The 72089-nt window shown below is 41.5% G+C and overlaps 4 protein-coding genes across 7 annotated transcripts in view; all 4 read right to left on the bottom strand.

The window, feature by feature from the left end:
- Positions 1–2837, bottom strand: part of LOC147851218 (beta-1,6-galactosyltransferase GALT31A-like) — a 5270-nt gene extending 2433 nt beyond the window's left edge. The window contains exons 1-3 of the mRNA XM_087335885.1: positions 2621–2837; positions 697–799; positions 541–605 (exon numbers count right to left, since the gene is read on the bottom strand). Of these exons, the coding sequence (XP_087192011.1) occupies positions 541–605; positions 697–799; positions 2621–2718 (266 nt within the window). The 5' untranslated portion in view covers positions 2719–2837. The remainder of the gene's footprint in view (positions 1–540; positions 606–696; positions 800–2620) is intronic.
- Positions 2838–14993: 12156 nt separating this feature from the next.
- Positions 14994–22953, bottom strand: LOC147851217 (protein TIC 40, chloroplastic-like). 2 transcript variants are annotated; one of them, XM_087335883.1, is made up of 15 exons: positions 22652–22953; positions 21699–21801; positions 21567–21624; positions 17627–17644; positions 17204–17540; positions 16985–17091; positions 16825–16894; positions 16594–16672; positions 16333–16373; positions 16211–16256; positions 15984–16057; positions 15705–15808; positions 15532–15579; positions 15359–15449; positions 14994–15255 (listed from the first exon to the last, which is right to left on the bottom strand). In XM_087335883.1, exons 1-14 carry the CDS (start codon positions 22821–22823, stop codon positions 15387–15389), a joined length of 1320 nt encoding a protein of 439 aa, XP_087192009.1. In that variant the 5' UTR covers positions 22824–22953; the 3' UTR covers positions 14994–15255; positions 15359–15386. The 2 variants fall into 2 exon arrangements, with proteins under 2 accessions (XP_087192009.1, XP_087192008.1); XM_087335882.1 differs by having other exon boundaries at positions 14994–15449; positions 22652–22952.
- Positions 22954–28024: 5071 nt separating this feature from the next.
- On the bottom strand, positions 28025–30619 carry LOC147851216 (uncharacterized). Of its 3 annotated transcripts, none has more exons than XM_087335444.1 (9): positions 30417–30618; positions 30245–30311; positions 29739–29839; positions 29587–29647; positions 29457–29490; positions 29053–29297; positions 28816–28893; positions 28539–28664; positions 28025–28358 (listed from the first exon to the last, which is right to left on the bottom strand). In XM_087335444.1, exons 3-9 carry the CDS (start codon positions 29810–29812, stop codon positions 28341–28343), a joined length of 636 nt encoding a protein of 211 aa, XP_087191570.1. In that variant the 5' UTR covers positions 29813–29839; positions 30245–30311; positions 30417–30618; the 3' UTR covers positions 28025–28340. The 3 variants fall into 3 exon arrangements, with proteins under 3 accessions (XP_087191570.1, XP_087191569.1, XP_087191571.1); XM_087335443.1 differs by having other exon boundaries at positions 29739–29852; positions 30259–30311; XM_087335445.1 differs by lacking the exon at positions 28539–28664 and having other exon boundaries at positions 29739–29852; positions 30259–30311; positions 30417–30619.
- Positions 30620–31690: 1071 nt separating this feature from the next.
- Positions 31691–36898, bottom strand: LOC147851215 (putative LRR receptor-like serine/threonine-protein kinase At1g51810). Its single transcript, XM_087335470.1, has 15 exons — positions 36747–36898; positions 36008–36638; positions 35208–35704; positions 34881–35022; positions 34669–34740; positions 34427–34498; positions 34218–34289; positions 33973–34044; positions 33641–33882; positions 33157–33368; positions 32947–33070; positions 32777–32851; positions 32453–32645; positions 32128–32266; positions 31691–32046 (listed from the first exon to the last, which is right to left on the bottom strand). The coding sequence occupies exons 1-15, from the start codon at positions 36835–36837 to the stop codon at positions 31792–31794; spliced, it is 2889 nt and encodes a 962-aa protein (XP_087191596.1). The 5' UTR covers positions 36838–36898; the 3' UTR covers positions 31691–31791.
- Between the last annotated feature and the right edge of the window lie 35191 nt (positions 36899–72089).

Raw genomic sequence — 72089 nt, 5'->3', positions numbered from 1 at the left:
TGATATGGCAAAATATCAACAATTTTAATTTTATAGGAATTTGATCATAAGTTGAAGTTTTCATAGTCAACCATACAGCAAACAGATCCAGGTATGGAAGTACGGAGGAGTAGGGTTCAAATCCCTCAGAAATACCATATGTGGCTTTAAACCATGCCATACAGCACCATAAAACCAAGAGAGGAAGTTTGCCACAAATAGCATAAGAAACTAGGAAGCAAAATATTTAAAAAGTACAATCATTGTTAAACATACTTACTACTTAAATATATCCATAGGTAAAGAACAAAAAAAAGACTCATGCAGTCAAAACATCAAAAAACTAAATACATGGTAGTTATTTGCATTTGCAAATTGTTTCCAAAAAGAATCTGGATGCAGACATCCACATTTCCGCACCAGTGTGTATAGGAAAACCTATGGCTTTCTTAGCACTAATTTCTAAATATCCCCGACTACATCTTAATTAGTTAAAATCGGTTTTCATTTCATTATTCCAAATGTACCAAAAACACCTAAAATTAGCTAAATATCACTTACTTGATAGCTTCATGTGTCTTAGATACTTCATCCAAAAGGTCTTGCCCTTGCATAGATGTTTCACTCTGATACCAAAAAACACAAAATAATAAGATCCAACATTGCCCAGCGCCCTAATTTCCCTCCTTCAAATCCAGAGATAAAAGTTTCACATACATGTTTTGAGTCGCAATTTTCATGAATATGCTGAATCTCCTCTTCATGTACTAATACTATCCTTTTATCATCTGCAGCACCATGTTCTGAAGTTGTCCACGGCCTGTAAAAGACTGCAAGTTTAAGATTTATGATAATTGATGGCTCTATTCATCTAACAAGTCCTTAAGTTTCAAATGGCAATCATATACATTGCATTTAACACTCAATGATTGAGCTATCCACAGAAACCATCTGAGAATTGAATTTCAGTCCATAAAATATGGTCTTATTTCTTTTACAAAAATCAATAGGGGGAAGTACTTAAGATTTATTTTGCATAGAAACAGCAGAGAACAAGTAACCACTGATGTCATAGCTTTCGAAACAAATACATGGATGAACATCAAATAGAATCATACATGGTTTAATCTTGAGAAAAAGAAGCATTGTTTTATCACAATCTTAAAATACCTACATGAATAGCATTACAAGAGCTATAACCTCCCTCTATCATTCCTTGTAAATAGATGCAATCATGCCCAATTCAGAATTTTTTAATAAAGGAAATTATGTGCAGCCTATGGATGCTACCTATGAATTTTACAGAAACAATATCTTTGGAGACCGGAAAATGTGTCATGTCAATAAGCTGGCTTGCACCCAAGCACAAGTTACAAGCTTCATCAGTATGAAGAAGGTTTCTCTCCTACTTTCTTCAGGATCTACATTGTTAAGATAACTAGTTACATTTATGGTGTTTAAAATCAATTTCATCAGATATACCACTCCATATTTTGCTTTATGCGTAGGTTGGTTCCTTATTCTAGTTGTTGCATCACATGTGAGCATATAGCAATTCCTACATGGCAGAAAGCCACAATGAAGCTCGGGTTTCCAGTGGCAAGACATGTCATTCGAAAAAGAGATTGGACATGCAAGCAAGGACTGACAAAACTGAGGATTTCGAATAGTGCCCATGATCAAAAAGCAATGGTAGCAGGCACAATTTCGAAAGACTTGCAAAATAGGGTAGTTTTCAACAAGTTCGTTACACCACCACTCATAATTGACACAGTAGTCCAGGCATCTAAACTCTTTTTACCTTTATAAAACAGGGTTGTTGATTAACTGCACAATTTTCCATGTGGCCCTTAGTCTACGATTTCTCTCACAAGTTACAAATTACCATAGGAAATCAGGGAAATAACTCCTCCCTTCCCCCCAAATCAACAACATCCAGATTCATTCAAAAACCATGAGCAAATGAAGATGGATTCGTACATAAAAATATCGCATTTGTGATATCTATTGGATGGCATGGAGTAACATTCTGCTCATGTCAATCTTGAACCACATGGTGAGGTAGATAAAATAGAAAAGACTATAATAGTATATGAAACCAAATTCGTCCTACATATGGGAGGAACCATCATGAATAAATGATACCAGTACGGCTTCAAGCAATAGCATAGCTCATGGATCACCATTTAATGTTATTCTCCATTTTTCTAAGACAATTTCCACCAAATCTCCTTCTCAAACTTAGAGAATTGTAAGCTTATGTAAACTTGTTTGTTTAGTTTTAAAACAGCATTAACGAACAACCATATTTTGGACTCTCTACCCTTGTGGTAAGCCAACTTTTTACTTTTATTAACATGGGTGGCCGAGTTCAAATATTTAATGCATTGCTTTTGTAGATGCCTTTGTGCAATGAAGATTTGAACACATGACCTTCTGGTATCTTCTGGACAACCTTACTTTACTAGATGCCATTGTGAAATGTAGGTTTGAAAGTATGACCATCTGAGCTACAACTGTTTTGCACGCTCTCTCTCTCTCTCTCTCTCTCTCTCTCTCTACAAAAGCACACGCATATGATCGAATTACGACTAAAAGAGTAGTGAAGGGAAGAGACGGTTTGGATTTTTGCACGTTGTACCTGTTGGTGAGGAGAATCCCCGCAAGGAAGCATGAGAGGCATGCCGCAAGGAGCACTGTGGAGGAGACTCCCCCTCCACCTCCTCCTCTGGAACGCATTTGTTGAAGCTCAGTTGGAGCTCACTTAGTTCACACAGAGATTGCAGGAAAGAGATAAAACCTCTGAGTTTTGTGAAGAGAGAATCCAAAGGCTTTCTCGGAACATGTAGGTTGGAGCAGATCTTACAGGGAAAACCCTCGCTCTATATCTATCGCTATATCTACATATCTCTATCTCTATCGTTGAGCTCAAACAAGGAGAAGAGAGAGAGAGAGAATGTAAGCGCTCCCTCTCTCTCTCTCACACACACACACACTCGCTTTACAGAAAGATGGGTCTTTCTTCCCCTCCTCTGTATTTCTCTCTCCTCAGAAAACGAACCCCTTCCCTCTCCTCTGTCTCTGTGTGTGTGTGTGCTGTCGTTGTTTTGTCGTTCCAATTTGAACTCCCAAACTTCTTTATCACTCCAAACAAATACATACATAAAATGTACGCACCATCCCTCTTTCTTTTTTGGTAAAAGCACACAATTATATTAATTGTACGTAAAATCCACTTAGTTACAACACTTCTTAGTCTCCTCTACCTATCATATGCCTATGTAAGGAGAGGGACGTTCTGTAATGCTACTAAAAAACCTGAATATGCATTTGAGGAAATGATCCCCACATGCTCTAACATCCAAAAATTCCACAGGAGAATACCTTTAAGCTTCTTTATATAGGCTTTCACCCCATGTCTATTATCAAACATGAAAGCATTACGCATATTCCAATTGTATTGTAGACCCCAATAACGTAAAAATTGGAACAATATCTCCATCTCATCGTTTGATCCAATTTGAACATATTGAGAAAAAACCCATTGTTGAGGTCTCAAACAACAACGAGTTAAAACTTGCCAAATGTCCGATAACTACTTCCAAGTGGTACACGCTATAGGACATTTAATGAACCTATGTGTACTATCCTCCAATGGAACGGTGCAAAAGAAGCAAGTGCCAGACCCTAGTCCTCTCTCTCTCTCTCTCTCTCTCTCTCCCCCAATGCCTTCTACACCCCGACCTACCGTGGGGACACTCTTCACGACCTCTAGGGTCACGAAGGTCATAAAGAAATTACAACATAAGAAGTCCATGGACCACACAGGATTGCAAGCAAAACACATCATATATGCGAGAGAGTGCCTAGCTCCCTTGCTAACTCTAATCTTCAATCGTGCCCTCGTTGAGGGTTTTCCACCAATATGGACCATGAACACAGTGACCCCCATACATAAATGGGGGGACCCCATGGACCCAAATACATATAGGACCATTATGATAGGTCATACCCTTGCTAAATTATATGGTGTAGTAATGGAGGCAGAGCTTAGCGATTATATGGAGACCTTAAATCTTCATGCACCTGAACAGGCTAGTTTTAAATGAGCCTTCTCCACTATTGATCATATCTTCACACTTAGATGTTTAATTAACTAGACTAAGGCTCGCAAGAAGAAATTATATTGTTGTTTTGTGGACTTCCGCAAAGCCTTTGACACGGTCCCTAGAGAGTGGTTGTTTGATAGGTGAAAACGATTACTTACGGAAGCGTTAGAAAACAAAGGAAGCAGAGAATACACAGAGTACACAGGAGGGACAGAGAGAGCACAACGTAAAAGCTATATCCAAAAACAATATAAACACTCTCTGTTACAACTATGCTCAGTAGCACTATTTATACAAGTCCTCGTGGGACTGACAAAAGTACCGCGTACTTCAATGCTCACACGAGCATCTGACACTTACTATGAGACTATAACTACCTAGTAGTCTAAACTAATACTAGGCTTCCGGTTACCGATTGAATTCGGCTAACTAGCTCACCAGCTCTGTTGCTTGTCCAACCGATCCGACTCCAGTTGAGCTTGCCGCTCAACACTCCCCCTCAAGCTCAACTTGAGGTTGGATCCAAGTGTCAGCCTCTATGGCAGTCGGTTCTTCCAACCGACTTCTCCTGGCGTCGCTCTGCCTTGCTCGCGCTCCTCGTCCGGTCCGGTTCTGTTTGCCGCAACCCCTCTTGTTTTGCGCACCTCGACCTCCTCGATCGACTTGTCTGCTCAACATGCCCAATTCAGCTCCTGTGTTGTTGTGACTTCGGCGCATTCCGGTTCACCGATTCCTTCGTGTTGGCATCGACTTTCGCTACCTTCCCGTCTTCTTGGCCTTGAATTGATCCGGTTCTTCCGAATCTATCTGTTGATTCTGACTTGTTCGGACGTGTCGACTTCCCTTGTCGACTCGGCTCCTTTCTTCTTCTTGACTCTCCCTTCGCCGGTTCTTCCCTCACCGGTGCAATTGGCAGTCTCTTTGCCTTTGCCCATTCTCCCCCTCAAATGTGGCACGTCGAGATGCTGAACACCAAGCATTTCGGTGAAGTGTTGCAACTTGTTCGATCCGAGTGGTTTGGTGAAGATGTCGGCAACTTGCCGATCCGTGTGAACATACCGAAGTTCGACCTCACCGCTCAGGACACGCTCATGCACGAAGTGATAGTGCACTTCTATGTGCTTTGTGCGAGCATGGAATACGGGGTTCTTGGCGAGTTGCATGCTACTTATGTTGTCGTAGTAGACCAGAATCGGGGTCGGTACCTCGATCCATAGGTCTTGTAGTAGTCGCCAAAGCCAAATGGCTTCACAGGTGGCAATGGTAGCGCCCTGATACTCAACCTCAGTGCTCGACAGAGCAACTGTTGGTTGCTTTTTGCTGCTCCACGCAACAGCCGCGCTACCTAGGGAAAACATGTTACCAGTCGGCATCTATGATCAACAATCTGATGCATCGTCGGCCCAGTCGGCATCTATGTAATCGATCGGCTCTTCGGGTATACTGCGCCAGTATAACAGGCCCCAATCCTTCGTGCCGCTTACATATCGTAGTATCCGTTGCGCGCACTGAAGGTGCTCCACGATCGGCTTCTGCATGACCTGACTTATCATTCCGACCGGATAGCTGATGTTGGGTCCCGTGATAGTCAAGTAAATAAGGCTTCCGAAAATTTGTCGGAACCGTTTCTCGTTGCAGTCTGGTCCGGAGTTGGGACAAAGCTTCTAGTTCTGGTCCAAGGGTGTGGAGATAGGTCGGCATTCTATCATGCCGAACTTGTATAGCATATTCAAGACGTAATGTCGTTGTGAGAGCAATATGTCGTCGGGGGTTCGGATCACCTTGATCCCAAGAAAATAATGAAGGTCCCCCAGGTCCTTCATCTCAAATGGGTCTGACAACTGGGACTTGACGCGGTTGACTTCTGGAAGACCTGGTCCGGTGATGACTAAATCATCAACATACAGCAGGATACATACCGGACCGGCTGAGCCTTGTCGGATGAACAACGAATAGTCGGACTTGGAGGCCGCAAACCCCATCTTACGCAACCGGTGCGTGATCTTCGCATTCCAAGCTCAAGGGGCTTGCTTCAGGTCGTACAACGACTTCTTCAGCTGGCATACCGCCGACTTGTTCATCTCCGATTGAAAACCGGGGGGCGGAGTCATAAAGACTTCTTCTTCAAGATCACCCTGAAGAAACGCATTCTTCACATCCATCTGGTGAAGATGTCACCCTCTTGTTGCAGCAACCGCCAGCACCACACGAACCGTCGTCATCTTAGCTACAGGAGCGAAGGTCTCTTCGTAGTTGATTTCGTGGGTCTGCGCGTATCCCTTCGCCACTAATTGGGCCTTGTACCGGTTAACTGAACCGTCGGCGTTGTACTTTACCTTGTACACCCACTTGCATCCGATCGGTTTAAAGTGACGGGGAGGGACAACTAGGTCCCATGTCTCGTTGACATCAAGTGCCCGCATTTCTTCCTCCATAGCGGCACGCCAATTTGCGTCCTTTGCCGCTTCTGCGTAGCTCTCCGGCTCACACACTTCCACCACCTTAGTCATGTACGCATAGTGATGCGCCATGTACTCATTGTACCCGTACCACATGACGGGATCCTTCATGCGGGTGGACCGGTTTAACTCACCGTTACCCGGTTTAAGGCCTTTCTTGGCCGGTTCGGTCTTCGTTGCCGAAGATCCGCCTTTCTCCTTGCCAGAGTCAGATGCACACCGATCTGACTCATCGTTGTCAGTTTCGAATTCTGGCATCTTTTTCTTCCCTTTCTCTTTGCGTGTGAACCGTCTCCTCGGTTCCTTGCGTGGGGAGAGCACGACAGAGTCTCCACTACTCTCCATTTCCTCATCGGACTGGTCAGATTGACTCAGTCTCTCATTTGGCCCGCTCAGCCGAAACGATTCCGAACTCTCATCCTGAGTCCACGCTTCATCATCATCTATCTGGGCCAATTCATCGAACTCGACATCTCGACTAACTCGGACCTGCTTATAACACTTTTGCTGTTGAGCATAGCCGACTAGCATGCATTTTTCCGATTTTGCATCCATCTTCCTCCGCTTCTCATCCGGTACATGCACATATGCAATGCTACCAGAGATCTTAAGGTGTCTCAAATTCTTCTTGCGCCCGAAATACAGCTCGTGAGCTGACACCTTGTCACCGGTCCGGTTCTGGATGTAGACAACCGTTCGGACTGCCTCCGCCTAGTAGAATTTGGGCATGCTCTTCTCCTCCAACATTGCCCTTGCCGCATCAATAAGCGACCGGTTCTTCCTTTCGGCAACATCGTTCTGTTGCAGTGTCTATTTGCAGCTGAACTCTCGCCAAATTCCCTTTTGTTGCAAATAATTGTTGAATTGGCCGGAAAAGTATTCTTTTTCCCAATCCGATCGCAGGCATTTGATCTTCCTCTCCGATTCCCGTTCCACCATGCTTTGGAGACTCCGAAAACACTCGAAGAATTCACTCTTCCGCTAAATGAGGTAGATCCATGTGTGTTGCGTATAGTCGTCGATGAAGGAGACAAAATATCGATTCCCCCGAAGACTAACATTCTGTGTCGGTCCCCAAACATCTGAATGGATAAGGTCGAGCTTGTTACGGCTCCGGTTACGTTCGGTAGGGAATGGAAGCTGGTGTTGCTTCCCGAGTTGGCAGGCTTCACATACTTGGGCCTTCTGGCCGCTGAACTTCGGCAAACCGAAAACAACTTGTTTCACTTGCAAGTTTTGAAGCCTCCGGTAATTGACGTGGCCTATCCGCTTGTGCCACAGGTCGATGTCCGATTCGACTTTCTATCCTTTTGCAAACAGAGTGATGCCGACGTCATTGGTGTCGAGGATAAACATCCTCCTGTCTCTGCGCCCCTACACAATAATTTGGCCCTCTTCCTCAATGAAGCACCCGAGGTGCGTAAACCACACCTGCATCCCTTGGTCGACGATCTGTCCGACCGACACCAGGTTCTTCGTGATTGTCAGAATGTGTAATACGTTGTCGTGCCTTTCGGCTCCGGATCGTTGCGTGAGTCGGGTGGGAACCGCCGAGGTTTTGGACTAGGAGGAAGAAAAATACAACTTAAGGCTAGTTATGAATAGTAGAAAGAGAAGTAAGATAGCAATCTCATGAATCCCACGAGTTTAGTGTATTTAAAACAATATTTAGATTATAAGAATAATTTAGATGGCAAAATTCGTGAATCCCACGAATATTTTAGATTGATTGATCATTATAGAAAAATAATCAACAAAAACTACAATGTGCTCCCCATCCTTATATAGTGATGGGAGGAGAGACTAAGCATAGCTACATGCTTTTTTCTAATATGTTCATGCACACTAAATGTGCATGTGATGCTTTTCTAATCCTTGCTTTTATTTGCTAAATATAGTGCTCATGCACGCTAGATGTGCATGAGTCACTTTTTAGTTGCTTGCGTTTTTCTAGAAAATATTCACGCACTCTAAAAATACATGATTTACCTTTTAATAAAGGTAGGCGCAAATAAAGGACTTATAGTTATTAAATCTATTTGTAGAATACTAAAGATAAGGTAGTATAATGGTAAAGTTGAGGTTTGGCTACGTGGAGGTTCAAGGTTTGAATCCTGCCCTATGCATGTGATAAATATTTTGATATTCTTATTTTATTTATTTATATGTAATTAAATCGGTTATATTATTTTTACTTTTTCACGTAGTGTACGAAATACACTACGACAACATTCATCAACTTCCCTTTTTGTCCGACGTGGCTTAAAGGGACTTCTCCGACGTGCACGATTGGGTGAGGAGTGTCGTCTCCGGTTTCGACTACTCTTAGTTGATCCCGTTTCTCCAAAAAGGAGAACCACTCTTTGTGGCTCGTCATGTGGTTTGACGCACCGAAATCAACATACCACACTTCCTCCAATTTGGAAGTGGTCTTCTTCATCGAGTTCGTCTCGTGCTTCATCACCAAGGCTGGCCCGTTACTGTTCTTGGTTCCTCCCGATCCCTTCGCGTAGTGCGAGCCTTGCCGGCCATCCTTGTCGGCCTTGCCGGATCCGGATTTGTCCGAATCGGTGCGTTTTCTCCAGCACTCGCTTTCTCTATGGCCCTTTTTGCCACAGTACTAGCATTCCGTTGCAGTCTTCTCTTGCCGTCTTCCGGTGCCGCCATGACTCCCCCTGCTCCCGGAGGGTCCAGAACTGTTGTCAACACGTTCTCTGTGCCTTTGTTCCTGGTCTTGTCGGCCGCCTCCATTGCGTGCCAACCCGCCTCGTCCACCACGCCCACGAGACCAATCCGCTTCCGTGTACAACATCTGGTTGTCCATGGGTGCGCTAGTTGACGCACCGGCGTGGTTCTCCTCTACAAGGAGCATCGACTGTAAGTCGAAAAATGACGGCGTATTCTCCCTTGTACATACCGTCGTTCGGAACGCTATGAACTTAGACGCTAGGCCCCCAAGACAGCCATGTACCATCTCGTCTTCCTCTACGATAACGTTGATAGAGGCAAGCGAGTCACATATCTCTTTGATCCAGCCCGTGTAATCCGCCAGCAACATGTCCTTCTGTCGGACATTGCTCAACTCCTGTCGGAGTTGCAGCTTCCGGGCTTTAGTGCTCGTGGCGAAAACCTTCTTCAGGTTTCCCCAAGCCTCCTTCGGTGTCTTGGCGTCTCGGATGTGGCTTAGCAGCTGGTCTCCGACACTAGACACAAAGCAGTACATCACTCTGCTTGCTAATTGTTCCCACACTGGGAAATCCTTATGTGCTACATCAGGTGCTGTTTCGTTGGCTCCTTCGACGAAACTCTAGTAGCCATGCCCAAGCAGGTACTGGTGCATCTTGTACGACCAAGATGTGTAGTTGGATCTGTCGAGTTTCTCCACAGGGAGCGAGCTAGCCATTCCTCTATCCATCACTTCTCTGTCTGCTGTTCTTACGACCTGTTAGGGTTTGCTTTCAAGCGTTTGTCGACTGCAGAGGTTCTCAACCCTCGCGCTCTGATACCATGAAAACGATTACTTGTGGAAGCGTTAGAAATAGAGGAAGCAGAGAATACACAGAGTACACAGGAGAGACAGAGAGAGCACAACGTAAAAGCTATATTCAAAAACAATATAAACACTCTCTGTTACAACTATGCTCAGTAGCACTATTTATACAAGTCCTTGTGGGACTGACAAAAGTACCGCGTACTTCAATGCTCACACGAGCATCTGACACTTACTACGAGACTATAATTGCCTAGTAGTCTAAACTAATACTAGGCTTCCAGTTACCGATTGGATCCGGCTAATCGGCTCCCCAGCTCACCGACTCTATTGCTTGTCCAGCCGATCCGGCTCCAGTTGAGCTTGCCGCTCAACAATAGGCTTAAAAGCTTGAGGATACCAGATGACATGGTTTGGGCCATCTACGCACTATATGAACAAGTGTCTGGGTGTGTTCGATGCCCATGTGGCATATCCGATTGTTTCACTAGCACTATTGGTGTAAAACAAGGTTGCCCCATATCTCCGACTCTTTTTGGGATCTACATTGATGAGATCACAAATTTTATTGCTCGTAAGGGAGGCAATGGAGTAGTCCTTGGGGATACGCAGGTTCGTATCTTGTTCTATGCAGACGACATAGTTTTGCTCTTTGAATTTGAACATGACCTACAAAGGCACCTTAATGCCTTAGATGACTTTTGCACACAACGAGGATTGGTAGTGAATCTAGGGAAAACTAAAGTCCTTATCTTCCACACGTCAGCCCAAGTTAGAGCTAAGTGTCACCTAACTATCTCCCATAGCCCAGTTGAGGTGGTTGGATCATATATCTATCTCGGAGTCACTTTTAGTGCCCGCTCTGGTAAATTTTCGATGACACAAGCAACGAAGGATAGACTTACGAGAGGACATGCATCCCTCTCACTCCTCGAGAGACAATGCCATCAAGCATACTTCCAAGAGCCACGGACTAAAGGGTGGCTCTTTGACTCATTAGTGATTCCCTCCCTCATGTATGCATCAACGGTTTGGGCTCCAGAACTACCATCTTTCATGTGGACGCAATTAGAGAGACCATTGGTGATGATGTTATCACGCCAACTCCGAAGCAAATCGACGGTCCCACATGACATTATTAGGGTTGAGTTCACTCTACCCCCGATGTTAGTAGAAACACTTTTTCAACTTGTAGTCTTTATCCATAGGATACATAGCCAACTACATGATAGAATATCCCATCAAGCCTTTAAAGCCTCTCGAGCGCTTCATGAGTCTGGCTATACTAGCTCATGGTATGGCATGATGGTGAGTTGACTTCTTGCGAATGGTCTAGACATTAATAACCTCCCCCCCCCCCCCCAAGTACAACCACGCAATTGATAACACTTTAATCTCTCATGAGGACCGTAATAAAGTAATACGCCAAGAAATATGGCAAATTATACTTAGTATAAATGGATCACCCCACTAGAGCCACTCCCATCTAAAATGTTGTACTATAAGGAACACTTCATGCACTTCTCTAAGTTAGGTTTTATTATGTGGCCAAAATATCTAGATGTATTCTTACCACATGCACTAAGGGTTGTCATTGGTCAACTTAGAATATCACCTCACCAACTTAAGATTGAGAATGGACGTACTAATGGAGTCCCTAGGGAGGAAGGGATATGTAGGTTATGCCACATAGAGATAGAGGATGAGTACCACTTTACATGCAAATGTCCCACCTATGCTGAGATAAGGGCAAAATACCAAGACATACTTGGTTCCTCCACCACCCTCCCTAAACTATTAGATACACTAGATATAAAGAAATTAGGTAGATACATCCTAGAATTGAAACAACACAAAGAGAATAAGTTATAAAATGTTGACAATAATGTTGCTAATGTTTACCAGCATGTAACAAATTAAGTTTTTCAGGAACATGGGGAGACAACGAATTTCGACACACCTGCACCACTCGGGCTTTTCCTTGATGAAGCAGAAAATCAAAGAAGAACCAAACGCCCTTGGATGTCAGGTTTCAAAGCAACTCGACATGATGTAGAAGCAATAAAGAAAATGAAGGCACGTGAGCTACACCGCATAGAAGCCATGGTTGGGGCACTCTATACACCGGGACCATGGGTCACACCCACACCAAAAGCCTTTGACCTCCCACTTCTTTTCGAGAGGCTTGGGTGGAAATGAAATTAGGCTTCGCCTGTTGATGTGAGGAAGGAAGGAGGGAGTGGATGGTGCACTTGGAACTCGTTATGCCCCACTATGTATTTCATCTTTTTACTCGATTCGTTTGGTATCAAATTGCATGTATATTGTTCTTCTTGTTGCTCATTTCACCTATTGCCTTACTACACTCATGTCGAGGTTGATCTGCACCAAGGAGATCACTAGCATTGCAATTATTCAAGTCTGATAAGTGATGTGGTTAACACTCACTTGTCAATGATATACGAATGCAAAGGCATGTCGTAATGCACATCACAATCTTAGCAAAATAGAAGCCTTGTTAATATTATGATGACTTTGGTGATGTATGACATTGCGTTGTCGTGACGTGGCTCGCCTAGAAGCGTAGCGTTGCACAAACAAAAGATAACGTGAAAGTGAGGAAGGAATCGTTGGGATTATGGACGGAAGAGACGAAAGAGTAGAGATGGCGTGAATAGAGATCAATAAGATATGACAAGATAGTATTTTTAAGGAATATAAGATATGACAAGATAAGATATAAAATAATATTTGAGAAAATATATGAAATTTATAATCATTTTCATGAAAGAGTTACAAAATGGTTGCAAGCGTCGTTGAACCTTCAATTCTTGTCTCGCAAGGTAACAAACTTCCTCATTCTTAATAGTAGACCATAGTCTTCCCTTCAATCTCTCGACAAGTATAAGACTCGAACCACCGCATTTCCGTTGCAAGTTGAGGACCACAACCACCAAGCTAGTTCTTCTCTTCTCTTGATGATACTTTCTCTCCCTCTTTCTCTATTATAATATATCTTTCTCTAGATCCAATATAATCCTCTCAATCTTATTTCTTGGGTTCTTTTGTCTATACTTCCTTCTCCTTTTATAGGGAAATTCACTACATGTAATGAGACTTTAATTTTTTTACAAAGAATCGTATGTGATTAGACACAATAATGAGAAAGAGAATTTAGATGCCAAAAATGAGTGCAACAATAGTGGTACATATTAAGATATAAATACAAAACCATTATCCATTGAAAACAAAAACCTAGAACCATTCCATAACAAGACATTATTTATGCCTTATAATGAGGGATGGAAAGATCAAAATTGATCATCATTATGAGAAGTTGTGAAAATGACCTAAATATACATGCCCCCTTGTGCACGGACTAGAGATACATAACTATATATATATATATATATATATATATATATATATATAACTTACCAAGCTTTCAATTTTGTGCAAATAAGCTACCAATAATCTATAGAAGCAAGGAACTCAAACACAAAACAAAAGAATTACATGCAACGAACCTAACCAATTATGAAACTTCTTAGGGAAATCCTTTTTGGGAGCATGAACATCAATATAAAAACAAAGGGGGGTGGGGACGCATTCTTTGGTAATTAATAAAAGGAATGATGTATTGGCAATATTGTTATATGTCTTGTCCCTTCTCTTTATCTTATTTTGGATTCGTTTCAAACAAAGAGGGAGGTGGTATGGGGATGCATGCATGCATCTTGTGTGAAACATCTTTGTACATTAGGTCTAATCAACATATTTTCTTGCCTACCATTGCCATTATCTAGAGGAGTCCTTCTATGTTTTTTAATTTGTTAATTGATTTCCTTCACATTTCTTGATTGTAACCAATGTCTTTTTACAAATCACATTTTTTCAATTGTAAATCGTAACTCAGTTCATGTGTAGCTTTAGTTCAATAAACTTTACAGCAACAATTTTGTCATTTATATTAAGCATGAGATAGAAGTGTTTTGAAAAGTTATATATCCTTTGAAGTTTGTACATTGTCAATTAGCCTTAAAACATGAATGGTAATCATTAAAGTCAATAACTTTTCCCACAATTTTGTATTCATATAACATTCAATAGTTTTAATGACAAATTGGCTTGTCAATTTGTATAAAATCAGAAACATGGAGGATGTGGTTTTATAGCATCAAATTGATAATATAATAGAGCAACATGTTTATAATTCATGCAACTCATATTCTCTTTATATCCCCTCATTCTTGCACAATCTTAGAATCCTTCACAATCCTACAACATATCCAGAAGGGTCAGGGATTATCTATTTTTATTTAATTGCGTATATAAATATGTAAGGGAGTAGGCTTTGGGATGTCCAAGGGTTAGGGTTTATCTATTTTTATTTAATTGTATATATAAATATGTAAGGGAGTAGGCTTTGTGATGTCCAAAGGTTAGCAAAGAGTGTGTCAATGTCGTCTAATTATGTATGCATTGAACATGTGAATTTTCACAATTGCTAGATTTCATAAAAATCTAAGGGTGTACATTTCTTATGGTTTGTATACAAAGGAATACCAGTTTCTCAAAGACCTGATGTATGCAAATCATATTAAGCTTGACAAACACTCAGCTCAACCCATGTACAATACTAAGCACATTTGAATGTTTAACAAACAATTGTGCTTAGAATGATATTAATAAATTTATGTACATAAAAATCTTATTGTCCAAATGCTTGGGCTTCATTTAAATTTCACAACAAGATTTGATAGTCCAATCTTTCATCATTGACAAGATATAGTAGAGATTGAAATCGAAGGTACACAAATTTGCCACATCAGCACTTCTGGTACTCAGATACCCATGTCTGACAATCCACTTTTTTATCCACATACTCTTCCCATGAAAACAAAAGAACTATTATTCTAAGAATTTGAAATGGAATTAGATGGAGAAAAACCAATATTTGAAATATATCAACAATTGCCAGCCATTATATTATTTCTCAAAATGCGTGAATGACAACTGTATGACAACAAGTCTACCATACGTTCTTATTTGCCTCTAGAACATTGTGCATAGAAGATTGATCAATTGGTAATGAAATAAGGTACATTCATCATGATGGGTGTATATGCCTAAGTGGAAGGCATTAACTGAGATCTCTCTACAAGAAATGAGACTTCCAAAGAATGATTTTGGCATTAACAAGCTCTTCAGCCTAACTCTGAAAGAAGAAAAAGATCAGTGTCCTAAGAATAGCAGGAATGCCGTAAAAGACCTAACTCGCATAAAAAACAAGGCCTCTGATACTAGGAAAAAAATATTACACTTATCTCTCTTTAACATTTTTCACTCCTAATAAGGTGAACTTGTAGCACCAGGGAAAAGTTCTGCAATTTTGAGAAGTGCATTCATAACCTACAATTATGAAGAAGAATCCATTAGCCTCTTTCAACAGTAAAATCCAATGCCACATCCCAAGAAACTAAGGCATAAATACCTCCTGGTCATTTTGATACTTCGTAATGTTAAGTGGATTCTGGGAGCACTGAAAAATGAAACATTTGCATAAATATTAATGCGTAGATGCCTGGGATAAATTTATACCTATTATCATCAAGGAAATAAAACGAAAAGTATTTGGTTTTCCATGGCTCTTAAATCAAAACATACATCCATTATGGCTTCCACAACTTTTGGATTCTGTAATGATGCCGCAATATCTGGACTTGCAAGAATCTTGCCAACAACTTCCTCTGGAGTCAAGCCAATTTGTTCTGTAACCATCACAAAGAATCAAAAGCCATTTCATGTTATACATTAGAGCTATTTGAAATGTGCTGATATTATAGATAACTAGCATCTTATGCAGAAATGAAAGAAGTCCTTAACTTAAAGTGAAATGGTTACATATACTGAAGATTAAGTGATCGCGAAACATGAAAACCTTACCGAACTGCTGTTTTACGGCATCACTGTTCATGTACTTCAACATATCCAATCCATCATCTCCACCCATGTTATTTCTAAACTCGCAAAATAAAGAAAACTATGATCAATAATTGACAGCGCAGACTTCCAAATTTCAGTATGATCTAAAAAGTTATATAAAGCATCCATTTATTTCATGAACATACTGCATATAAAACTTTTATTACCATAATGCAGAATGAACTTACAATGCTTCTTGAAGTTGTTGTCGAACCTGTGGAAGTTGAATCATACCTAACAAGCATTCTCATTTAATATGAATATACAAGGGAGTTAGAATATTTTGAAATAAATAAATAAATATAGTTACGTTTGAAAGTGACAGGATCTCTCATTTCCTCTGGCAAATATCTGTATAGAAAATGCAAATCATCCAGTCAAAATGAACACGAAATTGCCAGAAAGAAAATAGATTTGACGATTGAGACATATTTAAGCCTGTTTGTCTATGCAGGCAATTTTATGCGTCTATTTATACACATATGTTAATTAAATGCAAAGCAGTTTCTGAATTAAGACAACAAAATCATGTTAATCCATTTCCTTAAGGTTTGGGCCTGCAAAGACGTACGGGAACACCATTTGCTGAATCTTGGGATCATCCAACATAGTTTCTAGCATCTCCACACTTATAAAGGACTTCGTTTTCCCTGAAAAAAATAGCATTACCATGATTACTACTGATGTTTTTGTGGGACAAATCAGAAATGATCAAGATAGCTCCAACTGCAAATGTGCCATTTGGTATCTGGTGAAATAAATTATAAATCTTAAACCAAAAAGATCAGATAAACACGCCCACCATTCTGAGCTGTGCTGTCCTGGCTTGCATAGCCACTAGAGCCTGAAAAGCTGGTATTATTATCTACCACCTTTTACACACAGACACCACAAACTGATATAAGTAAAGAAAAATATGAAAACACGTCAAAGGATAACTTGTAGCAGCATTGGAACCACACCTCTGCATCAGTAAAGGATGGTTTTGGAGGAGAATCCTGAGGTGAGGGCTGGTCCTGAGCTATCATCTTATCCTCAACCAACGTGTTTACTTCAACATCTGTAAACGCTGTGTGCAAATCCAAAAGTTCAGTTTTTACATTGAAATCTTACACCTCAAGAAGAAAACAAACAAGATTATTCATCACACATAAATCAATGAAGCATCATTGCGTATTTACCTACTCTCTTAGTGCTCATGGGTTTCTCCACCGGTTTCTCATCCACTAATTTAGCTTCAGATTGTGGCGGAGAGATAGTGCTATGGGTCACATTGACAGTACTTGATGCAGCAGGTGATGGCGGCGGTGGTGGAGGGGTAATGGGAAAAGAGGCTGGCGGCATCCCTGCAAATGGATTCACACCCTGTCCACCAAATGGATTGCTTCCTGGACCAGCCATAAATGGAGTCCTACCTTGCCCGCCAAATGGGTTGGTTCCTTGCCCCGCCATAAATGGATTCCCTCCTTGCCCACTTTGTTCCATCATGGCCTTCAAGGCCTGCTGCATAGCATAGCTCTGTATTCGAGATAATTTTGACAAGTTCAGAATCGTATATACTAGCATCATCACATTCATGATGAAGTTTGAACTCATAAAGATACCTGAACTTTCTTGGCTGCCTGTAGCAAGAAAATTGAAAGGGAGTAAGGAAACAAGTCAAAGGTAATAAACCTCTCTCTCTCTCTCTCTCTCTCTCTCTCAAGCAGGTGTTAGATCAAAACATTACATTGCTGACCATTTGGTTACATAAGAGTAATTATGGAAGAAAGTCACGTTCAAGCGAACACTATATTGCTGTTTTGTGAGCTTCAATAAAGCCTTCGACACTGTACCAAGGAGTGAGCTTTGGAAAAGAATGATAGAAGTCAGAATGCCATAACAGTATAGAGCAGCGGTAGCACGATTGTATGAACAAGTTAGGTGCCAATTGGAAATGGATAGTGGTTTCTCGAAGTACTTCTTGAGCAACTTGGGGTTCAAGTAAGGGTCACTACTCTCACCTATACTCAAGAAGTGTTGCCTTGTGGACTTCTAGAAAGCCTGTGACATTGTATGGGAATGGCATCAGAATAAAGAACAGTTGTAGCATGATTGTATGAGCATGTTACATGGCAATTGACGACAGTGGTTTCTCGAAGTACTTCTTGAGCAACATGGGGGTCAAGTAAGAATGTCTACTCTCTCCCACACTCTTTGGTCTATCCATCAATAAACTTGAAGAAATCGTAAACAAGGCTGCAAAAGAAAAAGGATTCGATGGCCAAGAGTTTATTTTTTTACTCCTATATGTTGATGTTTTATTCTCATATAATTTGGATGATATGCAACACTGACCAGTGAGATAATTGTTAATGTGAACAAAACAAAAATGGTGGCAATAAAGGCAATACAACCAAGACACTAGCCCATTTTTACATACAAGGGCGAAAATACAAGTGGTGCCAAACTTCAAATATCTTGGTATTAATGCCCCATCAACAAATAGGTTGAATGTATGCTATGAGCATAGACTTGAAGCGGGTTGCAATAGTTATTATATGTTTAAGAATCAATGCAAACAAAGTGATACTCAAGGATAGGGTGTGAGATTGATATTATTCAATGCTATGGTTTTCCAAGAGTTTCTTTATGAAGTGGAAGTATGGGGTGTCATGATCTCACTTAGTGCATGGAAGAAATAGAGAAAATTCAAATATCTTTCTTGCATAGATAATTGGGGATAAAATCGTCAACATCTTATCCTGTCAGGCTATTTTTAACCGGTGCTCAGCCCATAGAGATACTAGCAATACAAAGAGTATACACATATATCACAAAATTCAAGAATATGCCAAATCACAGATTGCTAAAACAGGCTTGGAACATAGGATGCAAGAGTGAAACCCTCTCATCTGGCTGGGTGTTTGACATTATGAAATGGTGTAAAAGATGGGGGGTAAGGTGATGCTATGAAGTGTGTGATAATTGAGGATAGATTCATAGAGGCACTAAGGATGGAGTGGCAAGATGTTAAAAATGTCCAAATTGGAATATTACATTGCAAAAGTTAACCCCGAATGGTGACCCCAAATACAAGATAAAAATGCCAAAATGCATCCAACCACATCTTACTACCCAATGAGCCTTGGCTCTTGGAGAGCTTTAACACTTCGTCAAACTCACTCACACAAGTTAGGATTTGAGGTAGCATCATGGCATTATCACCATAATATGAAGATATACGAGGTATGCAATGCAAACCTAGTGGAGGATGAATATCACTTACTTCTTGCGTGCTAAGTGTATAAGGTAATTCGTGAGAAGTATGATAACTTATTCGATGGACATGATAAACCATAAACCCTCCCCTTTTTAGGAAGGAGTCGCATACAAGATGATATGTTTATTTGGTTGTATAGGTCAAATTTGGCCTTCTCGTGGACGATAAAACATCTTTTCTATTCGCATTCAATATAAAGGAAGAAGAACATAAGAAGAGAGTTGCTACATGTGTTTGATATAATTAGGCGGATTGTATCAATCTGGTGGGTCAACTTTTGGTTCCATCTGCCGACAAGGCATTTCATCCAGCTGGGTCCAAGAAATCCGGAAATGGTTTGCTAGACGTCGTGTTGAGGAATATCTGGATGTGCACGTCGAGGAAATGAAAGGGACAGGAGAACATGAGTCCAGTTTTTACTCAGCCACATTAGAAACCAGATGGAGAATAACTCAACACTCAATATGGGGAAATTACTCAGGGCCTGTCCATGCGGAAGCAAGATAGAGTTGCCATCGCACTTGCACACTCTCACAACAGGACGGGAAAACATGCACATTGAGTTCCATTATGTGAATACACTAAGATGAAAATGGTAAACTGGGTAAAAGGGCAACAAACTACAATACTACCAAATGCTAATAAGCCCCATGCTGTGAGACACCTACTGAGCTACATCCAAGTATGCCCAGACTCACTTTGTCATCCCCACACCTCTATCGGCTAGACGAGCAATTACTCTCCTCGGAAAATGCAGACTTGATTTAGCCTCATACGTGGAACTTGGCAACGTCTAGCCAAGGAGTATTGTACATGCACAATATGCCAAACTCATGAGATTGGGAATGAGCCAGATTTCACGCTTAAATGCATGCATACGCTGACATGCAGGTGCCATTCCCAATGTGATCACATAGTGAAATACCCGTCATGAACTTCTAGGAATCCGCAAGAGGTCTCATACTTAGGAACCTTCCTATGCTCCCTTTTCAAGTATAGAAGATCACTCATAAATCATACACAAGTGACAAAGAATCAGCACTCTGACCTACCAGAGGACATCATATCAGCTACTTGTTTATATAACGTCCCAATTCATAACTGACCTCCAGAGGATGATAATACATCCTCCATCTTGTATGAGGGCTATACTTTAGCATGTTTTCTAACCCATGCCTAGAGATTCAAATCTCATCAAATGCACTAATTTACTAGATGCTTTTGTGAAATGTAGCGGCTGAGCATGTGACCCTTCTGGTCTCTATTAGAAAACCTTACCAGCTGAGTCAACCCACTCTCTCTCTCTCTCTGTATAACTTTTCTACATGTAGGGTTGTGCCAGAGACAGGGCAGAGATGGATTGAATCTATGCTGGAACCAGGTATGAAGATGGCCTTCTATCAAGACCATCTTCTCTACACCACTGAGGATGGTTTATACTACGCCCTGAATATATGGATATCCATCTGTCTCATGGATAGAGATGCACCATTGGACATATATGCACCTCAACAGAGATAAGTATCAGGAATATATGGATGTGTACGTAAGAGGAAAAGAAAGGGACAGAAGGCCAGACTTATATCTAGACACCGATTTTGATGCAAGCGAGACATGCCATCACATGGATGCACACAGGCTCACATACATTAAAATAGAAACTGGGTGTTGGCTGAATATTGAGCAGAAAGAGAGAATATGTAACCTATGTCGCCTCAGCATACCAGAAATAAAAGGAACGTGTCACTTTGAATACCTTCCACACGAAGACATCAGGTATGATTTTCAAAAATTCCAAAAGGTTTTGCTAGCTTCAGAAACTCTTAATGTGGGCAGCCGTCTCTGAAAACACTAGGAATGCTCTTGGCTCATCTACTCAATTAGAGCAATACATTCAAGGAAGATCAAACAGTGAGATTAGGAAACTAATTTAGTTTTTCTTTTTGTTTTGCTGTTTAAAAACCCCCCACCTACACAGCTGAGGAGAGTGCTTTATATAGATTATGTGGGTCATATTGTCTCCCACTTCCCCCATGGATGTTAATATACAACCATCATCTCAAGGAAATACTGAATCTCTCTCTCACACACACGCCTTTTTCATTCAGTCTCGTGGGCCATTTAGACTCTCAAAATACATTCTTATATCTTTCTTAATCTCTGAACTTACAGAGACTGATGAGTCTGCTTCATATGTTTTTAAAATGTAGAAGCAAGAAGAGACAGAAAGAAAAATATCTATATATATTGCTATTGTCGCCATTAAAATCATTAAAACTTACCCATGAAAAAACAATAGATATCCCCACACCCACTCCTATCCACAAAATGGGAGACCCACTGCAAATGGCAAAAGAGTTTAGAACTACCAACCAAAAGTTTATTTACTTATAAGGAAAATTCATGATACGTACAATTGAGGTTGTGGTGGTGGAAATGGAGTTGGTGGAACTACTGTGGTTGATACCTGACTCCCTGTTCTACTATTAGAAAGTTCAGCCTTGTTTTGTGCCTCACCTAAAATGTGTGCATGAATAGTAAAAACTCAATAGGTCAGCCAAACAAACAACCAAAACTTGTAAAATCTAAAAAAACAAATTAGGATCAAAACAAGCAACCAAAGAACAAGAAAACAGTAGAACTAATTAGAAAAACAATATCTCATCATACGTAAAGGCTATTGTCTAAATAAACCCAGACTGACTAATCCAAGTGTTGGAAAGTCACTGTAGATATAGAATCTATAATGAAATGGTTGTTCTTTCATATTGCTTACAGCTGTATTTCCCCATACATGTGTATGCCACAGTAACACAAGTCCAATACGAAGGAATTTGTCACTCAAAAACAGACATCACAATCTCAAATACTGGTCAAATTTTCCTTTCTTTCTCCAAACCGCAACAATATGAATTCAAGATAATCTTACATAAGCTGGAAGTCAGTTGTTTTTTGTCCAAACACGTTAGTGAATGTGAAGAATAAAACTAGCAAATGTTTGCTGTATTTCAAAAACTAGATTTCTGTGAAATTGAACTGGAGTTCTCTGAAATAAACAGTGATTAAAAACTAGATTTTCGTGACTTTGGCATGCATAAAACAAGATAAGCATGAAATCTTTGCTCATAAAACAAGATTCTCACGAGGTTGACAGAAAAACTAGATTTTCCTGAAATTTAAATACGTTTCTCATGAAATTTATGTGTATAAAACTAAAAAAATAATGACATACATAAAACTACATTTTCATGAGATGAAGTCAAACGACAAACATTTCGATATGTGGGAAAAGAATAAGGCTTTTCGCCTTCAAATAAATGAGATAAGGATCAACGAGAACTTGAATCAGAGATTCTGCTTTCCTGACCTTGTGTTGCAGAAATTGTCAAATTTCTGCTCCTCCCCATTCTCCTATTTGCTGCGACTGAAGAAGAAGAAGAAGAAGGACCAAATCTTCCGTGGTATTTCTTGAGGGAGAGGGGCTGCGAGCATGGCGGAATTTGATCGTGACACTGAAGAGAAGACTTCATGGTGGCCATGGGGAGCTCCAATGGCGCTCTTTCGATGCAGACAGAGTGAAGAGGAGGAAGAAGAGGATTAGCAGAGAAAGCAAAAGGCTTATGATAAGAAGAGGGACGGAGGTTTTTGGAGTGTTAGCATAGAAAGAGGAGGAGCATCCCGTCACGAGGTCTCGAGTTCGATCCTCTTCTACAGAGCAGCGCGACCTGCTTTTCCATATTCTCTCACTTTTTACTCACCAATGAATGAATGGTTCGGTTCCAAATGGAAAACGAAGGATGTCCCATGAATGCTTTAATCATTGCTCTGCTATACATATGTATGTATTAGAAAGACGTCGAATCCACTATTGTTGGCGATAACAGCCAGCCCCCACTACTCCTACTTCAACCATCACTCGCGTGTATATGTATACAGTATGTAGTCTTATATCCATGGAGTGTGCTACCCTCCTCTATAGTCCTCCTTTCTACACTCAACTATACAAGAGCAAGAGTATGTGATGAATAAACTTCAAAATAGTTCTTCGGATAAGACCATAGAGGCACTGATATGGGTCTGAATACCACAGAAATATATGGTTCATCTGTATATCATGTTCAAGATCTGTGAGCAAAGTTGACATCTATGGTGTGTTGGTTACCTTTTGTGTTTGATCTTGTTTACTGATTTCAGGTTTTCATGTACGGAGTTTTACAATCTCAAGAAAATAAAAATTCAAAATAGGTACCAATCTTGACGGCCCATGTGCATTTTTACGGTTGTCTTAAGTTGTCAATTATAATCAGAAGTAAATTACAATCATATTGAATGATCATCAAATAAACAATGCGTGTATGTATCACATTTGTTTTCGTTTCACATTTTAGCTTTGTTATACATATTGTAGACTCTTTTGATGAATTTGTTGGTAGTATTTCAATGAGCATGAACTAAAATGTGGCATTAACCTCGTTAACGATTGAATCATTTTAGTACATATATCTATGAGCTCACTCTAACTCTCAAATTCTAAAGTCATAGCCTTTGACATGTTTTAAGATAAACCAACACACAAGACATCTCCTTTTTCCTCACATGAAATGTCGACCCCCAATATTACAAACTCTCAAGACAAGGGCATCATTGATATAAATAGGTCATTCCATATTATAGATGTCCATATTATGTGATCTGCATGCATGCATCGATTGTAGATGAAATATAACATAAACCAAAGTCCCTATACTTTAATTGATGTCACTAGATATTTTTTATAGTTGGTAGAATTCAATGCACTATTAAATTTGGATACTATATTATGATATGATATAAAGTCCCTATTATTGTGGCAGGTAATTCTTTGGTAGCATTGTAATGTAACCACATACTCCAATAAACATCAATTGGTTATAAACATGATTTACATAAATTTGTGTCTTGTAATTTCTTTGCATCACTATTGAATGCTTTTTTATCATTTGTTCCATTGTAAATTGCACTATAAGGCACAACACAGCGCAACGTGAAAGACAAAGAGACAGAGTTTACCTTTCAAATCTAATATCTCCCTCATCCGGAGTCAGATTCAGATGAGGTCTGAGTTGTTTTGGGGTTTCAGCGCCATCCGGATGGATTGAGCATGTCAGATTCCCTCAAATCTGAGCGGAGTCCGGACTTCAGGACCTGCCTATTTCGACCTAAGTTGTGAGATACCATGTTTGCTCCTCTCATTAACTTTGTTAGACCTCTCTACATTTCAACACACAAAGTAGCAGGTCTACCACATTATTGTTGCCACGGATGGCTCAATCATTGTCTGTATGGAATAAGAAGAGGAAAGAAATAATAGAAGATCCCGTATATACAAAATGGCTTCGGGATAGTCTAGTAAAGGACTTTGTAGAGGCCAGAAAGACATGGCATGGCCCTCTGCCAAGCAAGACATTTACTTTCCCATCACAGGACTTGTTGAATCCTTTAAAATGTACATGTCAAATGCTATTATTCTCGTTTTTCCTGAGAAGATGCCTTCTGCAAATGACGCAGCTCAACGGATAAATGCAATGTTTAAAGTCTATGCAGTTAATGGAGTTTATTTTGTTGCTAGAGGCTTTTACGAAGTGTTGCTATCATAACCGAAATACAAAATTCAATTACTTGAAGAATCTCCTTTAACATATAGCTATCAAATGGTTCATGCATTGTTGTAGTCTTTGACAAAAGACTATCAAGGGCTAATTCAACACAAATGTCCTGTTTGGGTGGAAGTGCTTGACTTTCCACGAAATTGGAATCACGTGCTACCTAAATTGTAGCCGGAATGGGGAGAGTAGTACACCCCAAAAAACTACAAGTACTTTGAATACATTTTGTATTCTTTGGGACACAAATATTCTGATCTTGGAAGGTATCACCTTCAACTTGGATGCTCCAACTATTGGTGCAAGACCTTTCAAGCGGAAATGGGGCAAAATTGCAAGTGTATGTTACACATATAACAAGTTTGGTCATATGCAATCAAAATGCCCAACACTCACTATTCAGCCACCTGAAATTGCAATGTTGAAACCCACATCATTAAAAGAAAATAGTCAGGTTTTTTCTTCAAAGGCAACCAATTGATCTCTGATGCAACCCATCCAGAAACCAAGAGTACAAGACCAAGGGGAAAGTAAAGTCTTGCAGACAATTGGTAATGTGCAATCAAACATGTACGATTTGAGACAAGACTCTGATGTGGACAAAGAGAACACTTAAGGATAGCAATTATCTAAGAAATCCTTTAGAAGCAAGACACCTGTTGTGGTTAGGAACTACACACACACACTTGAGAATCAAGGTTCATCTTTACAGGTTAATGCTTCAATGCTCTCTTCAATCTCAAAAGCCTGGAAAAGGGTGAGTGGAGGCTCATATGTGGACATTTGCAAAGAAGGATTAAATGCAGATATGAGTCTTCATGTAAATAAGCATGGCGATGATACTAATATGCAATCGGATTGGTATTTTGCTTTGTTTCATATCTTCAACCATATTAACCATGCATAAACAAGTCAAATATGTCTCCTCAATGTATTGGGCCTTTGTAACCCTAATAAATGGAAACTATTTTGGAACTATATTGTCTCTTCTCAAGTAGATGTAATTTGTGTTCAAGAACATAAACAAGTTGAATCAATGGTCAAGCTTGTTCATTTGGAGGTTTTGACATCTTTTATACAGGTCAAGGTACAACGTCTAGAGTGCTTATGATCATAAAACATGAGCTAAATCCAATGGTTGCCTATAATGATCAATGTGGGAGGTGGATGGTTATGCAATGCATGATAAATGGAGAGACATATGATTTTGTTGGAATATATGCCCCGAATGCCTCAAGGGGAAGATATTTATTTTGGCAAGACATTTGCACTTATCCATGGCCACAAAATGCATTTATATGTGAAGACTTCAACAACTCTCCAAATGTAGGTGATAACAATAGTGGCCACTTGCATATGTTGCAAGAGGAACAAGGTCAATGGTATAATATGCAAAGCTCATTGGATTGGGCTGATTTATGGAAAATGATGCACCTAGATGTTCCTGGGTTTACCTTTCATCATACCACCCACTCCTCATACTATGCAAGGCTTGATAAATGGTATTTGTTGCATGCTAGTCAATATGAAAATTTCACATGTACAATGCATATAGATCATGCTTTGCAATTGCGAGATCATGCTCTTGTCTGGTTAGACCTTCATTTTGGGAATCATTCTTATGAAGTGCATCTCCAAAGGAAGAGACTGATGCTCATTAATAATAGCTACCTCAAGCACGGGCTCTTCAAGAGGATGGTGTATGACATAATACCTCCTCTTTATGTAGAAGTCAACGACGTGGGTACATTTTGTACATAGATTACAAAAAATAATACAAGAGTACGGGAGTGTGGTATGTTTCAAGACAAAGAGATTGCACTCAACAAGCCAAATTTACTTGTCAAGCCCTAACGGAGTTAGCACAGAATATCTTTGACCTTACATGAAGAGGATGCATTGTGTATGGCCAAACACACATTGATGCTACGTGACAAAAATAAATTGGAAAAATGGCAAGTCAGGTCAAGACAGTAGTCATTGAAAGACAAAGGATGCTCTTACGTTACATGCTCACTATCAAACTCTCTCCAATTATGTTTTACACAATAGTTGTAGCTCAACTAAGAAAATAACATGTAACTAACCTTGTTATCTTACAGTATGTTATCATTGGTGCATGATTCAAAAGAATTGAATAAGTATACCACCTTCAGTATTGATTGATCAAATGTTGGAAGACACATTAACACTATTGCGATCAAGAAATGGATAAGGATAAGAGCATTACCAATACGGCTCCATTAAAAATACAAGTTTAATGTATGACCAAGGAAAATATCATGCTGCATTTATAAAAAGGAGATACATTACTTTCTAACCATGGGTATACATTTTACTACTAAAACTGCATTCAAGTGATTCCAGGAAAAAAAAACATGTCCATATTATGTGATCTGCATGCATGCATTGATTGTAGAAGAAATATAGCATAAACCAACAAACAGCTCCTTCCATCACCGAAAACAATGGCACTTTCATGGGCCATTCCTCACAATAATCCACCCACAAACCCCTGATTTTTTCATGGATATATGTTATATATACACCTAGACACGCACTACAAGGCCTCTTCACTAGTACAATCATTAAGAATTCATAGCCCTACCAATATAGGTTCCAACTTCCAACTATATAGAAAAATAAAAAATGATACATTTCTAAAAAAATTCAATAGGAGAATATTGCTATAGCAATTCATAAGTCGCATAATTCTTCAATTGAGGAGAGGAAGAAATATTCACACAAAATACAATGTCTACCATTGCTCATTCACAAACTTTAAACTCTAAATATTTATCCATTATTATTGCCGGACAGGAATGACATATTTTAGTCTCATAATGTTAATTTGTACTTAAAAGTAGTTCTACCATATTATATATGACGGGGCCTTTAACAACATTAAGATGAGAACTTGATTAAAAGCCTGACCCAGCCAATAAGAAATCAAGGCCCACACATATTTTTAAGGCTCAATTCACCAGAAGGACTTTTGACGTTCAATAATCAGAGTGCAAACAAAATCATCGTGTTTAGAAAATGGGGACTGAGGTGGAAAACAGCACACAAAAGAAAATGCTGCAGAATCTACTCAGTTTCGGATGATGCCATCTTGTATATTGTGTGGAATTTAATGCAGAATCATTACAAAAACCAAGTTTAAATTGATAACAAACATTCCATATCACATTTACAAATTCTACATAGGTAGTGTGTATGTTACATTACGTTGATTGGAACCCAATCTTCAGTACAATATCACCAGTTAACTCTTTCATGCTTTCTCCTAACAAATTTATCAAGATGGTTATGGTAAGTCTCCTGTCAACCTGTTTGAAATGCCGATTTGGTACTTGATTTATCTGTAACTAAGAGGCAAAATAAGCAACAATAGAGCAAGCATTTTCATTTTCATTTCGCCAGTCGATCCTACAGACACATGAAGCATAGTTAAAAGAAGCTTTCACTAACAAATGTTGACAATATCACAAAAGTAGGCTATAAATCCTAAAAACCTATTTAAATGTAAAATAACTAAGAGAAGCTCTCACTAACAACTACTGAAATAATCAGAAAAGCCAACTCAAAAACATAGAAAAATCTACTCACATATAGAAATACGTTTTCAGCTGAAAGTTTCTGGCACATATCACTAAGTTTATGCACTTCTATTCTTAAAGTTTCATTTTCTGCAGTGAGATTCTGCACTTTTTCTGTTAGCTCGTCACATTCAGACTGAAAAAATGATAAAAAAATGTCAATAACTTGCCTCATAAATCATAAACAAATGGCAGTCTGCTTCTTCTTAAACAATTACTGATGATATTCCAATTTCCAAATTGGTGATGTTCAAATTTAATGTATCCGAAAAAGAGCCCTCAAACACCTGTTTACGCAATCTTGACCGCTTTGCTGATTCTCTATTCGCTTCTTTCCTCTTCTGCCGCTTGAGCTCCTTCTCATCCTATAAAATCAATGATTCTGATTTGAGAAAGAAATATAAATCAGGGAAGATACCAAATATCAGTTTTTGGCAAATTTCATGAAATCTACAGAATATGTTACTACATTTCCCTAAAATTACAATCAATAAGGATAAAAATATGCACATCCAATAATTAACCTGAATCCAATACTCCGAAGATCCACCACTACTAGGGCCATGGTAATTCATATTTGGACCTAATGAGCCAGGAAGAGAAACAACTCCTGAACCTTCCTGTCCCATAGCTTGATTACTATTCCAATACTCTACACTTGTCTTTGGTAATAGAGTGCTGACAGGATTTGTGGATGTATTATTAAAACCTTCAGAAAGACTTAACTGAATGTTTATCTTATTCCTATCATCCCCATTATATTCTGAAGCTGCATCATACATACATATTAGACCATTAAACAATTAGGGCCAACCAAGAATAAAAATATTCACATTGACGGCAATAGATACAGAAATACTCAATGAGAATGTGTCAAACTTCAATAAGTTTTGACAACTAGAATACTTTCTGAATGCAAATAACTTACTTGTGGCTGAGAAAGTTTGGCCAAATTTCATTTTCTGCAGCACCAATTCAAGCAATAATTTATAAGTCAGCATATATAACTCTTTATAAGTGCAAAGGTAAATTTTGATATAAATCTTTTTGAATCTTACCTCTCCCAACTGATTCTCTCTTCTACAAGAGGATCCTGATGAACCTTCCTCTTCTGCTTCTCTATGCAATGCATTGTTATCGATTAAATAACTATTATGGAATCTAGAAACTTATCTGAGAATGAATCACACAAATTACAAAGCACATTAACCTTAATGGGAGATGATCAAGCTCATTTTCGATAGGGTTATTTATTCTTGTTTCACCAGGAAAAGTTCCTCTCATATTTGCTTTGAATGCAGTAATTGAGGACTTACAACATATTCTGGAGCATCAAAAAATAAGTATTTGAAGATTCAGAATTTCAGGTCCATTTTGTCAAATGAATGGCTCATCCCAAAGAAATAGAAACCAAATAAATGATTTTCATTTTCATTTACAATACCATCAAATGCCAACTTCTTTCATGCAAAAGTACTATTTTCATTTCAAAAGAGAGATATCAATAAATCCATTTCTTCTTCATCAAGACACAGCCATTGCATAATGCAGATTTCTTATGCTTATTGATGGAAGATTTAGGTAAACGCATTCATTTTTTTAAGGATTGACGCGTTGTATGAGTTTGCACGTATGTATACAGGTCTATACATACGTGCACATAGAAATACATACATATTTCATACACATACACATATCTAAGAGTCTATGTGAAACTTTGAAATGAATACCTAAGTTTTCCGGAAGTAGCAAGTTCGCCTCTTGCACTTTGGATGATGTATACCTAAGAAATGCAGAAGGAAAAGACGTCAAGGTTCTGATTGCGTCTAATTTGGAAATGATTGAACAGACGGAAACATGCATCTTAGTCTTTTTCTAATTCAAGTACCTAAAACGGATAAGATCTTCATGTGGAGACGTGGATGTGCTCTGCTTCAGATTGCTGCAGAAAAACAGTACCAAGGAGAAGAAGAAGAAGAAGAAGAGAGGGGGTCTGTGAGGGAGGAGGAAACCCTAAACATCGGAGAACAGGGGAGGGAAAACCACGAGTGACGAGAGATGGAAGTATCGATTATATCTCTTTATGACTGGGATGTCTATAGAAATTTTGAATGTCGTAAAAAGCTTTCATTTTTGAGTATGTATTTTGTAACGGGGGAACCTCCACCACTTCTGCTACTACTGCTTTTTACTTTTACTATGTATGTATAATGTATATATGTATGTACATTGTACTGTACTTTACTGCGAGATCTTGGCATAGCTAGAACCAAACCTAGTAGATGCGCAACTCCACTCTAACTACATTCCCGATACCCCCAACATACATACACACCCTCGAGTCCCTTCTGACGAGACACTCTTAAGGGTAGAAGCTCACCCCTACCATTGCCCAAGTAGGATACATGACTTACAACAAAAGGCTCTTTTGATATGAGAATCACCTCACATCCGTTACTCTTATAGCATGTTGTTCTACTAGTTTGATTTCTACAATTTGCTATTAGTTATGATGACGAGCTCACACTATTGATTGCTCATACCAAGTGGCTCTCTCGAATCATAGACAACATAATCAATCATCGACCATCATTTAGGTGACATTGGTGTCATAACATCACCCATTGAAGACACACTTTCTTCCTCACAACAAGAGGAGATATACCATTAACACAACAACACGTTGCCAGACTCCATGTGTACCACTTTTTATTTATGATAATGCTTCCGTTTCACAAATGCACAATGATTTAAGAATTTCATAGTTAACAAAGAAAGGTAGTCCACAATGGCTACTTCAAACTTTGAATATCATCAACTCTTATTGTTGTTGTGATAAGCACTCAACAACCGTGGCTTTGACCTAAAGCTTATCATTCATTTTTTACATGAGTTAAGAATTATCATTATCAAGTGGTATTGTTGTCATTATAAAGGGTAGGGGGGAGGGCTGGAGCAAATGGAAAGAGAACGAGACGAATGGTTCATTATGATCCACAACAACAAACAAGAAAATGTGGTAACATACAATAGATATTGATTTTTTATCATGAAAGATGCTTGGTGACCCTTGCTTTGTCATAAATTATTATCATCCCCCTTTAATAACTTGATAAAAATAACTCCATGAATAGAAATGATAGTGTGATATTCACAAAAGCGGAAAGGCGTGGCATTTATTGTTTGACTTCTAAATTATATTGTACATGAGATAAAGTATATTCAAAACACAAGGCAGATGTTACGTTGGTATTTACACAAGCTCATCTAGCCTTCACGTCGTTCAAGGGATAGCATTCTCCTGTAACTGCTGGTGAAATTGTTTGGGAACTAGTCTCTAATCTCAAGGCTTCAGAAAGCTCATTACAAACTTCATTCATTGTTGGTCGTTTTCTACCCTGAAATTGAACACATGCCATGGCAATCTCTGCCACTTTCCATATAGATGATATGTTGTAATTACCCATGTTTTGGTCTACAACCTCCTCGATTGCACCTTGATAATAATAAGGTCTCGCCTGCAACAATGTAGATCATGTGTTTTTAAAAATTATAAGACAACATTTAATTTATGATTCGTCCTTTTTATTCATAGTTACCCATTCTACGATGTGAATGTCGTTGTTTGAACGTTCCAAATCTTTCAACACAGGAGGTTTGCCACATATTGCCTCAAAGAGAACTACTCCAAAGCTATATATGTCAATCTTCTCAGACAATATTAACGTGGATGCAAACCTGGGATGATGTGATTTATTATTAATCATGAAAGAAGATCAAGTTATCCCACCTTAAAGATAGTTGACGGTACATATAAAACACATGGATGGCTATTGTGTCATGTCACGAAATGTATCAAAAAAGGTTTTGGATGGGGCAAGTAGTTTTTTTATGCATATCTATATTGTAGATGACATTACTTACTCGGGGTCCAAGTATCCCATGCTACCCATTAGCTTTGTTGCCAATTCCTCATGTGCACCAGTGTTGGGCTTTAGCCGGGATATTCCAAAATCAGACATTTTCCCTTCCAAATCTTTAGACATTAGGATGTTGCTACTCTTCACATCTCTATGAATGATTAATGAGTTACATCCATGATGCAAGTACGCAAGGCCTACAATCATTTTTAGCAAATTACAACATATTGCATAATGTTGTTGGTGATGTAACAACATATAATAAATAACATAGTATAACATATATGACACATATATAAATTTAAATGAACTCAATATTGTCCATCACCTTGGGCTGCATCCAACAAAATTCGCAATCTTTCGATCCATTCCAAAGGACGAGAATTCATTAACGCAGGGTTTCCTTTTTATGGTTTATACAAAGAAATGACATGATCTCAGCCAATCATCAAATATATCATGAACAACATTAACACATATTTAGTGGAGTTTCATTACCGAAAAGGGAATCAAACAATGAACCATTTGACATAAACTCGTACACTAGAACTAGCTTTATCTCGGTGCAATATCCAACCAATCCCACGAGTTTCTTATGATGCACACGGGATAGAAGAGTGACCTATTTAAAAATCAATTCACATTAAGCCAACAGAACGAGTACCTGAAATCTTCAATGTTTTAAAAGTTCAATATATATATATATACCTCGTTGAGGAATTCGTGGGCTCCTTGTTGCGATGCATCAGACAACACTTTAACAGCGACAAGCACGCCATTGGCAAGAGTGCCTTTGTACACGAATCCGAAACCACCTTTACCGATGATTGTCGAGAAATTCTTTGTGGCCGTCACAATTTCTTGAAACGTGAAGGCCTGGGAGACGTTTGCAGCTTCAAATATTTTGGTCTGGCTCACGACTGTGGGATACATGCCATGCAGCGCAGAAATCCAAGTCAAATATGTATGAGCACATCACGATTCACCAGTAGAGAAGAAGTCAAATATTATGCACTTTAAAATAAAGTTGTCACACATTGCTACTAAGTTTGTGCAAGAGATTGAGAAAGATCAGATGATCTCTCATTATGTATACTATAGATTTAGTTAATACTTCAGAGTTTTGTTACTTAAGAAACGCAAGATCAGAATATTAGAAGAGAGACACGATCTTCCTCATCACGATTCTTACCCTGCGGACCAAGTAATTGATGTGGAGATGTAGGCCTCGCAGAGGCTTGATTTTGATGTTGCCTTCTCTGCCGCCGCTTGCAAACGATACACATAATGACCATGAAAATCACAATGAAAACTATTACCCCCACAACCGAACCGATAATGGCTGGAAGACTAGAACTACTAGTTGACGATTTTGATGTAGACGCCGCGCATGTTTTGTTACTCGAAAGGCACAGAAAGCTGTTGCCATCGTATCTACAGAAGTATGCAGACCATATACGGTTTGGTGTAGTTTAGTTTATATGACATCTACTTGGCGGTAGGAGGATGCATATAATCACTTACTTGAAAGTGAGGCCGGTCTTCTGCTGCAGCGAAATCGGAATCTCTCCGCTGAAGTTGTTGTTTTGCAAGTCTCTTCAAGAAACAATAGCTTATGAATAAGAATACCAGTGGTTATTGCAGTTTAACAATATATAGTTCCGAGAACGAACAAAAAGGAATGGAAATGCAGGTGCAGCTTTGTGATATACCCATGGAATATTATCAATGTCTGAATTGCTTGTAAATGTGTCAGATCTCTCACTTACAGGTACGTCAATTTCGGCAGATTGGCGAGTGAATCTGGGATGGGTCCACTCAACTTGTTGTTGCTCAGATTCCTGTAACCACACCAAGAACAAAGAACAAGGAAGCAATTTGAAATGAGAGAGGAGCACATTAATATTATTGTTTCTATGATATGTCGTGCATTCCATGTGGTGATGAGAGATGGTTGAGGATGTTATATATGACTCACAAGACTCGGAGATTCACCAAATTGCTCAGATCGACCAGTAGAGGCCCTTCCAATGCATTGCCATCCAAGAAACTGTAATATGATCAAAATGTATGAGCCAAACATCCATATCTTTTAATCATCAAGTTCAATTAACGTGAGAGAACAACAAGCCATTCCTTAATTCTTCCTAATTAGTTTAGGGACAAGAATGTTGTGAATTAAAGCAACGATTATATGTAGGTGCCCTCCATTCAACTTACATCTGCACAACTTGATCGAGGTTGTTGATGCTGCTTGGCACATTCCCCACTAGGTTCGAGTTCGACAAGGATCTATCATCATTATTTACATCGACAGGCCCATTATTAAGTTCAGCATAATACTCTACCACTTCATATACTTGCAGATAGGGAAAACATTAATGAGAAGATAAATATAATAGACAATGGAATGTTTTATAATATGAACCCACATTGAAGTCACTCGAGTAGGGAGAATGCCTTTATCAGTACAATTGAGCCATGGATATTTATAATCCGCAGGCAAACATGGGTCCCCCGTGAATCTACTCAAGTTGCTGGATAGCGCACTAATTATACCTTGAACCCCCAGGACTGTTTATAATAAAAAAGAGTCAAGGCAGACATTCATGATCATTTATCACGAGAAAACTTGAGCAACATAATTATAACAGTGATGAAACAATTGGTACATGATGACCCCCTCTCCCCGCCATTTCTATTTAATATTCAGATGCAATGGTTTCAACGAATTGATCAAAACAGAGTAGCTAGCTTACTGTCGACAGAGGAGGTGGCGGGGACCATGGGATTGTCGAAGAGTTGGAGGATCTCAGCCGCTGCAATGGAAGGGGGATAGACGGAAGACGGTGTGGATGTCGCATTGATGAGGACGTGGTCAGTGTAGGGTCCAAGCTGCTTGGAACTATAAAGCTCAGAGACAGTATACTGACCCACGTTGGCGTAGACGTCAAAGTTTCGGTAGAATGGGCTCCCATTGATTGTCACGTCAAACACGCGGAGGCCCGAGGCATTGACACGTGGGTCGATCTCGGCAAAGAAGAGTGCCAAGTAGTAGTAGTAGGAGGTTGTTGTATCTAGTCCATCCGTGAAGTTCACGAAGAACCCGGCAGCAGTAGGGGCCGCATAGCTCGTTTGCACCACGGGAAGGGGTGGAGAATCGGCGAGTCCGGCCACGACCACCGTGTGGCTTGTCTGATTTGTAGGCCCCGTTGTTGACGTCTCCCATAGTCTGTCCAGGGTATCGTTTGGATACCTGGTGCAAATCAATGCCCACGCATTCTAATGAGCTGATCAATTGATGGGCATGTGTTAATAAACAGGATGCAAATGACATTAAGCTAATCAAGCCATCCATAGTAATTCAGCTTATCATATACATATGTCTTCGTCCTCCTCCTCATTAACTCCTACACACGTTAAAAGTGTTGGGACTTTCTCATTTGACACCTAACTGAAATTTATGTAAAAATGTGCACAGGTAGGTCTTCTCCAGTATGTGTTGTGAGTGTCTGGCCAGGCTCATACTGATACAAATTGATTTGGCCATGAGGTTTACCTGATGATGGAAGGGGCGTCGGCAAACGCTCCATAGTCCTTACGAAGAGCAGTGCGAAGGGCAGTGTTTGTCATGTTCACTATGGCCACCGACGTCATCTGTGATGGAAGCGGGCGCAACTCCAATGCATTGATGAATGGGGTGTCACTATCCTCAGATGCCGCCGAAAGACACACAGAGATCGATGAGCTTCCGCTCTGCGCGCGGACATACATCTCCTCCGTACGCGGAGAGCTTTGTGGTAGAGCAATGTCGATCTGTGCTCCTGTGTATGTGTCCACCATCACTCTGAAGCTTATGGAGCCAGGCACACGTGTGCCGTACAAAGATGTCGTCGAGGAAGTGCCATACCAGAACGTGGCTCGGATCAAGTAGTATACATCGCCTATGGCCGGCAAAGTGTAGCAAAACTTGGTCGGATTCAATGGCGACGTACTGGCAGGTGGGAAGTAGCGGAGAGTCTGATACTTTGCATCGCGACTGGTGTCATCATCAGTTGGTGGTGTGACTTCCGACGTGGAAGACCAGCCATGGATGTCTGGCCAGATCGTTGCATCCGGCACCCACCCTATGCCTAATGCGTCTGTGTAATTCGTGGTTAGGGCTGATCCACAGTCTATGCTGAGAAACCCTACATGAAAGCAACATCAAGGAGGTTAGTAAGATAAGCTGATACAGAGAGATATAATGGAGTCGGTAAAAAATGTAAGTTCTAGTTCTAATTCTGGATTTTCACTACCAGAAGGGGATTGCGCGGCAGAGAGATGAAAGTGGATGATGATGAAACAGGGAAGCAACAGAAGAATCATGCGGATGGAGGCGGACGCCATGTAATTGTAAGTGCTGCTGCGTGGATGGATGGGAAGAGGAGGTGGAGGAGGAAAGCGTTTTGGGTTGGGGTGTTAACTCCCTTCACACTCTGAGCATTAAAAATTCACAACTGTGCTCTTAATCGTCGGTTTGATCCATAATTACTCTCCTCTTAAATGATCGTCTGACTCTTCGGTTTGACAGGGAAAGGAAAGAAGGCAACCCTAGTCACTCTTTTTATTCACGCAGGTATCTTTCACAATTTGTCTGAAAGAAATAAAAGGAATTGTGATAATAATGTGGACGAAAAGGTTATTGATATTGCAAACATTGGCTCCGTTTTGGGGACCTTTCTCTGTCGCTTTTGGAACATTAGGGAGATCCATAAAAGTTTGCGTGGTGTAAATTCATATGTTTAGGTGCAAACTTTTATTATTTAACCTAATTAAACGCAATGTATTGCTCAAGCATTGAACTCGCATGATTATGGCTGCAAAAGCTATAGTAGTGTTGAATAAGCAGACAGTAATTTCTGCCGGATAGAATTCACATTGATTTATGGATGTTCTAAATTTTTGTGTAGTGTATATTATGTATAAAGACAATGCCTTCATATGCGTGGTATAGCATGTGGTGTCTTGACTATACAATTCATTTTTTCATGCTGCTGCTAAAGCCGAAATCTTAGCCATATTTTTGATTGTTTATGGTAAGTCAAATTTCCAGCTTGGCATAGAGACAAACGTCAAAGTTGGCTTGGTCTAAAAGACACTATACATGCATGTCAGGCACCTTCGATTATTTTACGACATCTGCAGTTTTTGGCTGGTAGTGTGTAGACAAATTTTTAGAACGCGTATTTTGTCTACGAAAGATAAAGAGGCTCCGACCAATATTATGTAGGTCAATGAAAATGGACACTTGTCCAAAGACTTTAATGGTTGGTAGGATTTCCAATTTCCAGGAGTTTTACAATATATTAAAATGTGACATTATGTGATACCCTTGGATCGTGGTTACATGTGCTTGCATCGATAGGGCACTGCTCCCCATGTTCCCATGGATCCAGCGAAAATACTACTACTAATTATTTATATAGCTCATTGAGATAAAATGAAAGAAACAAGGCTTACATAGTCATGAATTGTAGCTGTCCACCCACCCATTACACTATTGAAAGGATGTCATGGAAGATTGTGGAGAGGCTATACATTAAAAGAATACCATAAAGAAGTCCTATAGTTGACTTTTAATTCATGGAACGCAACACAATGCAACAAAATGTCACACAAAATGTCAAATCGAGTAAACTTGGAGGTGAACTCATATCTCCTTGACCAGTTCTCCCCCCCAATCTTTAAAGTTTCAAAGTCATCAAAATCTTTAATGAGGTTTTACTCTTCAATTTCTTTAGCTGCCTAATTATTTTGAGTGATATCAACCCTGCCCTCTCAAACTTCTCTCTCAATTACCCCATAAAAAATTGTTTCATGCAATTTAATCCTTCCATGCCCCCCCATTAAACAACCCTTTAAACTAGAATGCTACACTATTAGAATAAGGAATTGAGTAGATGTCAAATTTTTTTGTATGAACTATGTGTTTCTTTTTTTTTTTTTCTAAAAAACAAAACTCCGTGCATTAGTTAAAATTTTTTATAGCTGAGATTGTTATATACAAATCTTAGAGGACTCAATAGTTCCAAGTTATGTGGATGCCCACTGACTGAAGAAAGGGAGAGGACAACCATTGTTGAATGAAGGATAATCGTTGTCTTTCGACTCCATCGGATCTGACCATGATGCCATCGAGTTGGCTCTTTAGTGTGGCTACAACTTTACTCTATATCTCCTACAATAATGTCGTATGATGCTTGGTTTGATTGGAAAAGATCCACCCACAACGATGTTTCCAGAGAGTTCATAATGTTATTAGGTTGACACCAATTCCACCATGACTTGAGCTTTGACATTAATGGGAGTTGAGTGGATATTGTCACTGGTAGAAGTGAAATCTCATGCCTTTATCAACAACGTCATATCCCCTCCATTTGATGTTCGTATTTGTCAATTGGGGCTTGCCATGATAACCAACATACATTCCCCCTGTTGAATGTGCCTTGCACCTGGCATAATTGCAATAGTCGGCCAACCCCTCGTCATATGGGGAACACAATGCTGTAAGCAACCGTCAGATGTAGAACAATATCTCAACACTCTTGGTTATGAAGATTGTCTGATGAATAGATAAAGAAATAGATTTAGAGCAATAGGCAACTAGATCATAAGACAAGATCAACAAAGCAACAGAAAGAAGAAAACAATGATAACACAAGCAAGATGTAATTGTATTATTCAAGCTCTAAGTTACAAACGAATGACGACAACCACCAAATTTCACAACCTTAATATTAGGTTACAAATACTAACTGACTTATGGCAATTGCCCTTTCCACTATTTACAAAAATGGCCTAAACCTAATGTGTCTAATGGGACAATGTGAATATGTCCATTAGAGACCCATATTCGACACTCCCCCGTAATGGGCATATACAATAGGGAATTTGTAATAAACGAAAAGGAGTATAGATTTATACAAGGTTGTCGAACAATTCGGTTTTGTTTGAGTAAGCAAAATCCGAGAGTAGAAGGGCGAATCGGTCGGGGTCGGAAGAACTGAAGCCGAGCCTCAAACAGTCAATGATGATTGTTCGAAACTATCTTGAATGTCTGACTCAATTGTACTGATTCTTCATTATGCCCATATGGTGTCGAAGGGATCAGAATCGATCCGCCGAAAGACACTTGGTCTTTCGCCGTATCGGATGCAACAACATATTCGGCCTTGGTCATTGATGTGGCAGTGTTGAGAGACAAGCTCAACATGGGCCGAATCGGCTAAAGAAGCCGAGAGCCGAGGGTCGAGAGTTGGGAGCTGAATTGAAGAGAGTTCGATTCAGGTGTGTCAAGTCGGAAGAATTCCGAAATGGCCGTTGAGGGCCTATATTCCTATTATGGTAGATAGGAATATTGTAGGCAGAATTAGTGTCAGGCTCATTTATGAGCATTCAAGTACTGACGGTACTTGTGTCAGCCCGCTTGTTAGGGGTTTGTATAAAAAGTGCTCACTGAGCACACTGTATGTATAGAGCATTCATTATTTGAAATAGAAGTTGTTGTCTACTCTCTTTGTCTCTCTCACCATTCTTTGTGTTTACCTAATTGTAGAGTTTCCGAAACCAACTATGTACTCGATGTCTATCGCACACACTTCCGCACACGTATTCTTTTATAGGCAGTGCACTCCTGAAGTTTCGACTTCCATGAAATTGCTCCATTGCCGAATTTAAAGCAATATCTGGTTGTCGACTTTCAATTGTCTATGCAACCGACAAAGTTTGACTCGGTATAACCGATTACACCTGAAGTGTCATTCAGGCCAAATAGAATGCCATAGTCCTTTTTGCCCACCATATATTTGAACACATGCTTAACTACGTTCCAATGCGATCGACGGGGATTGTGCATAAATGTGATGAGGACTTTGACGGCGTGAGCAATGTCAAGCGGTGTCGTGACCATCGCGTCCATCGCGTACATCAAGGAGCTGACTACCGGTGCAGACAATACCGACTTCATAACTTCCCCCTCTGGACTGGATATCAGGCAGTTTCGTTGAGACAGGGTCGAACCAGATTTGGCCGATTGCATGTTGAAGCGTGTTGAGCGGACAAGCTCAACCTCATCCAGATCAGATGAGTAAGCTAGAGCCGGATTGGTATCCGGAACCCAAAGCCGGATCGGTGTCTGGAGAGGAGAGCCAGACCTTGGTGCGAACCGATAGGCCGTTGGAGGTCTACACTCCTAGACTACTAGGCAGTTATCCTAGGAGTTAGTGTTAGTAGCTCCGTACGAGCATTGAAGTACTTGTTAGTAGTTTTGTCAATCCTTTTAAGGACTTGTATAAAAGTACTCTTTGAGCACATTGTATGCACAGAGTGCTATTTTGTAATTTGAATTTTATGTTATTCTGCTGTCTCTGTCTCTCTCGTGTACTGTGTGTGTACTGTGTGTGTGTATAATTTAAGCATTCCATTAAACCATAGATCTATTTTCTGTTGCTATTCGGCTGAGCTTGTTTGTCTAAGCTTTCAAACATTAACTTTTACATGGTATCAGAGTACGAGGGTTAAGAATCCTCTACTGCCGACAAATGATTCGTCAAAGACAAACCCAAAGCTAATACCCGGTGTCATGAAGTTGTTGCTTCACGATGTCAAAACAATGTCAAAAATCTATAGAAGTACATTTCCCATTTGGAGCTTATGTCGAGGAGCATGTAGGAATTTTTGGATCATGAATCAGAGTTCAGAAGCGCAAGATACAAGCTTAAGAAGGATTAATGCAACTTGGGACACAAATGTAATTATGTCAAAAGGGGGAGTCGAAATTAAATAAGGGCCATTTTTGTAATTTCTCAAATGTACAACTACAAAATCGAATTTGTAGAATTTATAAATGTTGAGAGATCAAGCTCAACTTAGTTTAGTTAGTTAGTCAACCATGTAACTTCGTAGTTTACCTAGATAGAATCTAGTTAGAAGTGTTGACTATAACGACTTAAATAGGACCTTGTACTTAAGTGGGGTATTCTAGATCCTCCACTCCTAAGTACATTTAATATAAGACTTACACCTTAGTACCTATATTCCACTCACACATGTGCACTCTTGCACATGAGATGTATATATACCTCATTGTGGGTATTTTTGTATTTGATGATGATAATGCTAATTTAATATAGGTACTCATCCCCCATCTTGTGTTCTTCATAAGTGCATCTCTCTCTCTCTCTCTCTTCCTCTCACACACATGCACATACACACACATATCACATAATCTTCCACTTAACTTAATCACATAATTAGGTACTAATTAACCCTTAATTACTTACCTAATTTTTAACATGGTATCAGAGTGTGTGGTTTAGAAAATCCACTAAGCCCACCCGACTTCATAATTGTGTGTTTGAAACGCCGACGACAAATTCCGGCTATCCGCTACCGTAATGCCGCTACGTAACACATGTACGTGATCGAAGGAAGAAAAGCAAAAGAAGAGAAGACACTACAATCAACATGAACACACAAATGGGTAGCTCGCTCCCTAGAGAAAAGCTAGACCGGAGCAATTATTCATCTTGGGAGTACAAGATGACCCAATACCTCGTCGGCCAAGGGTATTGGAGCTACATCAACGACGCTCAAGAAAATCGACCTGACTCAAAGAACGCCAACTACGCAACATGGGAGGAAGCGGTTAGTCAAGTCATGTATTGCTTGGCAACATGTATGTGTCTACGACCACATGCTTAGCCATGATTGAGATGCCAAGACGCCTAAAGAAGCGTGGGTGAACTTAAAGAAAATGTTCGCCGCCAACACGTCCGCCCGAAAGCTTCAACTTTGACAAGAGTTGAACAAAATTCGGAAAAAAGACATGTTCGTGTTGGACCACCACCAAGATCAAGAGCATTTGCGACTCGCTTGGCTCCATCAAAATAAACGTCGATGAAGACGAGATGGTTCAAGTATGCTTGGGTGGCCTTGCACAACGATTCGACCCATTACGGACGGCAATCTTGGCGAGAGAAAACCCTCCTTCATTCTTCGACCTCCAATCAATGCTATTGGTCGAAGAGAACCACGTCCGAACCAAAAGCAAGACATCGGAAGGACAAATGTTCTTCTCGAATTCGGACGGTGGCCGAGGAGGAGGTCACGACGGTAGAAGAGGTCAATTCGACCAAGCACACGAAGGGAACTCAAACCTTCACGGAAGCCATCGAGGAACCTTCGGAAGAAGGGGGAGCTTCCACGCCGAACATGGTCGGCAAATGAGGCTCTCAACTTGCAATTATTGTGGGAAAGTCGGCCACCGCGAAGAAGAGTGCCGAAAGAAGATGCGCGAGTCGGCGTCCACAAGTCGACAACTCACAAATTACGCCACCAACTTCGAGTACGACGATTACGATAGATTATTCGTGAGTTGTCGACTTGTGGACGCCGACTCACGCATCTTCTTTCGGCACTCTTCCTCCAACTCCGCAACCACCTCCAACTCGGAAGATGTGTGGTTCTTCGACTCCGGTGCCTCACATCACATGACATCTCACGAAGAGTGGTTTCATGATTTATGAACGCCGGATCGACCCGGCTTCATAGAGACGGGAGACGACACCACGCACCCCATTCGGCACATCGGCAATGTCCCATTCGGGAAAGAAGGCGAGCAAACTTGCATCAAGAATGTCTTGCACGTGTTGCACGTGCCCACAATAATGAAGAATTTGGTCTCTATCGGCCAAATCGTGGAGCAAGGCATGCAAGTCCGCTTCAACAACGAAGGTTGTTTCATTGAGAAAGATGGCCGACTCATAGCTAAGGGGCGGAGAGACAACCGAATGTTCATCCTTGATTCGAACAAGGTGAAATCGGCAATGTATGCCAACGGTCTCAAAATCGAGACAAGCATCGAGTTGTGGCACAAGAGAATCGGCCGCATAAACCTCCAATGGCTACGAGTGATGCAAACCAAGGGAGTCGGACTTTCGACATTCGAGTCGAAATGAGTCGACCGAGTATGTGAAGCGTGTCAACTCGGAAAACAACATTGATTCCCATTCCCGAAGGAGAGCTCCGCAAGCAAAGGCCTCCTCGACGTCGTACACTCGGATGTATGGGGACCGGCTCAAACGCCGACGATCGGCGGATACCGATACTATGTAACCTTCATCGACGACTACTCCCGCTACGCGTGGATCTACCCGATGAAGAAGAAAAGCGAAGTGCTCTCCCACTTCCAAAAGCTCAAGGGCCAAGTTGAGAAAGAAACCGGTTGGCACATTCGATGCCTACGATTGGATGGAGGCAAGGAGTACTTTTCCGATGAATTCACCTCCTACCTCCAAAGTGAAGGCATTCGGAGAGAATTCTCATGCCGACACACACTCCAACAAAATAGAGTCGCCGAAAGGAAGAATCGGCAAATACTCGAGGTAGCACACGCCATGGTGCATGAGAAGCACATGCTGAACTTCTATTGGGCCGAAGCGGCATCCACGACCGTCTATCTCATGAACCGGTGCACCACCAATGGAGTCCATGAGCTAACTCCCTACGAGCTCCTCGTCGGAAGGAAGCCGATCCTATCACACCTCAAGGTGTTCGGAAGCATTGCGAATGTACGCATCCCGAACGAACAACGATAGATGCCCGACGCGAAGTCGGAGGAATGTATCATCATAGGATACTCATCCGAGAAGAAGGAATACAAGTGCGGTTCGGGTAAGTTGAGACGTAGTATTCGACGAGTCCGCATCCTGGTACGCACCAAAGACAACTTCGATTCCGACTCCGCTTGACCCGGAATACACCAAACAAGAGGTAGAAGATGGAGATCGCTTCGAACACATGTTCGAAGAAAGTCCGATTACGGCTAGGTCTAGTGGGCCACAAGAGCCTCCACGTGACCCAAGCACGTCACGACCAAGTACGCACTTGGACAAAGACAAAGGTAAGATTCCTGAATACGAAGTAGACCACCCCGACGTCAATGATTTGGATGGATCGGCTCCCTCACTAGACAGTGAGTTCGGTGTACCCATCATGCGGACACCCGGAGTAAAGAAGGCGCTCACATCAGCGAGCGAAAAACTTCGACGCTCATCTAGAGCTAAGAATCCTGTCACTCGGCACAGTTACAACGAGTACATGGCCCATCATTACACCTTCACGATGAAGGTAGTGGCCGAAGAAGAGCCCAAGAGCTCCACCAAAGCGGCTCTAACCCACGATGGGTAGAAGTAGTCGACCTTTGCCCACACACTACAAGCCTTCGTCACTGGCTTGAGGGGGAGGAACCGAAATTGCCACAAAAATGTCGATGCTAAAAGAAACAATACCGGCCATCCAAAGCCGAAGCCGAATCAACCGAATCGAAGATCCGAACGTCGAAAGCCAAAGCGGACATTGGATGCCCTATACTTGAGCTTGAGGGGGCGTGTTGAGAGATCAAGCTCAACTTAGTTTAGGTAGTTCGTCAACCATGTAAATGTTGGGAATATGTCCCTCCAGTGGGAGGATGACCCGACTGTTCGGAAATCCGACAGTTGAAGAGTCGGAAAACTGGAGCCGAGTTGATGAGGAACTCGGTCGAGGCCAAAACCGGAATTGTGTATAACAACCAACTTGGGAGACTATATTTGTAAATAGTCTAAGTGTGCATCCCATGAGGGCCACGTATGTAAATAACCAAAAAGTTGCGTAAGTATATATGCAACTAGGGCAAACATTTGAGTGTGTGAGTGACAAACAATGTGTAGGAAAAGAGAGAGAGAAGTGAGAACCGCGCCATAGCTGTGTGTGTAACAACAGACGCGAAGAGCCCTGTGCAAATGATACACTCGACATAGTGTTTGTAATCTTCTCTGTATTGTATATCCACTATATTATAGTGAAGAATCTGTTCACCCGTGGTTTTCCCCGTTTTAGGGTTTCCACGTAAATCTCTGTGTATAGTCGTCTATCTTGTTTTTTTTTCTCGCATTTGTTTTGGTGTGATTCGTATTTCAGCTTCGTTTGATTATTGTGATTAATTCTGCAACGATTTCTCTACCAACTGGTATCAGAGCTTGAGGTGCAAGCATGGAAGGAGGTGTTAGCGGATTCCCAGGTATGATAGTTCTGAATTCACAGAACTATGCAAACTGGAAGATAAAGATGGAAGACCTTCTCATTGTCAAAGACCTGTACGAGCTAGTCGACAGAGCAGAAATACCCAGGGGGGTATTGGAGTCGGATTGGAAGCTTCGGAATAGGAAGGCGGTGGCCACAATCTGACAATGTGTCGATATAAGTGTCCTTCAGCATGTGGTGAACGACACGAATGCCCACGAGATATGGCAGAAGCTGTCGGGTCTGTACGAGAGGAAGAACGCGCTAAATAGAACCTCACTAATGAGAAAAATCGTACGACTGAAATACAAAGACGGTGAGAGCATCGTCGAACACATCATCACATTTATGGGGTATGTAAATCAACTTGATGTGACCAACTTTCCCCTGGATGACGCAATGCAGGCCATCCTGCTGATGTGCACACTACCGGAAAGCTGGGAAAACGTGGTGGTTACTCTTGCCACCTCCTGTCAAGAAGAGAACTTGTCTTTGTAGATGGTGAAGACAAGCATCCTAAATGAGGAGGCAAGGAGGAAAGCCAAAGGAGTCCTGTCCCAAACGGAGTCGAATTTGACTCAACATATGGACAGAGGAAGAGACCGACGAAGAAGAAGTCCGCAATGAACAGACAAAACCCACGCCAGATTGAAGTCCAGAGGTAGGCCTGTGTGCTTTCATTGTGGAAAACCTGGACACTTCCAGTCGGATTGCCGACACATGAAGAAAGACAAGAGTGTCGGAAATAATGTCGAACCCCGGAAAATTCCGGATGAAAAGAACACTTTGGCCATTGCTAGGAGCAATGAGGAACTCTTGTTCATCTGTGAACAGGCAAGTGCAAATTTTGCAAGCGAAGAGTGCACTTGGGTGATTGATTCCGGCACATCCTTCCATATTACTTCGTCGAGAGAGTATTTCTTGACTTACATAGCCGGGGATCATGGCTATGTAAAGATGGGTGATAATGGAGAGTGCAAGATAACTGGAGTTGGAAGTGTGTGCTTAACGATGTCGACAAGGTGTCGACTAACGTTGAAGGATGTTCGACATGTCCCCGATATCAGATTGAATTTGACGACGAAGGCTACAGTGGTGGCTTTCGGAATAGCAAGTGGAAGTTTTGCCGAGAAAATCTCATAGTGACCCGAGCACAGAAAGAAGGCACATTGTACATGATGCATGCCCGACTGTGCAAATCGGAAGTAAACGTGGCAGCTGACTCGGCAGGGGAAATATGGCATAAGAGGCTAGGCCACATGAGTGAGAAGGGAATGCACTTGTTAGCTGACCAAAAACTTCTGCTAGAAGTCAAGGGAGTGCACCTGGACAAGTGTGTCGACTGCTTAGCCGGAAAGCAAAACAGGGCAACATTCCACTCGAGACCACCGAGGAGAAGAGAAGCTGCATTGGAACTAGTGCACATGGATGTGTGCTATGTGGATGCTCCATCGCATCGAGGAGGACAATACTTTGTAACGTTTATTGACGACTACTGTCGGAAAACATGGGTCTTCGTACTGAAGTCGAAGGATCAAGTACTGTCGGTTTTCAAGGAGTTCTAGGCAAGAATTGAAAGAGAGTCGGGTTGAAAACTGAAGGTTGTCCGAACCGACAATGGTGGCGAGTACAAAGGGCAGTTTGAAGAATATTGCAAGTGCCAAGGTATTTGGGTCGAATACACAGTGCCAAAGACCCCAGAGTTGAACGGACTTGCAGAGAGGATGAATCGAACGATCATGGAGAGAGTGAGGAGCATGCTCTCTCATGCGAAACTGCCGAAATCCTATTGGGTGTCAGGAACTCTATTAAGGCAGAGAAGGAATTAGTACTAAAAGAAGGATTAGTACTATTGTCGGGGAATAGTACTAAGACAGAGAAGGATTAGTACTATGAGAGGTGTCGAACTTTGAGAGAAGGAATGAGTGAGTGAGAGAGAGAGAGAGAGAGAGAGAGAGAGAGAGAGAGAGAGAGAATGATGATGCGAAAGATATATGTATTATATGAAGGAAGATATACAACAGTAGTTAGAAGGCTTAAGACTGGCGTTGAACCGATTTGGTTCGAACTAATGCCTTGCGCCTCCTTTTATAGTGTCTTCAGGAATACTCCTGAAGTTTCTAGAATGTTCCAGAGAAATCTGGAATATACATCAATTTCCCAATAAAACCTAAATGAAAATAATATCCTTCAAATTACAATTCATAACCTAATGGTAAAGTCTCGACCCGTATAACAAAAGGTTATGGGTTCGAGTCTAGTTATGACACTATCCCCCCTTTAAAACGACGAGTTCCACGAGTCGTTTTGGATTGAGGACCCGGTTTCTCGGGATATCGTCGATGGAAGTCGTCTAGAAGAGCACGAGCATTGGTCACATTCTCGATCGGTTCCCAAGTACGCTCGCTGGGACTATATCCTAGCCAATCGACTAGATAGTAGAGCTTGTTGCGAACAATCTTGGAATCGAGGATGGCAGCGACCTCATACTCAGGTCCATCTTCGAGCTCGATAGGAGGTGGTGGTTGTATAGTACGTCCTGGGATAGTGCTCTCGTGATAGGGTTCGAGGAGAGAACTATGAAACACCGGATGTATCCGAAGTTGCGGAGGTAGCTCGAGACGAAAAGCGACATCATTAATCTTCCCGATAATACGGAAAGGACCTAATCGCCGATAATCCAACTTCTCACATGGGCGAGTAGTCTTGATGTGTCGTCGTAGCAGCCACACCCGATCTCCAATGTTAAAACTGGATGGAAGTCGATGACGATCTGCGTAGTCCTTGTGTGATTGTTGAGCTTGCTGGAGTTGAGTAGATAAATCCGCTTGTATCTTGCGTAACCGCTCCAAACGATCCTCCGCGCAAGGATTTGTGGACACTTCTGGGGTTTCAAGGACACACCACCGGGGATGATATCCCGTATAAGCGTAGAATGGCGTGACTTTAGTCGATGCGTGGATAGTGTTATTATAGGCAAATTCGGCGAACTGAAGAATATCTGCCCAGTCATTCTGATGATAGTTGAGAAAGCACCGCAGATACTGCTCCAGTGTTTGATTTGTTCGTTCGGCTTGACCGTCGGTTTGTGGGTGGTAGCCGGAGGAGAGGTTACAAGTGACCTTCAACATTTTAAAAAGGTGCTTCCAGAATTTTGACACAAACTGGGGTCCACGATCGCTGATGATATTATCAGGGAGTCCATGATGCCGACATACTTCCCGCATGACAATTTCGGCGGTGTCTTCACTAGATATTTCTTTAGTACATGGTAAGAAATGAGCCATCTTCGTATATCGATCCACCACTGTGAGAATCGCACTGAATCCCTTAGAGACTGGAAGATCTGTAATGAAGTCAAGAGCAATGGATTGCCATGGCTTGCTTGGAATTGGTAATGGTTCTAATAAACCATATGGATGATGTCTTGGCATTTTCGCTCTGCAGCATGTATCGCAAGTCCGAACAAAATCTTCGACAAATTGTTGCATACGGGGCCACCAGAAGGATCGTTGTACTAAATCTAATGTTTTAGTACTACCAAAATGTCCTGCTGTATATGTGTCATGGCAGTTTTGTACTACTCGAAGGCGGCAAGAACCATTAGGAACATACAAAAGTTCTTTAAAGAAGAGTAATCCATCACAGTATTTGAATTGCCGATAATCCGTACCTGGTGATTGTGATTGTGAACATGACGCTCGAGAGGGGTCAATTTGTGCTAGTATAGCTTGGGCGAAAGCGTCAGTCTTCAAGTCCTCACGTATAGTATTGGTAATGTCGGAATCCACGGGCATGTCAAAGACCTGTGCTGCTTGCAGTCGTGCTGGACCCAAGATTACTTGCTTCTGGTTATCGAAAGCTGGCTCACCGGGCCGTGGTGTTAGATACGAACGCCGTGATAATGCATCTGCCTTCCCTTGGTGCTTCCCCGGACGATATGTAATTTTGAAGTCGAAGCGTGTGAGGAAGTGGGCCCACCGAGCTTGACGTCGATTCAGTACACGAGCATCTTGAAAGTAGGCAAGGTTCTTGTGATCACTGAATACAGTGACCTGATGAGGAGATCCCTCCAGGAAATGCCTCCATTGCATAAAAGAATCAACTATTGCTAATAGCTCTTTATCATGAATTTCGTAGTTGATTTCGGCGGCGTCAAACTTACGGGAGTGGAAAGCCACAGGATGTAGCTTCTCGTCGTTACCCTGTTGTGACAGAATGCTCCCCAATGCGAAATCCGATGCGTCAGCTTCGATAATGAATGGTTTTTCCGGATCCACATGACCTAAAATTGGAGCTGATGTAAACGCCTTCTTAAGACTCTCGAAAGCCATGTCCGTCTCTTTAGACCAAATTAATGATTGTCCCTTCCTGGTGAGCTGTGTGAGAGGCAGCACAATTTTTGAGTAATTTTGTATGAACTTCCGGTAAAAATTTGCAAAGCCTAGGAAGCATTGCACATCCCGCACCGAACGCGGAGTGTGCCATTCTATCACCGTTTTGACCTTGGCTGGGTCCATAGATATGCCTTCTGAGGAGATGACATAGCCGAGAAACTCCACTTGGTTGCACCCGAAACTACATTTCTCTAACTTTGCATACAGACCATGTTCTCGAAGTCGTTTTAGTACTAATAGTACATGAGAATCATGTTCTTCTTGGGTCTTTGAATAAACCAGTAGATCATCCAAATAGATGATCAAAAAATCATCCAAGAGATCTCGAAATATATCATTCGCCATGTGCTGGAAGACTGCCGGCGCATTAGTGAGTCCGAACGGCATGACCGTATACTCGAAGTGCCCATATCTAGTGCGAAACGCGGTCTTCCATTCATCTCCTGGTCGGATCCGTACGAGGTTATAGGCTCCTCGTAAGTCGATCTTCGTGAAGAACCTGGCACCGTTGATCCGTTCTAAAAGACTTGAGATAAGGGGAAGAGCATACCTATTTCTTACTGTGACCTTATTCAAGCCACGGTAATCTACAACGAGTCGAAGCGAGCCATCTTTTTTCTTGACGAAGAAAATGGGTGCGCCGGCTGGAGATTTCGAATGCCGAATGAAACCGTTCTCCAAATTCTCCTCTATATAGGCTCGAAGGACTTCTAGCTCGGTTGGTGACAAATTGTAGATCGGCCCCCATGGCGGCTCTTTTCCCGGTTGTAAGTCGATGGCGCAATCGTACGGCCGATGATGAGGAAGTGTGTTGGCTTGTACTTTATCAAACACATCAGCATACTGACGATACTTCTCGGGAAGTTGAACGGTGGACTCCTCTTTGGTGGTGCTGGAGGGTTGTACTGATATTGCGAAGAGAAACATTTCCTCCTTGCGCCCTTCCTCACGCAACTGACGTAGCGAAATGGTTGCAACCTTCTGGGTAGATCCTTGGGTTTGTCGCAACCGGATTTCCCTTGTCCTCCAATCTATGTCTGGGTTATGTAACTCGAACCATGGTAATCCTAAAACTATGGAATGTTCTGGAATACTAATAATATTAAATGATACTACACATGTTAAGTTATCTAGGACAATATTAACGGGTTCCGACTCTTCTATGATATTACCAGAAGCAATGGGACGACCATCAATGACTACTACTGAGGCTGGACATGGGAGCTTTCTGAGAGATATCTGATGAGCTCGGGCAAAATTCCTATCCATGAAGCAAGAATTAGCTCCGGAATCTAGAAGGGCTAAGGTATGTACTGGAGGGGTACTTTTAGTACTAACTGCTACTTGGGCTACGAACACATCACTAACTTGCTTAGAGGGAATGGAACCACTAATGGGCTGCACAGATCTAGGGCTGTCCAACCAAACGGCTCCTATTTTGGCTGGACTTAGTCGTTTAACTCTTCTTCTAATTGGCTAAGGACATCAAATTTGTTTGCGAGATTCGGACTATTAGTACTATTAGGACTATTATGACTATGAGGACTATCAGAGATTCCTACTGAAATAGACTCGGGTTTAGTATAGTCAGAACTAACAACGACTTGGTTTACCTGCCTTCTTGGTCTATGGGGACAGTTTATCGCGATATGCCCTGGTCCACCGCAATAAAGGCATAATCGGTTTGTTCGGCGTCGTTGCTTTTCCTCCTCCGATAGCGGCCCACGACGACGTGTAGTGTCAATTTCCATTGGAGTTGGAGTACTTACTGGAGGCGCATTATGTGACTCCCTTTGAAAAGGTTTCGCTACCACTGAGGCATAGGTAGGCTCGGATCTTGCCCTCGGCATCTGAAATTGTCGTTCCGAACGTCGCTCGAAGAGGCGGTTGTCACATCTGACCGCTCGACTGATTGCTTCTGTTAATGATTTTGGCTCTTCAGGGAAAGTCAAGAGTAAATCCTTGACATCGTTGCGTAGACCATAGCGGAACTGCTCCATCAATGCTTGATCATCCCAGGGGATATCGGCGGCGAGTAGGCGGAAATCTGCAGCATATGCGGAGGCTGGACGGTCACCTTGGCGTAATCGCCGGATTTTGTTGATTGCAGTCCTTATGCTGTCAGTATCTCCAAAACATGCTTTAAACTCACTTATGAATTCTTCAAAATTATTTAGTACTGGAGATTCCTTTTCAAGTAGCGGAGCGAACCATGCTAATGCTGAGCCATTTAACAACGTGCCTACTAAACCCACTCGTGATGCATCGGTGGGATATCGGGACGGATGCATTTGAATAACTAACCGTACCTGGTTAAGAAACCCTCTAAACTGCGATCGCGTTCCATCGAACTTCGTGGGAAGGCCAATCTTGGGTTCTTTATGAATCCCTTGTGCTCCGTGCCCTTGTTGTTGCATTGCTACGATGGTTGCTTCGAGTTGTTGCACGCGTAACGCAAGTTCCCCATGCTGTTGTTGCGTTTGCTGCTTTTCTAAGGAAATTTGCTGAAGATCCCCCAACAAGCGTTGATTTTCTTGTTCCAAAGCATGAAACTTCTCTTTCAAGCATTGAAATTCCGAGAAAACGGATTGATACTCTTCAGCGCTAACGGTGGCCATGGGATGAAGGAAAAGGGAAATAAGAGACTAATAGGAAAGGAGGGAGACAGAAGGAAGAGGGAGAGAAAAGACCAGACAGGCACCCGAAATCGGTTCAAACTGTCAGGAACTCTATTAAGGCAGAGAAGGAATTAGTACTAAAAGAAGGATTAGTACTATTGTCGGGGAATAGTACTAAGACAGAGAAGGATTAGTACTATGAGAGGTGTCGAACTTTGAGAGAAGGAATGAGTGAGTGAGAGAGAGAGAGAGAGAGAGAGAGAGAGAGAGAGAGAGAGAGAGAGAGAGAATGATGATGCGAAAGATATATGTATTATATGAAGGAAGATATACAACAGTAGTTAGAAGGCTTAAGACTGGCGTTGAACTGATTTGGTTCGAACTAATGCCTTGCGCCTCCTTTTATAGTGTCTTCAGGAATACTCCTGAAGTTTCTAGAATGTTCCAGAGAAATCTGGAATATACATCAATTTCCCAATAAAACCTAAATGAAAATAATATCCTTCAAATTACAATTCATAACCTAATGGTAAAGTCTCGACCCGTATAACAAAAGGTTATGGGTTCGAGTCTAGTTATGACATTGGGCTGAGGCGATGTACACAACTGTTTATCTGATCAATAGGTCTCCCTCAATGCCATTAAAGGGTGATTTCCCATAGAGGGTGTGGACAGGGAAGGATGTCTCCTACCAACACCTGAGGGTGTTCGGATGTTTGGCATATGTGCATGTACCAAAGGATCAGAGATCAAAGCTCGACAACAAGTCAAAAGAGCATATTCATGGGATACTCGGAAGATGAGTTCGGCTATAGGTTGTGGGACTTAGTCGACAAGAAGGTAGTGAGAAGTCGGGATGTAGTCTTTCTAGAAGACAAGATAATTGAATACTGGAAGCAACAGAAGTCGGAACCGACTTCCCAGTCAACCTCGATTACCATCGACTTAAGCCAAGTGTGTCGTCACCGGTAGCTGTAAGGAGACAGCTGGCCGACAGAGCCGAATCTGAGTCGGTCGACTCGGAAAGACACTATGAGTTGGAGTCAGCAGATCTGCTAAAATCATTGAGGAATATGAGTTGGAGTTGTCCAACCTGGAGATGCCGATTGATGAGCAGAATCCCGAGCAGAGAGAAGAGTTGGCAGAGACATCCGAAAGAGAGCCAACGAGGAGTGGAAGGAGATACCCACTCAGAGAAAGGAAGGCACCGATTACATATGCCAATCAATACATCCTCTTGACTGATGACGGTGAACTAGAGTGCTATGATGAAGCCATTGCCGACGAGAGCAGAGAAAAATGGCTGAACGCGATGCAAGAGGAGATGGAATCCTTGCACGCGAATTACACCTACGACCTAGTAGAGCTGTTGAAAGGTAAGAGAGCACTCAGGAATAAATGGGTCTACAAGGTGAAGATTGGAGAAGTCGACAACGAGCCCAGGTATAAAGCTCGAATAGTGGTGAAGGGTTTCCAACAGAGGAAGGGCGTCATCTTTGACGAAATTTTCGCACCAGTCGTGAAGATGACATCCATACGAACTGTTCTGATCATAGCGGCCAACATGGACTTGGAAATCGAACAGTTGGATGTCAAAACCGCATTTCTGCATGGGGAGTTAGACGAAGAGATCTACATGCATCAACCCGAAGGCTTTGAGGAGAAAGGGAAAGAGAATTTCGTATGTCGACTAAGGAAAAGCTTGTACGGTCTGAAACAAGCTCCACGCCAATGGTACAAGAAATTCGAGTCCTTCATGATGGAACATCGGTTCCAGAAAACACAGGCCGATCACTGTGTGTTCGTCAAAAGGTATGAGGAAGGAGATTTCTTGATTCTCTTGCTATATGTTGATGACATGTTGATAATCGATCAAAACACAAGGAAGATTGGAAGCTTGAAGAAAGCTCTCGGCAAATAATTTGCCATGAAAGACCTTGGACCGGCAAAGCAAATCCTAGGAATGCACATAACCTGAGACAGAGCTCGAAAGGTGCTATGGTTGTCACAACAGAAGTATGTGACGAAGATCCTAGAGAGGTTCAACATGTTGAACGCAAATCCGGTCGGCTTAGTGTTGCCGACAAATTGCAAACTGAATGCGAAGTAGTGTCCAAAAGGGAAGAAGGAAAAGGCTGAGATGAGGAAGGTACCATATGCCTCAGCCGTCGGCAGTCTAATGTATGCTATGGTCTGTACGAGACCAGACATAGCATTTGTAGTTGGAGCAGTAAGCCGATATATGAGTAATCTAGGGAGAGAACACTGGGCAACGGTGAAATGGATACTTAGGTACTTAAAGGGCACCTCGGGGGTGTGCCTAAGGTATGGTGTTGGAAAACCTGTGCTGGAAGGTTTTACCGATTCAGACATGTTAGGAGATGTCGACTCAAGCCAATCCACGTCAGGGTACGTGATGACCTATGCAGGGGGAGTAGTGTTGTGGCAGGCACGACTGCAGAAGTCTGTAGCCTTGTCAACTATAGAGGCAGAGTATATGGCGACGGTAGAAGCCGGGAAAGCGCTGATCTGGATGAGAAATTTTCTCGCCGAACTAGGCATGAAGCAAAAGGAGTTCTTGCTTCATTGTGACAACCAAAGCACCATACACCTAGCCAAGAACGCGGCATACCACTCCCGGACCAAGCACATACAGAAAAGGTATCACTGGTTGCAGGAGAGAGTCGAAGATGGAGAGTTTGCTCTTGTGAAGATCCATACTGACGACAATGGATCCGACATGCTGATGAAGAACCTACCTATGGACAAACTCAGAGTCTGTCGACAAAATACAAGACTGACAGATTTCCTCCCACAGGAGTGAAGGGGGAGTTTGTTGGGAATATGTCCCTCTAGTGGGAGGATGACCCAACTGTTCGGAAAACCGATATTTGAAGAGTCGGAAAACAGGAGTCAAGTTGATGAGGAACTCAGCTGAGGCCAAAACCGGAATTGTGTATAATAGCCAACTCGGGAGACTATATTTGTAAATAGTCTAAGTGTGCATCCCATGAGGGCTACATATGTAAATAACCAAAAAGTTGTGTAAGTATATATGGAACTAGGGCAAACATCTGAGTGTGTGAGTTGACGGACAATGTGTAGGAAAAGAGAGAGAGAAGTGAGAGCTGCACCATAGTTGCGTGTGTAACAACAGACGCGAAGAGCCCTGTGTAGTTGATACACTCGACAGAGTGTTTGTAATCTTCTCTGTATTGTATATCCACTATATTATAGTGAAGAATCTGTTCACCCATGGTTTTCCCCGTTTTAGGGTTTCCACGTAAATCTCTGTGTATAGTCGTCTATCTTGTTTTTTTTCTCGCATTTGTTTTGGTGTGATTCGTATTTCAGCTTTGTCTGATTATTGTGATTAATTCCGTAACGATTTCTCTACAGTAACTTCGTAGTTACCTAGATAGAATCTAGTTAGAAGTGTTGACTATAACGACTTAAATAGGACCTTATACTTAAGTGGGATAATCTAGATCCTCCACTCCTAAGTACATTTAATATAAGATTTACACCTTATATTCCACTCACACATGTGCACTCTTGCACATGAGATGTATATATACCTCATTGTGGGTATTTTTGTATTTGATGATGATAATGCTAATTTGATATAGTTACTCATCCCCCAACTTGTGTTCTCCATAAGTGTATCTCTCTCTCTCTCTCTCTCTCTCTCTCTCTCTCTCTTCCTCTCACACACATACACACACATATCATATAATCTTCCGCTTAACTTAATCACATAACTAATTAACCCTTAATTACTTACCTAATTTTTAACAATAAAAAAAATAAAAATAAAAAAACCGCTTCAAGGTGGCTGGGTGGTTGACCTCCCCTATAAAAGCCACTCCCATCGTGGCTGAATAAGGGGGAAGGGAAAAGGGAAAGGAGGAGAAGAAGAGGAAGAAAAAGCGAGTGAAGAAGCTCGCGTGGGTGTGGGATGGAGAGCTCGCCAAAGAAGGTGGTGGCCTGCATAACTCAATAGAAAACTTAAAGAAAAGAAAAGAAATACAATCGGCAGGAATGTAAAATCGCCGGAGTAGGCGAAGTACCAATTCAACTGCCAAATGGCAACGTGATAATCTTGCACCAAGTCCGACACGTCCCCGCACTAAAAAGGAGTTTGGTCTTCATTCGCATGTTAGCCGAAAACGGGTACCGAATGACTCTCAATGAGTTGACATGGATGATCAGCCGGGGAAATATGAAAATTGGAAGCAGCACAAGTACAACAACTTGTACCAGATGATGGCGATCAATGCAGAAGGGGCCATGAACATAGCCGAAAAGACCGACCTGAACCTATGACATGGCCGACTTGGCCCTATGCCTCAAGTCAGACTCGATCGGCTGATGGCAGTTGGCTACAACCTAAAACTCCAGAACAAGACAAACTTTTGTGAGCATTGTCGATACGGGAAACAGACCCGAAGTTCGCATTCTCTCCACTATGAGATCGTACGACAACCCCTAGAGCTTATGCACATAGATATATGTGGGCCTATACCTGACAGATCTCGAGGGGGCTCCCAATACTTCATCACATTTGTAGATGACTGTATACGCCAGGTTTGGGCCTACTCACTTAGGTCGAAAGATGAATTGCTCGAGGTCTTCACTTGGTGGATAGCTGAAGTGGAGAGGCGGTTAGGATATAGAGTGAAGGCACTCTGATCCGACAACGGAGGTGAATAAACCTCTAGAGTCTTCAAACAGTACCTGTCCGACAAAGGGATCCGGCACCAAAAGACTGTTCCTTACACAACCATGCAGAATGGAGTGGCAGAATGGATCAACCGAATGATCCAAAAGAGGGTGACGACAATGCTCCAACAAGCCGAACTGAAGCTAGAGTTCTGGGCCTAAGCATTGCAGCGGTAGTTTACTTGATAAATCTATTACCGTCAAAAGCAATCAGGCTCGAAGTGCCACACACACTATATTTAGGAAAACAACCGACCTATGACAGACTTCATATATTCAGATGTGAAGCCTATGCATTCATCCCTAGGGAGAAGAGGACCAAGTTGGCACCCCATGTAACAAAATGCATATTTCTCATTTATGGAACTGTTGGGGAATTCGGCTACAGGATATGGGACCAAGAGAATTGGAAGTTGATCTAGAGCAATGATGTAGTCTTCAATGAAGACACTATTCTCTCTGAATAGAACCAACAAACAACAGTGGGCAGAAAGGTCTCCTTCGAAATTGACAGGGACGCGTAGAAAGACCGACCCACTGGGCCGAATCGGTGATTCGACAAACAATCGAAATAGACCGAGCCGACACCACCCTGTTGATGGGTGGGGGTGAAGCCTAGAATGGCTTCACCCCCCTCCCAAGGGGAATTACGTGTGAGGGAGAGAGAGTTAAAAAAAAAATAAAGAAAAACAAACCAAAATGAGGGGAAAATTCTATATCCATTACATGCCCCATAAGGGGTTTATATAGTACATAAGGTAACCGTTACAAAAGAATGAGACAAATAAGGAGTTACATTACTGACCCACTCTTTCACTTTTGTACACATGCACACAAATGTGCATGTGTTCATACACATACTCACCCTCACACACTCATCCATATTACACATCACATCAACCACATTATTGTGTTCCACCCCTTATGGCTCCCCATATACTCCTATGGGTAACACATGGTACGCCTGTGGGACAGTGCATTGCACGGTGAACCTACTCGCCATGGCAACTCTTCTTGACCGAAACTCCATCGGTCGTCTCGATAGTCGGAAATCCCTCAACCGGATCATAGATCTATGATCGATAACTTTGATTGGAGCGTTTGCTTGACTCGAACCTTCTCGTTCGGTCAACACATCTCTGGATTGGATCACACACCAATCGGCTCGTTCATTGCGGCATGGGTCATGAAATCGTGTTGTGTGTTTGTGCATTCTTTCTTTCATCATGTGAGTTGTATTTTTGAAATTTCATGATTTGTACCACTTGAAATTCTAGTTTTTACCCTCATGTTTTAAAATTTTTATTTTCTACCCTCCGTTTTTTGAAATTTTCTCTTCTGCCCTCGAGCTTCTGAAATTCGATGATATGCCCTCAAATTATTGAAATTTTCCTCTGTGCCCCTTTCTCTTTCTCTCTTGCTTTCTTGTATTCTTGTTCTTTATTTGTTCTCCTATCTGTCTGTCGATTTCGTTTTCTTCTTATCTTCTTCTTCATCTTCTCTTCTTCTTCATCTTCTCTTCCTGTTGCTTCTTCTCTTTGTTGTTGTGGCAGCCACTGCCTCTGCCATGCCTCTGCCATGGCACTTGTCGTTGTTTATCGTAACAGGCAATGTCGTGATGTGGATGGGCTCACCATTTTCCGGCTCAGCTAGAAGTCCCCGCGTCATGGTTTCTGCATTTGTTGCGTCTCCGTCTTGATGGTCGGCCATCGCATCCTCCTGTATCATCTCCACAGGTGGTTCTGTCCGTATTTCCTCCTGTGCGCCTGTGGGAGTTTGGCCATATTGTCTGGAAACTGACAAAGACAATATGGCCAAGGCAAAAGTTGCCATGTCAATCGATCCCAAAGAAGGGGAGGATGACGTGACACTGCCGAAATCCCTCTATAGGGGCGAATCATCCAACAAGACTTCTGATATCAATGGTTCAACAAATACCAATCAACTGATAGAGCCTATCGAAGGATCCAAACCGATCACTTCGGCACCCAGGAGATCCGGACGAGTTCGAAGGCCAATAGAGTTCTATCAATCGGGCCTCAACTACATCAACGACACCGATGCAGGCGAACCAAGCACATACGAAGAAGGTATAGTCGCACCGGATGCCAACACATCGCAACAAGCCATGCAATCCGAGATGGACTCGATTCATCAGAATTAGACATGGGAGCTAGTCGAACTACTAGATTGAAGGAAACCGCTACCTTGCAAACGGGTCTTCAGGTACAAATATGTATCTAACTCGAACAAGCCCAACTACAAAGCTTGGCTCATCGCAAAAGGATTCAAACAAGAATGCTAGGTCGATTACAACGAGATATACTAACTAGTAGTCAAGATTACCACCATTTGGTTCCTACTCGGGGTCATGGCGATAGAGGACCTAGCGCTTGAGCAACTAGATGTCAAGATGGCTTTCCTACATGGAGATATGTGTTACCCGTAGGAGTTGTACGGGGCGGTATAAGGGTAAAACACATTAAAGGGGTTGTTCGGTATATGTAATGTATATGAGTGTGAGGATGAGTATGTGTGAGCACATGCACAATTATGTGCATGTGACAAGAATGTAACGGTCTCTTTTTGTAACGGACATATTAGTTACCGTTACATTATGTATTATATAAACCCCTTATGGGGCATGTAATGAGAGTTTTTTCCCCTCTCATTTGTGTCATTTCGTATTTGTCTTCCTCTCTTCCTCTCTTGCTCTCTCTCTAACTTTAACCCCCTTGGGAGGGGGGTGAAGCCATTCTAGGTTTCACCCCCCACCCCAACAACACTTTTGGCACGCCCGAACGGACGACCCTCCCTTGAGAAGAAGTGTCACACTCCCTCAATCTCCCGCTCCATCACTAATCCCCAACTAATCCCTCGTTCTCTCCCTCTCTGCGTGTCTATCTGTATCTGTGTTGGAGAGTGTAGTTTGTACGTGGACTCTTTGTGTGACAGCCAAACTGTGATGGAGATCTCCACAGTACCCCTTAGAGGAAGTCTATCTATTTATCTTTCCCATAACCCTAAACTTCTTGCTTGCTCTTGGTTGTTCAGTGTGATCAGGGAGCACAAGGTTTCTATCGCGCATGTGTGTTAATCCTCTTTAAAAATGATTTCTGATTTTGCTTCGTCATTAACTACAATAGAAGCAAGCTACTATTGTGATTCTAATTGTCATCATCTCGGATCATCATCTCATCCAACTACCTACACCCCCTTACTGGTTCTCTTCTCGCTTTGAAGATCAACATGCAAGATCATTTTACCTTGCTGCAACACGTTGCTACCACAAGTTGTATTTTGGTCATTGCAGAAGGAGACAGACTCAATCTTTCAGACCCATGGTATATCCCACTCCTTCTTTTCCTCTATTCTTGTGCTGTAATCAATGTCAATGGCCTCGTCTTCAGCACTAAAGCAGAAAAGATGAACTCTTTCCTATTTGGACCTATGCCTTTTACAAAAACGAGGGCAGTATCTAGGTGTGGACATGGCGGCCTTCATCCTTGTGCTATTGTGGGCAATCAACTATTGCCTCTGTCACTCTCACCTGTGGTAATCAACAAGTACAAAATGGGATCAAACTACAAGTCCTTCAACATCTATTGCATAGGGTGTGCAGCGTATCTCCTATCAGTGGACATGATGAAGCACCTGTTATTCTATCAATAGAGAAACATATGCACTCATTGTGAGCTCTGACAACATGCCAGGGTTCAGGGATGGCCAACAACTAAGTAACGGCTAAGAGACGACCGGCGAATGAAAAAGGCCGACAGACAGCCAGACAACCGGTGTCTAGCAACCATAGATGACACCGGATACGGGGACAACGGATGGACCCGGACCGGCCAGGAGCGGCGGCTAACAGATAGACGGCGACAGTCGGTGCCAACAGCCAACCGGATAGCTGGTCCGGCTAGGCGGTCATATAACCGGCCAGACCGAGAGTACGGCCAAGTGATGGCCGAGAAACGACGGCCAAGACGCGCGGCGAAAAGCATAGCCGAGATGCGTAGCCAAAAGCACGGTCCAGAGTAGCGGCTGAGAAGACGAACATAAACGACCTAAACAGACATAGACACAGACACAGACACAGACACAGACCAAGACAGAGTAGAGAGAGAGCTCCACCGAGCTCTGCCATGGCTAAAGAAGGAGAAACGGATGAAAGTGAAGAAGAAACGGAAGAAAGAAAAGAGAAGGAAAAAGAGGAGAACAAGATGGAAACGGGGAAGCAAAGTAGGGGAAAGGAAGGGATAAAGAGGACATAGGAGGAAGAAGAATGCAGACAAAAGAAGAACGAAGAAAAATCAGAATCAGGAGAAAAAGAAGAAGTTAGACGCAGAGAAGAGAGAAGAAACAAAAAAGAGGACAAGAGAAAAAGAAGGTGAAGAGAGGAAACGAAAGAAGAGAAGGGTACACAACGAAAATTTGCATGAAATCAAGGGCACACAATCAAATTTTAGAAGCTCGAGGGTATCAGAGAAGATTTCCAAAACTGGAGGGCAGAAAATAAAAATCTAAAAACATGAGGGTAAAAACTAGAATTTCAAAAAATAAGTGGTACAAATCATGAAATTTCGAAAACACAACTCACATGATGAAATAAAAAATACACAAATGCACAACACGATTTCATGACCCATACCACATTGAACTAGCTAATTGGTGTGTGATCCAATTGAGCGACATGCTTACAAAACGAGAAGGTTCGAGTCAAGCAATGCTCTGATCGAAGTTATCGATTGTAGAGCTATAAATCCGGTTGATGGATTTCCGACTATTGAGACGACAGATGGAGTTCCGGTCGTTAATAGTTGCCATGGTGAGTGGGTTCACCGTGCGATGCACTGTCCCACAAGCGTGCCATGTGTTACCCGTAGGAGTTGTATGGGGCGGTATAAGGGTAAAACACGTTAAAGGGGTTGTTCGGTATGTGTAATGTATATGATTGTGAGGATGAGTGTGTGTGAGCACATGCACAATTATGTGCATGTGACAAGAATGTAATGGTCTCTTTTTGTAACGGACATATTAGTTACCGTTACATTATGTATTATATAAACCCCTTATGGGGCATGTAATGAGAGATAGTTTTTTCCCCTCTCATTTGGTGTCATTTCGTATTTGTCTTCCTCTCTTGCTCTCTCTCTAACTTAACCCCCTTGGGAGGGGGGTGAAGCCATTCTAGGTTTCACCCCCCACCCCAACAACAATATGGCAGAAGACATCTACATGTCTCAACTGGCAAGCTTCACGATGATGGGGGAGGAAGGTCACCTCGTATGTCAACTGAAGAAAAGCCGCTATGGCTTAAAAGAAGCGCTAAGGATGTGGTACCAGAAGTTTGATTCCTATATCTGACAGCTCGGCTACAACCGGTTTGACTCCGACCCATGTCTACATACTTGGCAATTGGCCGACATGTTCCAATTGTATCTGATCCTATATCTCGACTAATGTTGATTGCAGGAAGCAATCACGCCGAAATCGGAAAGCTAAAATGGAGCCTGCACGACAAGTTTGCGATGAAGGAACTCAGACAAGCCCGACACATACTTGGCATGAGGATTGAGCGAAATCAGACGACAAAATCACTCCGGCTCTCCCAGTCTGACTACATCCAAAAGGTGCTGAGGCACTTCAACATGGAGAATGCGAACCCAAGACCAACACCGCTTCCGATGTTGATCCGACTATTGAACAAAGACTCTCCTTCAATGGACAAGGAGAGAGAGTTCAATAGGAAGATACCTTACGCACCCGCCATAGGAAGTATCATGTACGCAATGGTGACGACCCGACCTGACCTTGCCTATGTTGTAGGGTTTGTCAACCGCGACATGTCAAACCCATGATAGAAGCATTGGGAGGATTTCAAGCACATTTTCAGGTACCTAAATGGGAATGAGGATGCAGAACTGAATTCCGGATCGACAAACCCGACCGAAGTCGAAGGCTACACCAACTCCGACTATGTCGGGAATTCGAAAAATCAAAAGTTGACAACATGCTACATCTTCACCAATGGTGACAGTGCCATATCATGGAGGTCGAAGCTGCAAGAGTGCACAACTCTGTCTACTACAGAAGTAGAATGAATAGCAATGAAGGAAGCAGCAAAGGAAGCCATCTGGCTGTACCAACTCTCATACGATTTCTAGATGACTAGTTGAATCAACCGATCAGCGCCAACCATATATTGTGACTCACAAAGCGCGATACATATCATCAATAATCTTTTCTACCATGCAAAGATAAAGCATATTGAGGTGCGGTATCATCATATCTGGGAGCTAGTAACCAAGAAAAAGCTCGAAATCCGGAAGATTGACACTGAGATGAACATCATCGATTTCCTAACAAAGCTACTCCTAGATCAACGCTTCAGAGCAGTAAGGACAAATATGGGACTACGACAAGCGACCTAGCAGAAGAAAGCCGAACAAGGAGCAGAAGGTAAGTTGATTCGACCGGCTACAAATTCTTCTTTCAAGCACTGAAGCTCTGAGAAGATGGATTGGTATTCTTGTGCGCTAATAGTTGCGATTTAGTATTAGAGGAATGAAGGAGAAGAAGATTAATATTAGAGGAAAGGAAGATAAAAACATGGGAAATTTGGTTCAAACTATTGGGAATAGTACTAGAGGCAGAGAGAATTAGTACTAGAGAGGTAGAGAAGAGAGAAAAGACTTTGTGAGGATCACGAGAGAGAGAGAGGAAGAGAAAAGTATGATAACAGGAAGTATATTACATGAAGAAGTGCACAATGACAACTATGAGGTTGTGCCTTCTTTGGTGGGTTCTTCAACATGCTTGTCACGTGCTACATACGAATCGACGAAATGCCAATGTAAATGCGACGTCCGCATAGGCTCAACTAAGTCTTCTACCCATTACTTTGATCTATTTTGACACCAAGATGACGTCTAAACGAAAAGAACATAAGGAGACACAAGATGAGGCTATATGTAAAGAAGACTTTTTAGATATGTTTAATCGCTTAGCAGAAATAGAGAATGATATGTGAAAATGGGTGAAAGAAGCTGAAACCCAAAAGAAAAAAGATAGAGAGGAAAAAGACACACTTAAGGTTGAAATAGAGAAACTTAAAGTAGAAAATACTAACATTAAGAAACAACTTAATGACCTTGAGGTATCTAGAGAAGACAGTGAAATATCCTCCATAGAGGATATAAAGGACAAGATTAAAAAAGTTAAAGAAGAAGTTAAAAGCGACATGGAGTTAGCTAAAACCGGTTGGGTAGACGTAGTAAAACGAAACATTAAGAAGGAAATAAAATATGAAAATATTGTTAACACTACCCTTGAAGAAGAGAAAATGCGTTAAGGCTCGACGCTTAAATGCATGTGTCATTGGACTCAAGGAAGATGCATCCCCCGACGCAGATGCACAAACACTTGGGAAAATGTTAGGGTACATTGAGGCCCTACCAATCACCAACACATGGAGGGTCGGATGTGACATAACAAGGAAGAGAGCCTTAGTACTTCAGTTTAAAGACTTGGAAGCTTGAATCCCATTTTTTAAGAAGAGACCAATTCTTCGAGGATTAGGTGGGAACCCTATCTATCTAGATGAAGACCTCACTAAGATGAAAATTGAGCACAACAAAAGTTGCATGCCACGAATCATGCAAGCTCGTAAAGAAGGGCATCGTTCCTTTTATCGTATTGAGACGGGCGAGTGATAATAAATAATCGCGCTACTAATTGACGGCGTGCGGCCCATGTGATAGAAAATACACTTAGGATGACCTTATGGAATTGTAACGACGCACTTTGGACACACCCGGCCACCTAGAGGAGATATTAAAGGTATTAAATATACTTTTCTTGGTAGAAACATACCAAAGCCCAAATAGAGGACTCCCCCGAGTCGAAGGATTTCATTGGGAGTTCGTATTTAGACAAACCTCATGTCGATGCACTACCAGAGGATCTAGAGGTGTTGCAATATTATTTCAGAGAGAGCTACATAATAGGAAAGAAATACTAAGGACAGAACCAAACACTCATTTTATGTGGGTGAAAGTACTCACTAGCAAGGACCACACAATTTGTTACTTTCCCCCAAAAGGATCTCATTATAATATGATTGGAGAGGCGAGATGTCACGACCCAAGCTTCGAAGAAGATGTCGACATTCAAGAAAAGAAGATAACACCAAACGAGAAGACAATAACATGCCAAGATGACATGAATTTCTATTATCGTAAACCAAGATTACAAGGTGGTTGAAGACTGGTGTTGAACCAGAATGGTTCAACACTAAGCAGATCTTCGACTTATATAGTGTACATCGGATTGTGCATGATTGCCATTTGGCATGCATGCTATGTGCCCCTTGGCGTACAACATGCATGCCATTTGGCGGTCATCTATTGTGTCTAGTGCTCCATAATTCTTGAATAATAATAATATGAAAATGTATTTGTTGATTAAAATAACTGGGTGTAATGGTTAGAGTGTAAGACCCTTGTTTAAAGTTCACAAGTTCAAACCTTGATATTGACATTTTATGACATCATCCCCTCCTTTGACGACGAGTTCCATGAGTCACAATGCATGAACTAGGTTTTGCTTTATGGGAATAACGAAGATCAAACTCCTGTATAAGTTCTGAAGCATTAGTGACGTTCATTGCAGGTTGCCATGTTCGATCTTCAGGTGTGTATCCAAGCCAATCTACTAGATACTATAACTTATTGCAGATGATCTTGGAGTCCAAAATAGCTTCTACTTCATATTTGGATCTTTTGGCAAGTTAAACCGGAGGTGGTGGTGGAATAACCCGATTTGGGATAGAACTTGAGGTGAAGGCATATGTGAAGGCAGGTCCAGACGAAATGCAACATCGTTGACTTGATGAGAGATTGCAAATGGACCTAGACGTTGGAAATCCAATTTGTCACATGGTTGAGTAGTTTTCACATTACGACGCGATAACGATACACGATCACCAACTTTAAACTTTGGGTCCTCAAGTGCAGAATCTAAGAGATGTTTATCTGCCACCTTCTTGTACTTGGCTTGAGCATGAAGCAAATTATGAGAAAGGTTGGTTTGAATTTCTTTGAGTTGTTCTAGAAGATCCTTGAACGTGGGATTGTTTGAGAATTTTGGACATTGGAGCATCATCCATCGAGGATGATATCCTGTGTTTGCAAAGAATGGAATGAATCCCGTAGAAGAATGGATTGAATTATTGTAAGCAAATTCTTCCATATGTAAGAAATCCATCCAATCATCTTGTTGATAGTTGATAAAGCAATGAAGATATTGTTCTAATGTTTGATTTGTGCGTTCAATTTGACCATCGGTTTGAGGATGGTAGCTTGAACATAGTTTACGAGAAATTCTAAGGATCTCAAGTAAGTGTGTCCAAAAATTTGCAATAAATTGTGGCCCACGATCACTAATGGTTTCATCTGGAAGGCCACGGTGCTTGAAAACTTCTCGCATAACAAGACTTGTCATCTCCTGACTACTAAAAATCTTCCTACATGGAAGAAAATGTGTCATTTTCGTAAAGCAATCCACCACTGTAAGAATAACATCATAGCCTTGGGAAGATGGGAGAGATGTGATGAAGTCGACAGATTCAATGGATTTCCACGGACCATCTAGAATGGGCAAATGGGTGCAACAAACTATATGGCCAATGTTAAGTCATCTTTGATCGACAACATACATCACAAGTAGAAACATAGTTTATGACAAATTGACGAACCTGAGGCCGCCAATAGTTTCGGGTAACAAGTTCCAATGTTTTCAAAACTCTGAAATGTCCAACTAATGGTGAATCATGGCAGTGATGCAAGACATCAAGTTGAGAAGGTCCATTGGGAATATAAGTACGGTTGTTTCGAAAAAGCAACCTATCATGCCAACCGAAGTTCCCATAATCCATGCGAGATAACCTGGAGCGTGAACAAGAAGCACGATTTGGAACAATGTGGTCTAAAATGTCTTGTGCAAAATCATTTGAACCAATGCTCGAGTGAATAGAATCAAGAAAATTTGAATCTAAAGTTGTCTCAACAACATTTGTCACCATTAATCATAGACAAGTAGGGCTCAAAAAGACTTGCTCTTTATGGTCATAAGTTGGGTCCCCCGGTTTTGGTGCAAAATAAGAGTGTCTTGATAAGGCATCAACTTTACCTGGTATTTCTGGTCGATATGTTATCACAAAGTTAAACCGTGTTAGAAATTGTGCCCACCGAGCTTGTCGTCGATTAAGGACTCGAGCATTTTGAAAGTGTGTGAGGTTTTTATGATCGTTGTAAACAACAATTTGGTGGGGAGGACCTTCCAAGAAGTGACGCCATTGTTCGAAAGAATCAACAATTGCCAACAATTCTTTGTGATGGATTTCATAATCGATTTCTGTGGGTTCAAACTTTCTTGAATGAAATGCAACTGGATGTAATTTCTCATCATGCGCTATTTGCGATAGAACACTTCCTAGTGCAAAATCAAACACATCTGCTTCGATGATATACAACTTTTTAAGGTCAACATGGACCAAAATGGGAGCAGATGTAAATGCTTGCTTCAACCTATCAAATGCATAGGCTACGCTTGACGTCCATACAAATGGTCGGTTCTTTTGTGTTAGTTCTGTGAGGGGCAAAACAACTTTTGAGTAACTCCTGATGAACTTGCGGTAAAAATTCACAAATCCCAAGAAACATTGCAGATCGCAAACCAAGCTATGTGTTGGATCCATAGAAATACCTTCCGGAGAGACCATATACCCTAGAAATTCCACTTGATTGCGGTGAAAGCAACACTTCTCTAGTTTGGCATAAAGACCAAATTCCCGTAATCGTTGCAGAACTTGTCGAACATGGTTATCATGCTCCTCTTGTGTCTTTGAGTAGAATAATATATCATCCAAGTAAATTATCGTGAAGATATCAAGGAAATCTCGAAAGATATCATTTTCCATATGTTGGAAAATTGTTGGAGCATTTGTAAGACCGAACAACATTACTGTGTACTCAAAGTGACCATATCGCGTGCGAAAAGCAGTTTTCCATTCATCACCAGGTCAAATACGAACAAGGTTGTAAGATCCTCATAAGTCTAGCCTTGTGAAGTATTTGGCCCCATTGAGACATTCCAAGAGATTTGGAATCAATGGTAGAGCATATCGATTTTGGATCATAACCTTGTTCAAGCCTCGATAATCTACGACCAATCGTAAAGAGCCATTTTTCTTCTTGACGAAAAAAATAGGAGCGTCAACAGGAGATTGAGAATATCGAATAAAACCATTTGCAAACTTCTCATCAATATATTCTCGAAGAACTTTCAATTCTGATGGCGAAAGGTTATAAATTGGTTCCCATGGTGGTTCTTTATCGGCATGAAATCAATGGGACAATCATATGGCCGATGATTAGGAAGTGTCATGGCCTTTACCTTATCAAACACATCGGAAAATTCTTGATACTTTGATGGTAAATGGACCTCTGAATCTTGTGGGTTTGAAAATAGGGTTATGACCATTGCAAACACAAACATGTCTTCTATTGTAGCTTCTTTACATGACCTTTGGAGAGAGATAGTTTATATATGTCCTGGTTTTAGCTTTGAGGTTGATGTGGTGAGGAGCTTTGAATTGTTGTTTTGTGAATCTATGATTTCATGATTCTTCCAATCAATCTTTGGATTATGAAGTTCAAACCAAGGCAAACCAAGAACAATTGGATGTTCGGGACTGCTTATGATATTGAAAGATATTACACAAGCTAAATTCCCAAGAACTACACGAATAGGCTCTGATTCTTCAGTAATATGTCATGATGAAATAGAACGTCCATCGATTACTACTACAAATGCTGGACGAGGAAGCTTATAGAGTATAATTTCTTGTGTTATGGCAAAATCCCGATCCATGAAACATGAGTTGGCTGGACCTGAATCCAAGAGCGTAGATGCAAGAACTTGATGACATCTTGATGTGCTAAGTTGAACTTGTGCCGTTAAAACTTCACTGACTCGGTTCAATGAAATGGAACCTAAGCTAGGAACAAGTTCTATATTCTTTGGTTGGTCCAACCAAATGGCTCCGATTTTTGTTGGACTTACTCGTTTAACAAGTCATCCAATTCACTTTGAACATCAAAACTGTTGGACCGAGGGCCATTGACATGAGTTCTTGGTTTATTGACATTGACTCAGGAACATGAATCAAAATTCTCAATAGTACTTACTTGATTCAATTGTCTCTTTGGTCGATGTGGACAATGATTGCTATATGTCCTAGACTACCACAGTATAGGCAAAGTCAATTTGCTTGACGTCATCGTTTCTCGGCTTCAGACAAAGGACCTCAACGACATGCCTCATCAATCTCCATTGGAGTAGGTCCATTAAAAGAATTCGGATTGGGAACTTGCATTGGTTCTAAAGCTGGTGAGGCTAATGCTTCAGCATATGTTTGCTCTGATCTTAGGCATGTCGACATTTCTTGGTGCTCAGAACGTTGTTCAAACAAACGATTGTCTCATCGAACTGCACGGCTAATAACGTCTATCAATGATTTAGGTTCATCATGAAATGTTAGGAGCAAGTCCTTAACATCATTATGCAAACCATGCCAGAACAAGTCCATCAACACCGCTTCATCCCAAGGGATATCACAAGCAAGAAGACGAAAATCTATTGCCTAAGCTGAGGTTGGCCGATCTCCTTGGCGCAATCTGCGTATCTTGTCTATTGTTGTTCTTACACTATCATTATCACCAAAACTAGCTTGGAATTCATTGATAAAGGTATGAAAGTTATCTAGTATTGGGGACTTCTTCTCTAGCAATGATGCAAACCATGCTAGTGCGGTTCTTGTCAATAATGCCCCAACTAACCCTACTCGAGCTGCGTCAGTTGGATATCGGTTGGGATGCACATGAATTACAAGGCGTACCTGATTCAAGAATCCTTGAAATTGAGACCTTGTACCATCAAATTTTGTTGGCAAACTAATTTTGGGTTCCTTGAACAAATTCTGAGAGGTGGAAGTTTGTTGTCGAAGAGATAACAGATCGGCTTTAAGTTGTTGGACACGTATCGAGAGTTCCTCATGTCATTTTGCCTTTTCAACACTCACTTGTTGTAAATCGCCATTTTGATTCTCTTGTTCTAATGTGACAAATTTTGTTTTTAGGAGGTCAAGGTCGGATAGAATACGCATATACTCTTGTTTACTAACTGTCTCCATTGTGGTTCAAACTGTCAAAACCCAAGCTTCGAAGAAGATTTCAACGTCCAAAAAAAGAAGATAACAACAAACGAGAAGACAATAACAGGACAAGATGACAAGAATTTGTATTACCGTAAACCAAGATTACAAGGTGGCTGAGGACTGGTGTTGAACCAGAATGGTTCAACACTAAGCAGATCTTCGACTTATATAGTGTACATCGGATTGTGCATGATCGCCATTTGGCATACATGTTGTGTGCCACTTGGCATACAACATCCATGCCATTTGGAGGTCATCTATTGTGTCTAGTGCTCCATAATTCTTGAATAATAATAATATGAAAATATATTTATTGATATTGACATTTTGTGACACAAGATTAGTTGATGGAGTGCCACATGGGCCTTCTCCATACGAACCTTTATCGGATGATATAATATGATATTCTTCCCAAGGAGAAGTCTTCCTTTTAGGAGATTTCAATACGAGAACCCAATCCAGACAATGTACAATATTTCAGGCGGATAGAAACGTAGAAATGGTAAATTTCGATTCTTTAGACATAGACAACACACGTAGATCAATAGATCAAAGTGCGGACGCCACGAGCTTTGGCCATCATCTACTCGAACTTGGCAGTCAGCACCAGATGATCATATATAATGGTTTAGCCAACTGGCCAGGCTCAGAGGAGCTCACATGTTCCCCACATGGAGGAGGTGAAAGCACAATTGATTATCTAATAGGATGCCCTAAAGCTATCCACAAGATTAACTCCTTCCAGGTGGCCCCATGTCCTATTGGTGTGGATAATAGTTTCTTATACTTTGAACTAAAATGTGATATCTCCAAGGTCACCAACTCTAGTCAACCAAGCCATCACACCACAATACATTTCACACATGAGGTCGCTGACAAATACTCATGACATGTTGAGGCCCATCTCTCCTCTCTTGATTCCTCCTTGCCTTTAGAAAGCCTTACTACAGAACTCACACACGCCCTTCACTCCCCAACAATTAGCAGTAGTGGGATGCATCCCAATATTGGGAACTCTACCATATGCTCATAAATAGCGATTGTGCCATTGCGGGAACCAAGACCAAAAACACCCATCGAGGATCCCAACACTTGGCACACATATACAAAGAAACTTTACCAAGTCCCAAACCAGCCACCCATCATATATGGGCAAGAGTACCTAACTCCCTTTCTAACTCTAATATTCAATCGTGCCCTTGCCGAGGGTTTTCCACCATAGTAGACTATGAACAAACAAAGGGTCTCAAGAAGAAATTATATTGTTTTTTTGTGGACTTCTGCAAAGTCTTTGACTCAGTCCCTAGGGAGTGGTTGTTTGATACACTTAAAAGCTTGAAGATACCACATGACATGATTTGGGCCATCTACGCACTATATGAGCAAGTCTCCGGGTGCGTATGATGCCCAGGTGGCCTATCCAACTGCTTCACACTAGCACTATTGGTGTAAAACAAGCAAGGTTGCCCCCTATCACCAACTCTTTTTGGGATCTAGATTGATGAGATTATGGAGGTAGTG

Source organism: Azolla caroliniana, unplaced genomic scaffold (genome assembly GCF_043228905.1).
Source record: "Azolla caroliniana isolate FFs.n. ecotype wild unplaced genomic scaffold, voAzoCaro1.0.p SCAF_20, whole genome shotgun sequence".
NCBI classification, from domain to species: Eukaryota; Viridiplantae; Streptophyta; class Polypodiopsida; order Salviniales; family Salviniaceae; genus Azolla; species Azolla caroliniana.
Note: the sequence above shows the minus strand (reverse complement) of the source record. Positions and strands in the feature narration are given on the sequence as shown.

Coding starts and splice junctions, on each gene's coding strand:
- LOC147851217 (XM_087335883.1), bottom strand. CDS start 22,823: ATGGCCACCATGAAGTCTTCTCTTCAGTGTCACGATCAAATTCCGCCA. Junction 21,802..22,651: donor GACAATTTCTGCAACACAAG/GTCAGGAAAGCA, acceptor CACACATTTTAG/GTGAGGCACAAAACAAGGCT. Junction 16,257..16,332: donor AGATCCTGTCACTTTCAAAC/GTAACTATATTT, acceptor AATGCTTGTTAG/GTATGATTCAACTTCCACAG.
- LOC147851216 (XM_087335444.1), bottom strand. CDS start 29,812: ATGAGAGGAACTTTTCCTGGTGAAACAAGAATAAATAACCCTATCGAA. Junction 29,491..29,586: donor GAGAGAATCAGTTGGGAGAG/GTAAGATTCAAA, acceptor TTGGTGCTGCAG/AAAATGAAATTTGGCCAAAC. Junction 29,298..29,456: donor CCAAACTTTCTCAGCCACAA/GTAAGTTATTTG, acceptor TGTATGATGCAG/CTTCAGAATATAATGGGGAT.
- LOC147851215 (XM_087335470.1), bottom strand. CDS start 36,837: ATGGCGTCCGCCTCCATCCGCATGATTCTTCTGTTGCTTCCCTGTTTC. Junction 36,639..36,746: donor TGCCGCGCAATCCCCTTCTG/GTAGTGAAAATC, acceptor GCTTTCATGTAG/GGTTTCTCAGCATAGACTGT. Junction 33,369..33,640: donor TCAATTACTTGGTCCGCAGG/GTAAGAATCGTG, acceptor TGTATCCCACAG/TCGTGAGCCAGACCAAAATA.